The sequence below is a fragment of the Oncorhynchus tshawytscha genome, linkage group LG13 (assembly GCF_018296145.1).
Source record: "Oncorhynchus tshawytscha isolate Ot180627B linkage group LG13, Otsh_v2.0, whole genome shotgun sequence".
NCBI lineage: Eukaryota > Metazoa > Chordata > Actinopteri > Salmoniformes > Salmonidae > Oncorhynchus > Oncorhynchus tshawytscha.
Window position 1 is genome coordinate 13,525,359 of NC_056441.1, and position 68,049 is coordinate 13,593,407.

The 68,049-nt window shown below is 42.4% G+C and overlaps 1 protein-coding gene across 1 annotated transcript; it reads left to right on the forward strand.

Annotated features, from left to right (window-relative positions):
- Positions 1–26,409: 26,409 nt before the first annotated feature.
- LOC112264342 (src-like-adapter) lies at positions 26,410–41,274 on the forward strand. Its single transcript, XM_024440882.2, has 8 exons — positions 26,410–26,879; positions 31,111–31,208; positions 31,481–31,577; positions 33,655–33,741; positions 33,928–34,031; positions 37,738–37,872; positions 38,589–38,721; positions 38,884–41,274. The coding sequence occupies exons 2-8, from the start codon at positions 31,136–31,138 to the stop codon at positions 39,095–39,097; spliced, it is 843 nt and encodes a 280-aa protein (XP_024296650.1). The 5' UTR covers positions 26,410–26,879; positions 31,111–31,135; the 3' UTR covers positions 39,098–41,274.
- Positions 41,275–68,049: the final 26,775 nt, after the last annotated feature.

Genomic DNA, 68,049 nt, shown 5'->3' on the forward strand with positions numbered 1-68,049 from the left:
GCACTTGACTCCGTCCTTACCTATACACCACTGACGCTGACACTGTCATTTCTCTTTGCTTATTTGAGCTGTTTCTGCCATAATATGGAATTGGTATTTTACCAAATCGGGCTATCTTCTGTATACCACCCCTACCTTGTCACAACACTGTCTTCAGTATCCTCCTATCACAGCCATTAAACTGAAATCGCCATTGGCCTCATGATGAAATCCCTGAGTGGTTTCCTTCCTCTCCGGCAACTGAGTTAGGAAGTACGCCTGTGTCTTTGTAATGACTGGGTGTATTGATACACCATCCACCATCCCAAGAAGACTCGAGGCTGTAATCGCTGCCAAAGGTGCTTCAACAAAGTACTGAGTAAAGGGTCTGAATATGTAAATGTGATTTTTCAGTTATTTGTTTTTTTAATAAATTAGCAAAAAATTCTCAAAACAAATTTTTGTCTGTCATTATGGGGTATTGTGTGTAGATTGACAAGGGGGGAAAAAAATGTAATACATTTCAGAATAAGGCTGTAATCTAACAAAATGTGGAAAAAGTCAAGGGGGCCTGAATATTTTCCGAATGCACTGTAACCAGCAGTCTATGGTCTATCTACCGGTATACTCACCACCACTGCACTGAGGACCAATGAACTCCAACCACCTATTCCACATGATAGATTCCTTCGGCAGAGCATGCAAATCATAGTTGATCAATCCTATTGGGGTTTTCAGTCTCAAACAGCCGTGATCCTTTGAACGTTTTGAGGGCGAGAAAACAACAGAGCCCCATTCAATAAAGGGAAACAAAGTGGGCGGAGGGGCGATTTGCACATGGAGAAAGATTTGCACATGCAAAAGGGGCACGATTTGTTGACATAATTGTAATCAAAACCCAACCTCATTTACCCGTTGTGACACATTGAGGTTCTATTTACACTTTGTAGTCAATTTTGACACTAGAATAAATGTTTCGGTCTCATATGCCACATTTAGTTTTCAAAGGGATTAGTTGGTTTTTAGGGGCAGTCGCTTTTTAAAGGTGCATTATACAACATTTCCATATGCAAAGCCAGATTTTAATGTTAGCTAGCTTCTATGTTGAGGTCAGCTGTTGTCTGACTCTTACTAGCTAGCTAATGGCTGAAAAAACGGTGTAAAAACCTTCCATAACCAAATATAGCTAGCTACCTTTCTTTGCCTGTTTGTTAGCTAGCTAGCTTTCAACTGACTGGTGGTAGCTAACTACAGAGGCTAGCTGCTGGACTTTAGACAAGCAAGATAACATTAGCTAATGTTAGCTAGCTACAGTAGCTACCGAGCTAATCAAAATATCTGTTTGTGTTTATTGATTAGACTCAGCTTGAATACGATCATATAGCTAACTATCTACAGTAGCCTAGGTTTGTTCACACTTCTTATGATTGGCAGCCTGGTGCAAGCATCTGTGTTGTTGCTGAGCAACCGAGTTGCTCAACCTGGTGTTAGAACTCTGAGCTTCGGCTAACAAAGATGTTAGCATTGTCTGTAATGCTACAAAAGGTAGCCTGGGTACCAGTCTCTTTAGCTAACATTCCACTCCCTGTACTCCATGTCATGAGCCAAAGAGACTGGTCTTTCTGATATCGTATAATATATACATTCTATAATTAATGAGCTAGAGGAGAACAGTGGATTTGATAACCCTCCCAGCTATCCTCCAATCACAACGGTTATGCACTTGACTCCGTGGAACACTATAAATTTTTTCTCTCCACAGAACATGTTGGTATCCAGTTGCTATGCAACAATTTTTGGTTTGTCCTGATGAAACAGTGTGTCAAAAGTTGCTAGCTCATGTCTAAATAAAACAAAATATATACTGCAATTCCAACCACAAAATGTCTTAGCTTAGATTTTAAGCCTCAAAATACAACAACTTGCCTAGCTAACAGCTAAATGTCTGTTGTTGACTTTGTTATAAATTCAAATTCATGAAAAATATGAATGTTATTTCCAACAACCACTGAGAAACTCCGCTGTAAATCCAGCTCTATATTGAACGTTGAGATTGCCGAAAGGCCAGTCTCTTTGGGAATGACGAGGAATGGAATGTTAGCTAAAGATTCTGGTACTCAGACTAACAAAATTTAGCACATTGTTGGACAGAAATGAGCATGTGAGAGCAATAAATTATAAATGTAATCAAAACTGTTGCCCCTACAAACTTACTCAGCCCAAAATGTGGCAAGCCTAATGGTCACTTTTTGGACTCTGTAGTCTTGTACTTATCTGACGCTTAGATACTGAGCTAGGTCAGGGCAATAATTTAAAATGTTTTCCTAATGCAAAAATTTCAAAGACAGGATTATGTTATCATCCTAACCAAATTTCCACATAGACAAACCTCGTATGAAATATGTTGAATTTGAACCGTTAAAACAACGTCAGATCTTCAACATAATATCCACTATCAGGAAAAAAATACTAATAGCTGGGCAGCACTTCCTACTGAAGAATGTATCTATCTACAGCTACCCTTTGGTCTCCCATACAGGGTTTTAACCAATCCCAGCTATGGTATTTATCCCTGACTATTACCAATGTGCTATCGTGAACATTATTGTTGAGAGATCTCCACTTTTACAAACTAAATAGATTCACTGTTGCTGTCAAAGTCATTCCAAAGGGTAGGTTTATTTACAGAGCAAATTAAATGTGACTCTATCACTCATATAACATCAATGATGTCATTTTGGCCTATAGCACTGGCAAAGTCATCAATAGCTATTGTTTCAATTCAACCCAGAACAAATTTTAAAAATTGACAAGCTCTGGTTGATTTAAAATGTAATGATATTTAGTGATACTGAATTGTGTTTGGTTGTCAACACAACCAAATATCAACATTTGAAGGAGATTACAGTATCTGCTTCTTGGATAGTTCCATCTGTACCATTGACTTAGTCTGACTTTATTTCCAGTTTGTCTACAAATAAAAAGTTTACAATCTCACCCAAAAATCTAAGTTGAAGAACAGGAATAAATCATATGAAACATTTGTAATGTTCATTTAAAGTTTGATCTGATTTAGTCCTATTCTTTAACCTTGATTTTTGGTTGAGTTAGAGAATCCAACAAATAAATTATTTATTTTCTTAAAGAAAAGTGAATTAAATTAGATTAACCTATCAAAGCACTAGATACATCTCCTTTAAATGTTAATATTTGTTTGTGTTGTCAACCAAACACAATTCAAAATTACTTTTTTAATTGTTAAGGCTATTGTCGTGTCTTTACTATCTTTTAATTGAAGACTTCGTTTTTATCAAAGATTCTCTGTAATTAGTATTGTGCGATTAAACTGATTAATCTGACAATTGATAATTATAACAATTGCAATCAATATATATTTACGCTCAGTGTCGTCTTGATCGCTGTTGAAAAGCGCGCTCTCTCTCTCTCTCTCTCTCGTTCAGAGTGATATTCATTCATTTCGTAATAGAATGAACGTTTCGGCGGTTGTCGTTCTTCGCGTTCAATGATACCGAATTCCTAGCTGCAGACCAGTAATTAATATCAAAGACTTGTTCTTATTCTGTCGGTATCGATAAGAGTTTAAACAGTCCAAAATCACATTACACAATTTTACAAACAGTATCATCCTCACTCATTCATCTTATACAACAATTAGATGTAAACCTCATATCTGAGGCTAGTATATAAGCAGTGTTATGGTAATGTGGCCGCACCGTCTCCATTGAGCCTCACCAAATGTAACAAACTGACCAGTTCGTAGCTGGATTCTTCACCGATCTTTTTTACATAAATGTTGTTCGGACCTCAAGTTCGGTGAGGTGGAATAAATTCCTTTGTTCTCTATGAAACTTCACTCTGTCTCTATACTGTGTGGCCATGAGGCAGGGTCTTCCCTAGAAATTTACGTCCTCACTGACCACAGCAGCCTGGTTGTAGGAGCAGAGAGAGGGGGATGGTGCTCGCTGTACCCAAAGAGGGCAACGTCATGACACTATCTTACAAACTATTGTAACATTCAAGCTTAAAATGAGTAAATCATTCATGGCCACAATGAGGTTACTGTAACTATTCTTCTTATGTAATCATATAAAGCGTGCTTGTTCAAGATAGCATGTATAGGTCATCGCAAGTGTGTGGAGATTTTCACAATTGCTGCAATAATCTGCGCAGATCACTTGCACCATGTACTTTAATGTAATCTCAACTGCAATCCAGGTCATTTGGTTCTGCTATGAGATGAAGGACAGTGATAACACATTAGTATTGTATAAATAAACTAAATATCTGACATTGTATTCCAATTTGAACTTTGCTGTGCTTTTAAATGTTTGAATCTGGTTGTGTCTGGCTGAAATCATAGTGATAACACATTGGAAATTCAACTACATTTAGGCTGTCTTTTGAGTGGATGAATATCGGTTGTAATCTCATTGATCAACATCTCAACCAAATATTACTCAATTATCCACTTTGAAATGACGTGGTGTGTGTGTGGCCTATTGCAGCTTTGACGACTAATGACCAACAACAACCCACTGGGCACAGACATCAGTTCAACATCTAGTTTTGATTTATATTTGTTTGAGTTTTCAACTAACGTGAATTCAAAGTGAAATCCCAAAATACTTTCACCATGTCATCCGATTTAGGTATAAAGTTGGTTAAAAAAGAAAATACGAAAATGCCTGTACGTTGATCATTTTTTTACAAATCCAATCAGTTTTCCACGTTGATTCAATGTCATCACATTGATATTCTTGGTTGAAATGGCGTGGAAACAACGTTGATTCAGTTTTTGCCAAGTGGGAAGCTACACGCGCCATGCTCCACTCTCGTGAAATGCAGCAGCATAAATGATAAAATGTCTCTCTCTCTCTACTGCAGCCATCACATTCGGATCTGTACGGCCCTTCCGGACAAGTCAGTTAAAATGACACATACCGAGACCCGTAACAATCATTCAGATCCGACCCAAACCCGTGACATTATTTAGAATTCTGGATCCGGACCAACTCGGATCCCGGATCGGGTCTCGGGTATTCGGGTACACGTGGATCCGTGAAAACCTCTATCATGGACACAAACACAGTGATTTAGGATGCTGCCAGGTCTATAAAAGCAGAGCTGTCTTCCTACGGCCCAACAAAAGACCATCGCCTTTCAGGCCCTCTGTGTGTGTTGGAATCTCTGTGACGTGTATTTGTTTCAGCTTCACCAATCACCTTGGTTGTTTAATAGCCTAACGTAGTGTCAGCTCAACATAAGCCAGATAACAACCAAGGGAATACAGAGACACTAATCCTTGAACGTTGTGTAGTCTTCTTTAATATGGCCGTACAAATACTACACCCATATAATGCTTCTCAAACAGGAAGGTAAAAAAAACGGACAAATGAATCCATTTGAAAATGTTTGATCACAATCATAACACATAGCCTACTGTGCACATCAAGTCATGCCTAGCCCTCTAATGGTATGCATTCATTCACCAGGAGAGTTACCCCAGCTGACCCTCTATCCTCTATATGGACCCAGCCTAAGAACATGTGTGTATTTGTGTGTGTGTTTCAAGTTTCAAAGGTTGTCAAGTGTACAGGATACAGCAGGTGTAATAAACTGCACTGTACTCTATATTTGTGTGCACTGTAACATAAAGCTGTAATTTATATTGATATGAGGTTTTATCAACACTTAAATACTATGAAACGTTTCACTGCAGAATACTGCAGTATGGGCGGAGAAATAATTGCTGCATTTCAAATGGTACTATAATTCCACCCCACAGAATACAGTACCGTACCGTATCTTTGGAGCGCCAAAAACCTTTTGACCACTATAGTGGGTGCATGGTATTGTGATTTCTGGGTCATTAACATATTTTGAGGCGTGCCTTGTAAGAGGCTATATTTGTTGCACCCGTGAGAGAATGCTGTGGCAATTGAACTCATATGTGGTTATAGTTTCCCATCAATTTAAATGTTTTGAGGATAGATTGGAGTGGCAGCAGGTCTTGATGGTTGAGCATTTGTTCATGTTCTTTTGTTCTGTTTTGCCCTGTATTTGCTGCCGGTTTAGAAGCCTTTGTTTGAGGCCTCTAAAAGTGTAAGTGACATAAAACACAAAATATTCATTAATATGCTGTAATGCATAAACAACTTACCTAACAGCCAACATGCTTGAACCACTCCCTTGTAATTACAGTAAAATACTGTTACCCCTTTTAAAGTTACTGTCAAATTCACGGCAACGCCTCTGCTGTGTGTGTGTGTGTGTGTGTGTGTGTGTGTGTGTGTGTGTGTGTGTGTGTGTGTGTGTGTGTGTGTGTGTGTGTGTGTGTGTGTGTGTGTGTGTGTGTGTGTGTGTGTGTGTGTGTGTGTGTGTGTGTGTGTGTATAAATAAATAGTAATGGTCTATGGTAAATTGTGTGGTTAATGTTAATGATGCATCTATTAAAAACCCCTAGTCGACTCGCCTCCACAATCACCCGACCTCAACCCAATTGAGATGGTTTGGGATGAGTTGGAGGAAAAGCAGGCAACAAATGTTCAGCATATGTGGGATATTATATATTTTCATTTGTTTAACACTTTTTTGGTTACTACATAAGTCCATATGTGTTATTTCATAGTTTTGATGTCTTCACTATTGTTCTACAATGTAGAAAATAGTAAAAAAATAAAATAAAGAAAAACCCTTGAATGAGTAGGTGTGTCAACTTTTGACTGGGACTGTATATATATTTTATATGTATCTACATGGGTCCGAATATTCCAAATCAAATAGCTAAATGATCCATGGTATGACCACCTTAAAACAATTACATATGTTAGCTTAGTAGAACCCCGTTCCCCTCCCCCCAAAGGCTTAGACTTTTCGGGGTTAAGTAACAGCCACAAGTGAATGTGGTACATTTGATGCGCTGTTGTTTTGGATTTTTGTGCACACATCCATACCTTACAAATGGGATGAAGGCATTTAAGATGTCCCATCTTTTCCTGTCTCTTCCCATGCATCTTTTCCTGTCTCTTCCCATGCATCTTTTCCTGTCTCTTCCCATGCATCTTTTCCTGTCTCTTCCCATGCATCTTTTCCTGTCTCTTCCCATGCATCTTTTCCTATCTCTTCCCATGCATCTTTTCCTATCTCTTCCCATGCATCTTTTCCTATCTCTTCCCATGCATCTTTTCCTATCTCTTCCCATGCATCTTTTCCTATCTCCTGGCTCTGTTTTTAAGGAATGCCAGCGGTTGAAGTGGAGCATGGCTGACTGGGATTTTCTCAAAGTGAGCTCATGAACAGAATTTAAGAGTTGAGGTCATTCCCTCGCAGACTGTAAAATACAGGGGAGCTCAGACGAGATGAGGGAGTGGTCAAAAACTATGGCTAATGACAAGATACTTAGTCAGAGCTAGAGGAGCATCAATCTGAACTGGGGTCAGATCTATCCAGATTCCAGAAACAGAATGCATCTGGCTGCTGACAGGCTGATTTATAGCTTAGTGTGCTGAGTACAAATTGTCCTGGTCACAGCCAAATCCTCTTCGTTCCAATTCTCTGGCATTTCTTTTCCCCATACCAAGAGTGTGCGCTGGTACACTTCTCCCCAAGCGTTTAAAAACACTGGATTGGTGTAAGAAGGGGCTGGATGAAGAATAGTAAGAGGAGTTTCCAGCATATTTTCTATACCAGTCATTTCCTGTTAAATCATGAAGTGAAGGGAATAAGTGTGGACTTACTTGGGAAGAAAGAACAGAGAATTGGGACACAGGGATGTAGGCTGATAGTTCTAAAGTTGAAAGGGGGAGTGGTCAGTGAGCTTCTGACTCTGAACTCAATGGACCTAGATGACAGGGGTGAAATTTAAAGTTTAGGACATCATTCTGGAGTTTTAGGAATGTGAGAGAGACGCTCCACGTATTTAATTGAGATTGAAATCAGTGGAATAGCCGATCAAAACAAGGTTTTTTCTTGTGCTTGGAATAGAGAAAGGTGAGGATGCATATAATTTCCACACCTAAGCTGAGACTGCCAAACATTTTCCAGTATTTTCCAGTACCTTTAGCCTAATAAATATAAACATGTTCATCCATTCCCCTATGTCTCGGATGTTAAACTCTGTTTTGATATGCATGGGGCCTGCAATACAGATGGTCAAATGTCAGAAGAAGGGATAAACGCCAGAGGAGGAGGGAACCTCCACATTAATCTCCCCACAATGCCCTGCTTTCTCCTGTGTCATGACTCTCCTGTGAAGATCTGAAGGATCAGTTTATAGTGGGTCCGCTCTACAGTACACTCTCTCTCGGAGGGTGGGAGAGCGGGAAGTCGGCTGTTTTATGACAGTTGTAAATGCCAAAACACCTTTCCCCACTCTGCCAAAATGAAAGTTGAGAATCCCTTTGTTACCACAGAGAAAGACTTTGCAGTACGCTAACGTTAAAAGGTTGAATAATTGAACAGTATTTCTGTATTCCAAGCAGTTGGAGTGGTCCGTGGACACTTAAGGAACAGTCATGTCGAGTTTGTTTCATTTGGTGACCTCAGGAAGGACAGGAGACAAACATTACTGTTGCTTTGTTTGTATACACTTCTCAATTATGGGGTTTGCATCTGAATGTTGGATAAAATAAATGATTGAGTATGTGATGTTAGCCTTCTAGTCATATAAAGTTTTAACTAGTTACACCGGCGCCATGGAACGCCCCCTTTTCTACTTAAAGTATAAAACCCACTTCCGACAAAATTTACATTAGACCAAAACATGCCGGGTGATGCTGGTGTGTGAAGTGGTTCAAACTTACAACTCTACCAAAGGTCAAGACCAGAAAAAATGGAAGCTGACACTACATGTTGAAATGGTTGGCAAATCTGTCAAATGACAAGACCAGAGAATGTGGAGATCATTCCCACGTTGAAATGGCTAAGAAATCTACAAACTAAAGAACAATTATTCAGGCTGCAGCTGTTTAAGTACTTTAGTCTGGTAAACGCAACTGGTCAAATGACCGAATGACGTATTCATTATAAAAAGCTACAAGTTCGAAAGACTTTGATCTCTGGTGGACAAACCAGAGACTTTCTGTTGACAATCTATCCAGCAGATGGACAGGCGATCGCAGAGAGGGACAACAAAGGCATACACTCACAAACATGTGAGCAGTTGTGTAATGGGTGCGTGCTGGTGGCAGTGAAGTCAGGCGCAGGAGAACGAACTTGGTATAAATGGAGTTGTGTAATAAGTGCTCACAAAACTCCAAAACCCAAAATATACAAAATAATATAAGTGGGTACAAAACCCGTCGCACACCAGAACAGAACATAACATGCACATAACATACAATCAAAACAGAGGGTGAAATACAGAGGGTGAAATACACATCATGTAATTGATGAGATTGGAACCAGGTGTGAAGGAAGACCAGACAAAACCAATGGAAGAAGGAAAAATGGATCAGCGATGGCTAGAAGGTCGGTGACGTCGACCGCCGAACACCGCCCGAACAAGGAGAGGGACCGACTTCGGCGGAAGTCGTGACAGGTTGTTCATGTTCAAAGTATCATTATTTACATGAGTGTAGTATATGTATGTGTGTCCACTCTGAGTTTCCTGCTCTTGAGCTGGCCCCACCCCTTTCCTTTGTCTACCAAGTCTTCATATCAGCTTAGCCCACTAGGGACTTTTCAGTGTGTCATGTCAGTAACCAATGTATAACTATTCTGTGTGTGTTTATGTAAATCTGTGATTGATTAGTTAGTCAGTAAATAAATATTTAAGCCAATTTGTACATTGCATGATTTATGTTAGGGTTCGTGCAGATATCCAACGGTTTGCGACGTTCAGGAATGAGATTGATGAGGTAATAATACATTAATAGAAGGCTGTAATCGATAAGATATGAAAATATCTGAAGAGTTCATTCAGGATATAGAGACTATATAGACATTTTCCCGTGGTGCCCTGACTTCCCAGTTAATTAAAGTTACATGATTAGTTTAATCACGTAAGGCATAATTACACATAGAGAATTGATTTGAAAATATAAGTCTTCACATTTAATGATAGAAACGCTATGACACCTGCCTGTTGGATCCGTGACAGATTGGTCTCGCTTCTTCGACACTCTCTGACAGGAGCTTTAAATCCAGAGATATACCTCTGGTTCCCTGTCAGGTCACGCTTGCTTTAGATCCACGCAGGGTTGGAAGGTAAAGTCCTGAGAAAATGATAAATAGAGTTCACACATAAGTGAGTGTCATTCTGAGTGCCAGTCTGAGCGCCAGTCTGAGCGCCAGTCAAAATGTGCTATCATGCCAATACATGTCAAACATGATCTTTGGCTTGACAATGAGCAATGGTGTTGCCAAAAGCACAAACACATCTGGAACCAGGCTATAACTCAGTCCCTTATGCACTAGCCTCATGCAGTAGCCACTAGCCTCATGCAGTAGCCACTAGCCTCATGCAGTAGCCACTAGCCTCATGCAGTAGCCACTAGCCTCATGCAGTAGCCACTAGCCTCATGCAGTAGCCACTAGCCTCTGGAATTACAGCCGGTGATGCAACTTCTGCTTTTGGAGGTTAACCTCCACCCAAAAACCTTATTTTGTTATTTGTTTCAATTGTCTATTTTTTATAAAGTCTGAGAATATTTTGCATGTCAGCAATCAAGTTTAAGATATATAACTTTCAAAATACAGAAATACAGCCAGTATGATGCAGGTACTTATAGCGAACCAGAGTGTAGTATTTTAGCTAATAGGGCAGTTCACTTCTTGAACCTTGAGAAGTTCACATCAGTATCCATCTATTGCCAGACCTGGCAAGTACAGACGTGTTTATGGTTACCAGAATAAATGCATTGTAAATTCAAGACTGAATGGTGAAGAAATGTCATTGCTGCCATGGACCATTTCTCAGAAAAGTAATAAAGCAAAGATCTTCCTGGAATGTTTGCAGTTGAATAATTCTTGAATCTAGCCAGTGGAAACTTAGTTTGGAATGTTCCTTTCCTCTGCAGGCCTTAAGAGCTACACTGGTTATCCCAATGTACTTCTAAGAGAAGCACAAATTAGATTTTCTAAATCCCTATTTGCCCAATCTGTCAGTACATAACTAATCACATTTGTATAAAGACAATACGTGGTGTAAATTGAATGCACAATGACAACTTGAATTATTATCCATAAAAAGTGCATATATAATCTTTCAACTTGATGTAATTTACAGTTCTGTTACACATCATTTACAGTGTAAAAACAATGATTACAGGGCTGTACTGTACACCGTTACACTGAGTCTGTATCAGATACAGCTGCCAGCGGGCTGTGGGTTTTACATACACTAAACCATGGAGGCGGAGCTACTTTCACAGGGGCCCAGGAAAAACTAACAGCGTAAAAATAGAGAAACAGCCCTATAATGACCAGGTAATGTGTGTTGCCACAGTGATAAGAGATTGCATCTGTGCCGTTTAGGAGACTGGGCTGGTTCAGGCTGGCCACGCCACTTATTATGGTCTGGGGCTCGCATCGTAACCGTTCGACTACAGTACTCTCCTGGATATTAAGGCTGGCATTATCATCCACTGTGCTATTAGGAGAATGTGTGTGTGTGTGTGTGTGTGTGTGTGTGTGTGTGTGTGTGTGTGTCCATCTGCTTACACAGGTGCCTTGTTATACACTGCAATCACTGGTTCTACTCACAGACAGACAGCCATTAAGACAACTTTCACCAGCTGGACTGACTGACTGGCTGTCTGCACCTCTCAGCCTCTCAGGCTCATAGCTACTGTATCTGCAAGCTGTCAGCTTGTTTGCGAAATAGCTGTATAGAATACACGTGCGTCCTTGCCAAGTAGTTGTAACTGCATTCACAAATATAAATGAATGCGATGCAATGAATGTGAATGTCCCCTTGGATACCTCTGTTAAGCTCTGGTTTATAACAACGTCAGGCAGTGGTCATCATGTGACATAAGGGTTAGGTCTCAGAACGGGGGCTTCCTGTGGTTTAAATGTGCTAGTGTTTTAGCCACATTGCTCTGCGTCAAGAGGAAATTGAGCCAATGTGTGAATGAGTGGACCAAATGGACTGACACGATGCATATTGCACACTGACTCATTATGGTTAGTTAAAGCAGCATAGACGTCTGCCACGTGTGAGTAGCCTACCACCGTCCTGCAGCCACAGAGAGACGGCTTTCTATAATGTGTTCTGGGTTCATTGTCTCCGGGTCAATTTGAACGATGACATAATTCCCCTGAGTAAGAGTTTCCACTGGGTCCAGAGGAGGGCTGCAGGACGTGACTATTATTGAGTCAGAGCCCAGTCACGCGATTGCAGAGATCTTGTATTTCAATTAGACCTGGGTTCAAATAGCACTTTTAGGACTAATCCCATTGGTTCCAGTGTGTCAGGCAAGCTCCAACAAGCACAGATGAAGTATAACAAAGATTTAGGATACTATTTGCACCCAGGTCTAATTTGACTCAGTACCCCCTGTAGCCTCCCTTCACTCTTGAAAAGCCACAAGACGAGATGAAAACCATGGAGAATGTGTGACCTAGATTTCTCACGAAGCACAAAGACAAGGATCGTGGCCATAGATAATATACATTAGGCCCATGGTTGCATCAGTACCATAGCATCAGAACCACCCAGAATATAGACTTGAGCTAGGATCAAAGTGAAGTAGATTATATTATATTTATCATGGAGTCGATTTTGGAAAATGTAGAATTGGATAAAAACCATGCAAGATAGAAATCCTGGATCAGGACCATAGAACATACAGTATACTTCCTGGATCAGAGAGTGAAGCAGCTGTACAGACAGGTCAGGATACAGCTTGGGCCAGGTATAATATTGTCATAAAGTCTTTGATTCCCTGAACAACACCAACATCCTGCTGTACCATGGCTCTGGGGTGAAGTTTCCCCTAGGTACAGATCTAGGATCAGCTTCCCCCTCCCCTAATCCCAAACTGAACCATTAGTGGGGGGAAAAACTGACCCAAGATCAGCATCTACTTCACCCTACACTCTACCAGGCATACGAGACCAGGGACTAAAAGTCCTGTCCTGAACATCTTATTATAGTATGGAAATCCCATGATTTAGGGGTTTGCTAATACAGTGTCCCGCTACAGAAGGTAATTTCACTCAATTATATAAATGTATACAACGGGTGGGTCTAATCCTGAATGCTGATTGGTCAAAACCGCATTCCTGCCATGTCTATTCCACAAGTTACCACCGGCTAAATCTATGATGTTAATATGCCTATTTACTCTGTTCCATCTGATTACACAATCCAATGTCTCATCAGCCCAACCAGGCAACTTAGAAACTTTCTCCACTATAAAAAGCATCTAGTCATTATCTCACACTTCTTTTAGACTAACTCATTTTCAACAGCGGAGATTTGTACAAACTTTTCTGTCTGTCTCGCCAACATTTACAACATTGTTTCAATATTCAAATTCGATCTCTAGCTGTCCCATAGTAATGAATGCGTCGGGAGTCTCAGCCAGTGGAAATCATGAATCAGCTGGCATATTTTTTATGGATATATACAAAGAAATGTCAATTGATAAAAGGTCAAACGAAACAAAGTGCAGCTAGTTTGCAGTCTTTCCAGCTTCAGTTTGAAGTGATTGTGTTAGCTGTGTTGTTGACTAGCTCCTCTGAACAGCAGTGATTGTGTTAACTGTGTTGTTGACTAGCTCCTCTGAACAGCAGTGATTGTGTTAGCTGTGTTGTTGACTAGCTCCTCTGAACAACAGTGATTGTGTTAGCTGTGTTGTTGACTAGCTCCTCTGAACAACAGTGATTGTGTTAGCTGTGTTGTTGACTAGCTCCTCTGAACAACAGTGATTGTGTTAGCTGTGTTGTTGACTAGCTCCTCTGAACAACAGTGATTGTGTTAACTGTGTTGTTGACTAGCTCCTCTGAACAACAGTGATTGTGTTAGCTGTGTTGTTGACTAGCTCCTCTGAACAACAGTGATTGTGTTAGCTGTGTTGTTGACTAGCTCCTCTGAACAACAGTGATTGTGTTAGCTGTGTTGTTGACTAGCTCCTCTGAACAGCAGTGATTGTGTTAGCTGTGTTGTTGACTAGCTCCTCTGAACAGCAGTGATTGTGTTAACTGTGTTGTTGACTAGCTCCTCTGAACAGCAGTGATTGTGTTAGCTGTGTTGTTGACTAGCTCCTCTGAACAGCAGTGATTGTGTTAGCTGTGTTGTTGACTAGCTCCTCTGAACAGCAGTGTCCTGACAAGTGAGCACATTTTCTATGTCAGGCGATATCGTGCCTCATTAGCTCCTTCGTATGGATGAATCCAAATAAATGTCACTAGAAAACAGCTTAAACAAAAGAAAATGTGGCTACTTTGTTGTTATTCTGGCTGCACTGTTTGACGTGACTGTAAGTTAGCCGTAGATGCCCAGCTAACAAGCAAGAACGTTTAGAACAAACGACTGGGTCACATCCATAGATACAGAACAAAAGACTGAATGACTGGGTCGAGACTCTGGCAACCGAACCGATAGAATGAACAACCAGCCGGCTTGGGTAGCAACCCTGGATTTGTGTTGGGACTATATCTTGTGGAAAGATGAAATAGTATGAATAAATGTAATCAAAAAAACTTCAATATGAAAATATGTCAATCATTACTTTAACATGTTGGTAAGCCGTTGTATGAAAGTTATAATGCCCGAGAAGCCGGTATTTGGAGGATGTATTGGCACTAGTGTTGTTTGGCCCGAGACAAAGTCATTTCTCAGTGCTGTTTTACCTCTCTTACCAAAATGATGCTGTTGAATTCAGTCAAAATTTGGTTGAAATGTATATATTATTAAGAGTATAACAAATCACTAAGCAAATAGATTATTAGAGGGTTTATCCAGCTGACATATTTGAAAAGCTTTGAGGAATGTGAGGATGGATCAGCAAGGGGGAGAGATAATGACTTGATGACTTCTACAGATGGAGCTGCATCCCAAATGGCACCCTATTCCCTACATATTGCACTACTATCCTATAGGCCCTGATCAAAAGTAGTGGCCTAAATAGGGGATAGGGTACCATTTGGGACGTAGACGGTGAGTCTTTGGACTGCGCACTGCCAGCGGGAGCACCGACATTGTATAGGAATGTAGGCTGCGACTGCGGTAGATGAGGCATTTGATGAGATGTTTGAGGACGCCTGTTTGTAAAAGCAGACGTTATGGCATCATGGCATATAGCCTTGGTGCCTCAGAGTGACCTAAATACAAACAACCACATAGATTATAGTAACCAACCATATAGAATTGTGGTGGACTTTTTGAAGATGTTTTTGTAGAATTTGAAATGGTTCTTCTAAGCATTCCAACCGACAAGTTCCTTGTTTGTGTTTAATCCTGTGGTAGTTGTTGGTCTGAATATGAAGACGGTGGCTCTTTTATCCTCTCATATTAAATATGAATTGGTGTAGACAAAGAAAAGCTCTCCAGTAGGTGTACCAAATATTCAAGGGCCATTTTCTCAAAAGTGGGGTTACAAATTTATCAACTTTCAAAGCAGAATTACTTTGCCATTGTTCCTCAACTGCAGTGTATATGATGTACAATTTTCTAGCTCTGAAACTTTTATCCAATGTAAAAAACACAATTTAAAATGTCCCTACATAATGTAAGATTGAATTGAGGCTGTCAGTCACCTTTGAACACAACATTTTAGTGCCAGGATGGAGCTAAAGCAGCCACAGCAGCACTAACTACCGGTCTGCAAGCACATGGAACTCTGCATTGTTTTTGGGGAAAAGAAGAACAAAGCTGAGAATGTCAAACTTCAAGGACTGATCTCTTTTCTTTTTTCTTCTCTTATGAATTGAATTTATTTTTGGCAACAGACATATACAACAAAATGCACAATGTGGACCCAAAGGATATCACTTGTCAATATTCATTAAAATGCTTGTTTCCAAAGTGGTAGAGAGAACAGCTGGGAATATATATACGTGTCTTGATTAAGATTTTGAAAAGAGATGAAGTGACTATTTTAAAAAGGTTATTTTAGAAAAAGGGTGTGGGCATGTTCACACTGAGTCCAATAACATGGTAATGGGAAGCTTAGCTTCTAGCCAACACTGACCAGAAAGGCTGATGCTATCTGTATGCCTAAAAATCATCTACCTTCTTCAAAGTTCACCAGACATTTACCACGTGTCTTGTAACATCAATGAATAAATTCAAAGTATGACATCCATTTTGCAAGCCTGTCAAATGACCCATTTACAGAAAGAAATTGACTGAGAACGGGTCACATATACAATTGCTTTAACATCTGCTAGGCCTACTGCTTCATGACTGTTTGCTCTAGTCAATTAGTTTTGTGAAAGAATCTTCTTACTTTTTCTCCTGTTGTACGATATGTTCTTTAATAGACTTAATTTATTAACCCAAATGTATCAATACTACTGCACTGTGTACTCTTCTAGACCTTGGCCACACAGACACCACTGAGATGCAAGAATGTGTTACGCATCAGTCTTCCTGCCAGAGAAACGGATCCAGAAAGCAAACATTCTGTTTACCAAGATCTATGTATACAACATCGATAAAGTTTCAATATGTTGACAATTGAGTAGGGGTGTAACAAATGATATATGTGTATTCACTAGATGACTGACAGGGGGCGCTGTTCGGAAGTCACCGTCCGCCATTTTGATACTCCTCCATAGGAAAAGCTTCCATAGGAATTTCATTGTCATGTTTCAAGAACAAAAATGCATGCATTTAAGTATTTCTTTATTGTAGCGGGGACCGCAACAAAATGTCCTAAATGTTTTTACATTTTCAATTTTCACTGATAAATGATTGGTTTCTGTTAAGTTCATACAATACTAAACTCAGCAAAAAAATAAACTTCCTTTCATTGTCAACTGCGTATATTTTCAGCAAACTTAACATGTGTAAATATTTGTTTGAATAACAAGATTCAACAACTGAGACATAAACTGAAGTTCCACAGACATGTGACTAACAGAAATGGAATAATGTGTCCCTGAACAAAGTGGGGGTCAAAATCAAAAGTAACAGTCAGTATCTGGTGTGGCCACCAGCTGCATTAAGTACTGCAGTGCATCTCCTCCTCATGGACTGCACCAGCAGATTTGCCAGTTCTTGCTGTGAGATGTTACCTCACTCTTCCACCAAGGCACCTGCAAGTTCCCAAACATTTCTCAGATCCAACAGGTCCCAGATGTGCTCAATGGGATTGCGATCCGGGCTCTTCGCTGCCCATGGCAGAACACTGACATCCCTGTCTTGCAGGAAATCACGCACAGAACAAGCAGTATGGCTGGTGGCATTGTCATGCTGGAGGGTCATGTCAGGATGAGCCTGCAGGAAGGGTACCACATGAGGGAGGAGGATGTCTTCCTACAAGCCCTCAGTCCAGCCTCTCTTAGCCTATTGCGGACAGTCTGAGCACTGATGGAGGGATTGTGCGTTCCTGGTGTAACTCAGGCAGTTGTTGCCATCCTGTACCTGTCCCCCAGTTGTGATGTTCGGATGTACCGATCCTGTGCATGTGTTGTTAAACTTAGTCTGCCACTGCGAGGACGATCAGCTGTCCGTCCTGTCTCCCTGTAGCGCTGTCTTCGACGTCTCAGTACGGACATTGCAATTTATTGCCCTGGCCACATATGCAGTCCTCATGCCTCCTTGCAGCATGCCTAAGGCACGTTCACGCAGATGAGCAGGGACCCTGGGCATCTTTCTTTTGGTGTTTTTCAGAGTCAGTAGAAAGGCCTCTTTAGTGTACCAAGTTTTCATAACTGTGACCTTAATTGCCTACCGTCTGTAAGCTGTTAGTGTCTTAACGACCGTTCTGCAGATGCATGTTCATTAATTGTTTATGGTTCATTGGATAAGCAGGGAAACTGTGTTTAAACCCTTTACAATGAAGATCTGTGAAGTTATTTGGATTTTTATGAATTATCTTTGAAAGACAGGGTCCTGAAAAGAAGACGTTTCTTTTTTTGCTGAGTTTATGTATTGTTTTTTAAAAGTATGTATTACTCTGTATGCAATGAAAAAATATAAATGTATCTTCCAAAACCTGTAGCTGTTTAAATGAAAACATGTAGCTGTAATGTTCTTTGTCTGGCGAAAGAGAGGAGGACCAAAATGCAGCGTGATGATTATCCATTTTAATAGAATACTTGAACAACGAACAAAAACAATAAACCAACAAAAGGAACGAAGACGAAACAGTCCCGTAACGTGAACACATACACAGGAACACTGGAAACAGGAACAATCCCCCACATTCCACAATACAAAACAGGCTACCTAAATATGGTTCCCAATCAGAGACAACGACTAACACCTGCCTCTGATTGAGAAACATATCAGGCCAAACACATCAAAACAGACAAACTAGACATACAACATAGAATGCCCACTCATATCACACCCTGACCAACCAAAACATAGAAACAAACAACGCAAACTATGGTCAGAGTGTGACAGTAGCACACTTCTCTACTACGCACTCCTATCATCCATTACACACTCCTATCCTCCATTACGCACACCTGCCTTCCCTCGTCACGCGCATCGACGTTATTGGACTCACCTGGACTCACTCATCACCTGTTATTACCTCCCCTATATTTGTCAGTTCCCAGCTCTGTTCCCAGTTCTGCATGGATTGCCTTTCCTTTCTGTGACCTGTTTCCTGTAGCTGTTCCTGTCTCGTTCCTTGTCCGTTCTTTATTAAATGTTTTACTCCCCGTACCTGCTTCGTCTCTCCAGCGGCATCCCATGTGACACACTCAGACTATAAAAAACACTGTGTTCACTGGTGTATAGCTCATGTACTAGGCTGGCTGCTACCACGGCATTCATTGTCAATGCACAATATTTGTTCAACAGTTGTGAAAGAATTATTCGGAAATCCATGAGAACATCAGTTTAATTGTACAGCTGTTATTAAGCATGGATAAAGTGGTGATACATCAATAAATGGGTTATAGTTTTTTAAGCTAGCTAGCATACACATACATTTGCATACATGCGTTGCTATGGTTACAGCCTGCACCCCAAAAACATTTTCTACACTAATAATTTAGATACTTGCATATGAAATGTCTTCCCACATCCCTTGAATTGGTGCTGGCTGCATCCATATGCCGCACATCCTGGTATTATTGACAAGTTGGCTATTTTAATGTGGGACATGGTTTTTCCCTGATCCACTTCCATTACTCAAAGCCACGAAGTAGTATGATAATGGTGGTCTGGTTGCTTCAACGGTTCTTATTGGCCAAGACATAGCGTCAGCTATCCAGGGTTTATATATGTCATTGAGTGTAACGATACACGTATTCGTATTGCACCGTCCGGAACAATTTATACATCAAACTATATATATAGTGCCTTCAGAAAGTATTCATACCACTTGACTTATTCCACGTTTTGTTGTTTTACAGCCTGAATTAAAAATAGATTCAATTATGTTATTTTAGCACATTTATTGAAAATGAAATACAGAAATATCACATTTACATAAGTATTCACACCCCTGAGTCAATAATCTGAGTCTTTATGGGTAAGTCTCTAACAGCTATCCATACCTGGATTGTGCAACATTTGCCCAATATTCTTTTCAAAATTGTTCAAGCTCTGTTAAATTTGTTGTTAGTCATTGCTAGACAATGATTTTCAGGTCTTGCCATAGATTTTAAAGCTGATTTAAGTCAAAATTGTAACTCAGTCACTCAGGAACATTCACTGTCTTATTAGCAAGCAACTCCAGTGTCTCATGGAAAGCAGGTTTTCCTCCAGGATTTTGCCTGTGCTTAGCTCCATTCCGTTTCTTTTTTATCCTGAAAAACTCCCCACTACTTAATGATTACAAGTATACCCATAACATGATGCAGTCACCATGATGTTTGAAAATATTGGAAGTGGTACTCATTAATGTGTTTTATTGGATTGGCCCCAAACATAACACTTTGTATTCAAGACCAAATGTTTATTGCTTTGCCACATTTTTTCCAGTATTACTTAAGTGCCTTGTTGCAAACAGGATGCAAGTTTTGAAATATTTTCATTCTGTACAGGCTTCCTTCTTTTCACTTTATCAAATAGTTTAGTATTTTGGAGTTTCTACAATGTTGTTGATCCATCCTCAGTTTTCTCCTTTCACAGCCATTAAACTAAAGTCACCATTGGCCTCATGGTGAAATCACTGAGCGGATTCCTTTTATGTGTGGGGTACCGAGATGAGGTAGTCATTCAAAAGTCATGTTAAACACTATTATTACACATGCAACATATTATGTGGATTGTTAAGCAATTTCTACTCCTGAACTGATTTAGACTTGCCATAACAAAGGGTTGAACACTTATTGACTCAAGACAGTTCCTATGAACATTTTTTTATACATTTTTCGATAAAATATAATCCAACTTTGATGTTATTGTGTGTAGGCCAGTGACAAAAAAAATCTAAATTCAATAAAACATTTATTCAGATTGTAAAACAACAAAATGCGGAAAAAGTCAAGGGGTGCGAATATACAGTGCATTCGTAAAGTATTCAGACCCATTGACTTTTTCCACAGTTTGCTATATTACAGCCTTATTCTAAAATTGAATTAATTGTTTTTTCCCCTCATCAGTCTACAAACAATACTCCATAATGAACAAGCAAAAACAGGATTTTAGAAACTTTTGAAAATGTATATATATATATATATATATATATATATATATAAACTGAAATATCACATTTACATAAGTATTCAGACCCTTTACTCAGTACTTTGCTGAAGCACCTTCAGCAGCGATTACAGCCAAGAGTCTTCTTGGGTATGATGCTACAAGCTTGGCACAGCTGTATTTGGGGAGATTCTCCCATTCTTCTTTGCAGATCCTCTCAAGCTCTGCCAGGTTGGATGGGGAGTGTCGCTGCACAGCTACTTTCCGATCTCTCCAGAGATGTTCAATTGGCTCTGGCTGTGCCACTCAAGGACATTCAGAGACTTGTCCCAAAGCCACTCCTGTGTTGTGTTGGCTGTGTGCTTAGGGTCGTTGTCCTGTTGGAAGGTGAACCTTCACCCCAGTCTAAGGTCCTGAGCACTCTGGAGCAGGTTTTCATCAAGGATCTCTATGTACTTAGCTCTGTTCATCTTTCCCTCGATCCTGACTAGTCTCCCAGTCCCTGCCGCTGAAAAACACAGCATGATGCTGCCACCACCATGCTTCACTGTAGGGATGGTGCCAGGTTTCGTCCAGATGTGACACTTGGCATTCAGGCGAAAGAGTTCAATCTTGGTTTCATCAGACCAGAGAATCTTGCTTCTCATGGTCTGAGAGTCTTTAGGTGCCTTTTGGCAAACTTCAACTGTCAATTCTATCAACTTGTAGAAACATCTCAAGGATGATCCATGGAAACAGGATGCACCTGAGCTCAATTTCGAGTCTCATAGCAAAGGGTTTGAATACTTACATTAATAAGGTATTTCTGTTTTAAATTTTGTATAAATGTGCAAAAATGTCTAAATAACGGTTTTCACTTTCTCATTATGGGGTATTGTGTGTAGATTGATGAGGGATATAAAAATATATATATATTAGAATAAGGCTGTAATATAATTAAATGTGAAAAAATGATCCCGTGGGTTAAGAAGCCGGATGTTGAGGTCCTGGGCTGGCGTGGTTACACGTGGCCTGCGGTTGTGAGGCTGGTTGGATGTACTGCCAAATTCTCTAAAACAACGTAGGAGGCAGTTTATAGTAGAGAAATTAACATGTAATTATCTGGCAACAGCTCTGTTGGACATTCCTGCAATCAGCATGCCAATACCATGCTCCCTCAAAACTTGAAACATCTGTGGCATTGTGTTGTATGACTAAACTGCACATTTTGAAGTGGCCTTTTATTGTCCGCACCACCAGGTGCACATGTGTAAAAGATTATGCTGTTTAATCAGTTTCCATAAACCACACCTGTCAGGTGGATGGATTATCTTGGCAAAGAAGAAATGCTCACTAACAGGGATGTAAACAGATTTGTGCTCAAAATTTGAGAGATAAAAGCTTTTTGTGTGTCTGGAACATTTCTGGGATCTGTTATTCCAGCCCATGAAACATGGGACCAACACTTCACATGTTGAGTTTATATTGTTGTTCAGGGTAGTTGTGCCACCGAAGCAGCACGTCCTGCCTACTTTGATCTCTACATGACTGCGAGCTGTGTGTTCCAATTGTCATGATGTTGTACGTTTATGTTCAGTGTTTTTTCGTTGGTTCGTCAGTCTGTTGTATGGCCCTGGTATGGACACCTATGTGTGATCTGAACTGGAGCTAAGCAGTAACTATAGTGTTATCACTTGTCTACAGTAAACATCCCGAAGAGAAAAGATTGCTGTGGACCTTCTTCCCATGTCATCCACATATTAGAAGGTCATCTGAAGGTTGAAGAGGCTAATGTTTACACTGCGAGGACAAGAAATCCATCTAACCGTAAACATGACAATACAAAAGACAGTTGTGAAGAGGGCACGACAAAACATATTTCCCCTCAGGAGACTGAAAAGATTTGGCATGGGTCCTCAGATCCTCAAAAGGTTCTACAGCTGTACCATCGAGAGCATGGTTGCATCACTGCCTGGTATGGCAACTGCTCGGTCTCCGACCGCAAGGCACTACAGAGCGTAGTTTGAATGGCTTAGTACATCACTGGGGCCAAGCTTCCCGCCATCCAGGACCTCTATACCAGGCGGTGTCAGAGGAAGGCCCTAAAAATTGTCAAAAACTCCAGCCACCCTAGTAACAGACTGTTCTCTCTGCTACCGCATGGCAAGTGGTCCCGGAGCGCCATGTCAAGGTCCAAGAGGCTTCTACAACTTCTACCCCCAAGCCATATGACTCCTGAACATCTAATCAAATGGTTACCCAGACTATTTGCATTGACCCCCCTCCCTCTTTTACGCCGCTGCTACTCTCAGTTGTTATCATCTATGCAGAGTCACTTTAATAACTCTACCTACATGTACATATTACCTCAACTAACCGTTGCCCCCGCACATTGACTCTGTACCGGTACCCCCCTGTATATAGTCTCGCTGTTGTTATTTTACTGCTGCTCTTTAATTACTTGTTACTTTTATTTCGTATTCTTATCTGTAAGTTTTTTTTTTTTTTAACTGCATTGTTGGTTATGGGCTCGTAAGTAAGCATTTCACTGTAAGGTTGTATTCAGCGCATGTGACTAATACAATTGGATTTGATTTGACAAAATAAAAACACTAGACCTATAGGCTATGCCTACACTGCGTTGTATGCCTCTTGAGAAAATCTGAGCTGAAAAATACATTGTAGGCTATTCAGTTAAAAAACTAGAGCCTAAGGGCATGTTCTAATCAAAATTCAAATCTTAATTGGCCCATTTCAAACTATCCTTTTGTGAGGCGCATCCGGGAAGTAGTTCTCTCTGTATGATGGCGAGTGGTGGGGCGGATAAACCAGATCCTCCATCATCATTTAAATCTTCAGTGTGGGAACATTTTGGCTTCCCAGAAGAAGCAAAATTGTACTTATTGAACATAGTATGAAATCAACTAAATGTATAGAACATAGTAGGAAATCAACTAAATGTATTGAATTTAGTAGACCATTCATTAATTTGCCAAAGATGGTAAGACATGAACAAAATGCATAATCGATTTGTATTTTCCTTCAACTTCCTGAATGGTTTTCGCTATACCAAAACTGAACTGTGACGCCTAAACAACAATACGTCCCAAACCGTGGGTTTGGTGAACCGTTACCCTCCTACTATTGAATATATCCAAACCAATTAAACAAGATCAGAATCTCTCAGATAAGGAGCATACAAACAAAGCACAATTTTTACATCCTGACAAAAATGTTAGGTTATTGCCCAGTTTATTTTAGTTCCAGACCACAATGAACATTTCCTTCCTACCTCAACAGTTACACCCGGCACCTGCCCCCACCTCTTGCACTACTTGGATATGAGCCTGTGTCATTGTGTGTGTTTTTTTTTTAATTATCCAAAGGAGAAATTAAATATGTTAAAAATATGAATTTACAATCGGCCCAGCGTCGTCCAGTTTTGGCCGGGGTAGGCCGTCATTGTAAGTAATAATTTGTTCTTAACTGACTTGCCTAGTTTAAAAAAAGGTTAAACTTTTTTTTTTTAAACGTTCAATTTTTTTATATTGATAACTTATTTTCCATGGTAGACCATGGAAAATCACATGGAGGTGTCACGACTTCCGCCGAAGTCGGTTCCTCTCCTTGTTAGGGCGGCGCTCAGCGCTCGGCGTCACCGGTCTTCTAGCCATCATCGATCCCCTTTTCATTTTCCATTTGTTTTGTCTTGTCTTCTCATACACCTGGTCTCAATTTCCCTCATTACATGTTGTGTATTTAACCCTCTTTACCCCCCATGTCTTTGTGCGGAATTGTTTATTGTAAGTGCATGTTTTCTCTGGTGCGCGACGGGTTTTGTACACATTTGTTTATTGTTCTGGTTTCCGGGGGTTTTATGAATAAAACTGCTCCGTTGATTACCCAGTTTTGCTCTCCTGCGCCAGACTTCCTTGCTGCCAGTGACACACTCCCTTACAGGAGGGTTTTACATTGTCAATAACATGGTGAATATTCTTTCTATAAGCGCTCTGGGTTTTGAAGCAATTGTTGAAAAGGAACCAAAATACCTACTGAAGGTGAAGAGATGAGCTGTGTTTTAAGACCTTAAAGTCTGTGGTCTGTTCATTTATCACTTAGTGTCTCTAACCTCAGTCCTCACACATGCCGGGGAAACCAGATAGAGAGTGCTGCAGTCCCACACTCGACCAGCATCAAACCAATACCTTCCAACTTCTGCTCTATGCAATAGTGAGTCTCTCCTCTCCCTCGAGGCAATACAAGTATATCAAGTTCCAAAATAACTTCCAAAACTTCCTGAAATCCACGATCTTAGATAGTGACGAGTTATAAAGTCAAATGAAGCTCAGTGTACTTTCAGAGACTATGCGCCATCTTTGACATAACTATAGACAAAAGGCTCAATAGAAATGTACTGACCATCTGTCCTCCAATAAAAAGTCAGGAAGGTGTCAACAGAGCAAGACCTGATGTTTCAAATAGACAGATCCAAGTGTTGTGTGTGTGAACTATAGATACGTATTATTTAGGCCTACTTCATGTAGATAGCATCTATATACGTCTGGTAAAAGCTAAAACTTCACATGAGTTTCACATTGACACTATTTTTGGCAAAAACAAGGCACCATATTTAATCAGAAGCGGTTACTGGGGTAAAAAAATAAAATAAAATAAACTTTCTCCAGAGCAGTGAGAATATCCACTCATTGATCATTTTCAAACTGTTTTGATCTACACAGAGAAATGTGCACGTGACTACTTCACACACAAACACATGTTACGTGTTACACATCCAAAGAGCAGACCTCTTATTTGTGGGTACCATTAATCTGTGACACACTGTCTAATAAACTCTCTCCATCCTACAGTTTAATCTACAACAGGCCTGTTGGACTGGTAAGAAGACAGTCTAGGAGGGAAGGGCAGATCCACAGACTGTTATTTAAACCATCAGAGGTAGAAAGAGGTAGAAAACTCTTTATTGTGGACTGGAGAACTATAGTGCTATTTTGAAAAATAGCTTGCAGCAGCTAGCCATTTAACCACAGTGCTATTTGGAAAAATAGCTTGTAGCAGCTAGCCATTTAACCACAGTGCTATTTGGAAAAATAGCTTGTAGCAGCTAGCCATTTAACCACATTGCTATTTTGAAAAAAGCTTGGTGCAGCTAACCATTAACCACAGTGCTATTGAGAAAAATAACTTGGCTCAATAGATTCTTATATGAGTCTGCAGCTCGACCACACGTAGAAGGTGGTGACTGGTTGCTTCCGTGGGGCACACTAGCCAGCACAGAAGCCTTATGTAGAATATGAGAGCGAGAGAGTGATAATACTGATTACAAAGGATGACAGGGTTCAACACAACATGTACTGAAAAAATATTTAAATGCAACATGTAAAACCAGCATCTACTTTTAGTTAGTACGTTCTCTTAGTTCTTGTCTGTGAACTCAAACATTCTCATAAGTCTTTTGCTCTGTTTCACAATTTACCCACAATGCATCACATGTTTTATGCTTAGGAACACGGTCAATGTGTGTGAGCCCAACCAGTGACTTGTGTCCCTGTGTGTGTGTGTGTGTGTGTGTGTGTGTGTGTGTGTGTGTGTGTGTGTGTGTGTGTGTGTGTGTGTGTGTGTGTGTGTGTGTGTGTGTGTGTGTGTGTGTGTGTGGCCAGAGGAAGTGCTCTTGCCTCACTGTGACAGTGCATCAGCTGAGGGTGTGAACTGTGAAACTCTGTCCATGAATAGTAACAGTATATCAGTGTAGCTGACATGCTCCCTCTGGCTTATCTCCAACACACAGAGCCAAAGACCATGTTCAACAAGGAACCCCTGCTACTGGTCCTCCAAGCCTGACGACTCCACAGGACTCAGGAGCCCCCTGCTACTGGTCCTCCAAGCCTGACGACTCCACAGGACTCAGGAGCCCCCTGCTACTGGTCCTCCAAGCCTGACGACTCCACAGGACTCAGGATCCCCCTGCTACTGGTCCTCCAAGCCTGACGACTCCACAGGACTCAGGATCCCCCTGCTACTGGTCCTCCAAGCCTGACGACTCCACAGGACTCAGGAGCCCCCTGCTACTGGTCCTCCAAGCCTGACGACTCCACAAGACTCAGGAGCCCCCTGCTACTGGCCCTCCAAGCCTGACGACTCCACAGGACTCAGAAGAAGCTAGGTGAGTTATTCAGGCTATGTCACGCATTTATTGCAGTATATGTATGGTAAAAGTGTACTAAGCCTACATATCTGTGCTTAAAATATATGCTGTAGTAGTAACAACACACATTTTAAAAGATAATTTACAGTCATGTAAAGTACATAAGTAAAAATACCTGAAAGTGCTACTTAAGTAGTCTTTTGGGGTATCTGTACTTTACTTGAGTATTTATATTTTTGACTACTTTTACTCCACTACATTGCGGAAGACAATTGTACATACAGTGGGGCAAGAAAGTATTTAGTCAGCCACCAATTGTGCAAGTTCTCCCACTTAAAAAGATGAGAGAGGCCTGTAATTTTCATCATAGGTATACTTCAACTATGACAGACAAAATTAGAAAAAAAATCCAGAAAATCACATTGTAGGATTTTTTATGAATTTATTTGCAAATTATGGTGGAAAATAAGTATTTGGTCACCTACAAACAAGCAAGATTTCTGGCTCACACAGACCTGTAACTTCTTCTTTAAGAGGCTCCTCTGTCCTCCACTCGTTACCTGTATTAATGGCATATGTTTGAACTTGTTATCAATATAAATCTTCTTAAGTGGGAGAACTTGCACAATTGGTGGCTGACTAAATACTTTTTTGCCCCACTGTACATACATTTTCCCTGATACCCAAAAGTACTCATTACATTTTGAATGCTTAGCAGGACAGGAAACATTCAAATTAACACACATATCAAGAGAACATCCCTGGTCATCCCTACTGCCTCTGATCTGGCGGACTCACTTAACAAATGCTTAGTTTGTAAATTATGTCTGAGTGATGGAGCTTGCCTTTGGCTATCCGTACATTAAAAAAAACAAGAAAATGGTCCCATCTGGTTTGCTTAATAAGGAATATATTTTTGTAAGGAAAATAATATATATATATAATATATTGTAATATAAGGAATTACTTTTGATTCTTACACTACCATTCACAAGTTTGGGGTCACTTAGACATGTCCTTGTTTTTGAAAGAAAGCCTGACGACTTGTCCATTAAAATAACATCAAATTGATCAGAAATACAGTGTAGACATTGTTAATGTTGTAAACAAATTCTTATTTTCAATGACGGCCTAGGAACAGTGGGTTAACTGCCTGTTCAGGGGCAGAACGACAGATTTGTACATTGTCAGCTCGGAGATATGAACTTGCAACTATTGTACCTAGAAATGGCAGATTTTTTATGGAATATCTACATAGGTGTACAGAGGCCCATTATCAGCAACCATCACTCGTGTGTTCCAATGGCATGTCATGTTAGATAATCCGAGTTTAGCATTTTAAAAGGCTATTTGATCATTAGAAAACCCTTTTGCAATTATGTTAGCACAGCTGAAAACTGTTGTCCTGATTAAAGAAGCAATAAAACTGTCCTTCTTAACACAGAACCCAAACCGGCTGTGTGTGTGCACCATCGTGCATACATTCATTTTGTCCCCCCACACCAAACACGATCACGACACGCAGGTTAAAATATCAAAACAAACTCTGAACCAATTACATTAATTTGGGGATAGGTCGAAAAGCATTAAACATTTATGGCAATTTAGCTAGCTTGCACTTGCTAGCTAATTTGTCCTATTTAGTTAGCTTGCTGTTGCTAGCTAATTTGTCCTGGGATATAGACATTGAGTTGTTATTTTACCTGAAGTGCACAAGGTCCTCTACTCCGACAATTAATCCACACATAAAACGGTCTACCAAATCGTTTCTAGTCATCTCTCCTCCTTCCAGGCTTTTTCTTCTCTGGACTTTATATTGCGATTGGCAACTTTCATAAATTAGGTGCATTACCGCCACCGACCTCGTTCGTCGTTCAGTCACCCACGTGGGTATAACCAATGAGGAGATGGCACATGGGTACCTGCTTCTATAAACCAATGAGGATATGTGAGAGGCAGGACTGCGATCTGCGTCACAAATAGAACTGACTTCTATTTTAGCCCTTGGCAACGCAGATGCTCATTGGCGCACGCGAGCATTGTGGGTGCAATAATTGAATCATATAGATTTCTAAATTTATTTTGCAATGCTCGCGCAGGCTCAAAATGGCCAGAAACAAAGAACTTTCTTCTGAAACTCTTCTTAACAACATCTACACTGTATTTCTGATCAATTTGATGTTATTTTAATGGACAAAAAAATGTGCTTTTCTTTCAAAAACAAGGACATTTCTAAGTGGCCCCAAACTTTTGAACGGTAGTGTATTTTTAAAACCAAATACTTTTAGACTTTTGCTCAAGTAGTAGTCATTTTCTATTACTCAAGTATGACAATTGGGTGGTAATTTAGACAGAAATTATTTCTGACAATAACTGCTGGACACATATGGCCAAATATACTTTTTAACTCTGAATATAAATAGCATTGATGCACAGCATGAGAATAACTTGCTATCATATCATCCAAGTTAACCAAGATACATTATATATACAAAAGTATGTGGACACCCCTTCGGCTTTTTCAGCCACACCTGTTGCTGACAGGTGTATAAAATTGAGCACAGCCATTCAATCTCCAAACACTACTAAAGAGCTCAGTGACTTTCATTGTGGCACTGTCATAGAATGCCACCTTTCGGGGCAGACGAATGCGTAGCGTGTAAAATAGTCTTTCCTCGGTTGCAACACTCACCACAAGTTCCAAACTGCCTCTGGAAGCAACGTCAGCACAATAAATGCAGTTCGGGAGCTTCCTGAAATGGGTTTCCAAAACTGAGCGGCCGCACACAAGCCCAAGATCACCATGCACAATGCCAAAGGTCGGCTGGAGTAGTGTAAAGCTCGCCACCATTGGACTCTGGAGCAGTGGAAACACGTTCTCTGGAGTGATGAATCTCATTTCACAATCTGGCATTCTGACGGACAAATCTGGGTTTGGCAGATACCAGGAGAACGCTACCTGCCCAAATCCATAGTGACAACTGTACATTTGGTGGAGGAGGAATAATGGTCTGGGGCTGTTTTTCAGGGTTCGGGCTAGGCCCCTTAATTCCAGTGAAGGGAAATCTTAACGCTACACCATACAATGACATTCTAGACAATTCTGTGCTTCCAACTTTGTGGAAACAGTTTCAGCATTCCTGTTTCAGCATGACAATGCCCCCATGCCCAAAGCGAGGTCCACACAGAAATGGTTTGTCGAGATCGGTGTGGAAGAACTTGACTAGCTTGCACAAAGCCCTGACCTCAACCCCATCGAACACCTTTAGGACGAATTGGAACGCAGACTGCGAGCCAGGCCTAATCGCCCAACATCAGTACCCAACCTCAGTAATGCTCTTGTGGCTGAATGGAAGCAAGTCCCCGCAGCAATGTTCCAACATCTTGTGAAAAGCCTTCCCAGAAGAGTGGAGGCTGTTATAGTATCTTAATGCCCGTGATTTTCGAATTACATGTTCAACTAGCAGGTGTACACATACTTTTGGTAATGTAGTATATTATCTTCCGATTGTTTCCACTGTGTCTCTGTTTCCTATGTTCTCTTCTCAACACAGGGGCTATTAGTTGCTATAGTTTTACTAATAGGGCCTATTATTTAATAGAGTGTATATTTATTTTGGGGTGTTCAGAAGGGGGGGGGGGAACCCGACTACTAGAATTCTTAGCATTTTGGATGTTATCAGTAAAAAGAAAAACCTTCCCAATGGGGCAACCTCAGAGCAGGCTCAACTTGTGTGACTGCTCAAGCAATAGGGTAGCCCTTACTGTCCATCCCTGCTACTCCGGTTTACTACGGAAGCCACTCCATAACGTGAAGCTAAGTATTTCATCAGATTTCACCAACACATTGGGTTATGGGGGAAGTTAAAAACATGTTAGCTACACAGTATAGCCACTCAGGTGGACCTTCAAATTAGTCAAATCATTTTGTGACATAAGTTAGAAAGAGGAAAGAAAGGGTAGGGTGGAAAGTTGTGCTTGATAGAGAGCCTGTCTTCAACTTCTCCATTTACTGTGTGTGTCCTGGTCGAGATAGCACTGTGGCCGTTAGTAGGAAGTTACAAAACGTACACACACACACACACACACACACACACACACACACACACACACACACACACACACACACACACACACACACACACACACACAGGCAAAATCGCTTCGCTGGCCAGCAATAGTAGGAAGTATGCGAGTCGATATGACTTGCTGAATAGCTACTGTATGCCATCTGTCTGTGTGTCCTCAGAGCTTGACCCCATTGGAGTGCCACAATGGGGAATGTGATGAGGGGTGGGGAAAATAGCAACGAAACAAATACAAACTGCCATGACAGCGCACTAAAGGGTAAGATTTAAAGTCATTATTTGCTATATCATACTGTAGTTTGTAAATGTAATGTGATGAGGCTTCAACAGATATGATGATTACACTACAGTACTTGGATTTCAGTCGACATACCTTTACCAAAGTGTATAAATGTTTGATATCGTTCACTTGGAAGTCAATTAGAAGTAAAAGACAACTATTTCCCTCATGTCAGGAAATGCATCACTAAATGTCACCTGTGCTAATGTTGATGTCTATCTAACTGTGTAACATTGGTGGTTGCTGAGCAGGAGAAGACGACACACTTGTCGTTCTCCATGACTATCCTTTTCCAGACATCAGTGAGCCGATCTTCAGGATGGGAGAGAAGCTGAGGGTCTTGTCTCAGTAAGTACAGTCAATGCTTTGTCTGTCTGTGAGAGCAATTACTGTATAAAGTTCTCATTTACAACTGCGACCTGGCCAAGATAAAGCAAAGCAATGCAGCAAAAACAACAACACAAAGTTACACATGGGATAAACAAACGTACAGTCAATAACACAATAGAAAAATCTGTATACAGTGTGTGCAAATGAAGTAAGGAGGTAAGGCAATAAATAGGCCAATAGTGACGAAGTAATCACAATTTAGCCATTTACACTGGAGTGATATATGTGCAGATGAGGATGTGTAAGTAGAAGTACCGGTGTGCAAAACAGCAGAAAAACAAAAACAAATATGGGGATGAGGTAGGTAGTTGGTTGGACGGGCTATTTACAGATGGGCTGTGTATAGCTGCAGCGATCGGTAAACTGCTCTGACAGCTGACGCTTTAAGTTAGTGAGGGAGATGTAAGTCTCCAACTTCAGGGATTTTTGCAATTCGTTCCAGTCATTGGCAGCAGAGAACTGGAAGGAAAGGCAGCCAAAGGGGGTGTTGGCTTTGGTGATGACCAGTGAAATATACCTGCTGGAGCGCTTGCTATGGGTGGGTGTTGCTACGGTGACCAGTGAGCTGAGATAAGGCGGAGCTATACCTAGCAAAGACTTATAGATGACCTGGAGCCAATGGGTTTGGCGACGAATATGTAGAGAGGACCAGCCAACGAGAGCATACAGGTCGCAGTGGTGGGTCGTATATGGGGCTTTGGTGACAAAATGGATGGCACTGTGATAGACTGCATCCAATTTGCTGAGTAAAGTGTTGGGGGCTATTTTGTAAATGACATCGCCGAAGTCAAGGATCGGTAGGATAGTCAGTTTTACAAGGGTATGTTTGGCAGCATGAGTGAAGGAGGCTTTGTTGCGAAATAAGCCGATTCTATTTTAAACTTTGGATTGGAGATGCTTAATGTGAGTCTGGAAGGAGAGTTTACAGTCTAGCCAGACAACTAGGTATTTATAGTTGTCCACATATTCAGAACCGTCCAGAATAGTGATGCTAGTCGGGCGGGCGGGTGTGGGCAGCGATCAGTTGAAGAGCATGCACTTTGTTTTACTAGCATTTAAGAGCAGTTGCTGCAGGGGGTAGAGAGCTGTTGGCCAGGGTTGGGTTAGCCAGGTGGAAAGCATGGCCAGCCGTAGAGAAATGCTTATTGAAATTCTTGATTATCGTGGATTTATCAGTGGTGACAGTGTTTCCTAGCCTCAGTACAGTGGGCAGCTGGGAGGAGGTGCTCTTACTCTCCATGGACTTTACAGTGTACCAAAAACTTTTGGAATTAGTGTTGTAGGATGCAAATTTCTGTTTGAAAAAGCTAGCCTTTGCTTTCCTAACTGACTGTGTGTATTGGTTCCTGACTTCCATGAAAAGTTGCATATCGCGGGGACTATTTGATGCTAGTGCAGTACGCCACAGGATGTTTTTGTGCTGGTCAAGGGCAGTCAAGTCTGGAGTGGATCAAGGTCTATATCTGTTCTTAGTTCTACATTTTTTGAAATGGGCATGCTTATTTAAGATGGGGAGGAAAGCACTTTTAAAGATGTACTGTATGTACTAACCACTTCCTAGAGCAGAAATGGATAGATGCACAGTTACAGACCACGGGAGCTTGGTGGCACCTTAATTGGGTAGAACAGTCATAGTGGTAGTGGTAATAACCGGAGTAGAATAGGTGGACTGGTATCACATACATGGTGTCCAGGTGTTTGATGCCATTCTATTTGCTCCGTTCCAGACATTATTATGAGCCATTCTCCCCTTAGCAGCCTCCTGTGTTATAGACATACTGTAGATATCGAGATGACACAGGACGACACACAAAAACTCCCGCAAGCCACAGTGCAAACCAAAATACAATACAAAGCTATGCAACATTACAATACAAAACTGTGCAAGCAATAACATGCACAATAGAGAATGAACACATTGGGGGAAATTAGATGCATAGCATTATTGTCTTGCAGCTTTAATACAATATGGGGAACTACAATTTCAGATTTCTTTCAGTCACAGTTCCCCTTTTAATTTGTGTGCGTTCTTTAGGGAAGGTAACTGGTGGAGAGTCCGGTCTGGCCAATCAGGAAGGGAGAACTACATCCCTAATAACTATGTTGCCAAAGTCTACCATGGGTAAGCATGGGTGTCTCCCACTGCTTAACATTCAGTCTACAAATATTCATATAGAGACTAAAATGTTTCGTAAGTGTCAATAGAATTAAAGAATAAATTAGGTCTAACCAGAAAGACTATCACATAATATAATATAATATAATATGCCTACTGTATATCATATAGTATATAAATGTATGTTCTAAGATGGTTGTTTGAGGGAGTGGCGAGGCAGAAGGCGGAGGAACTACTTCGCCTCCCTGTAAACAGAGTGGGATCCTTCATGATCAGAGAGAGCACACAGCAGAGAGGTGAGTCCGTGACTTTTTAAAGCCCTACCAAGTTAGGAGGTCAGTAGGATGATAGTAGATGCCTTCGCGTTCCTAGGAAACTATGCAGTTTTTTGTTTTTTTACGTGTTATTTCTTACACTAGTACCCCAGGTCATCTTAGGTTTCATTACATACAGCCGAGAAGAACTACTGAATATAAGATCATCGTCAACTCACCATCAGTACGACCAAGAATATGTTTTTCGCGATGCGGATCCTGTGTTCTGCCTTACAACCAGTGTAACCGAGTGGATCACATGCAGCGACCAAAAAAAAAAAACGACTCAGAAAAAGAGGGAAACGAAGCGGTCTTCTGGTCAGACTCCGGAGACGGGCACATCGTGCACCACTCCCTAGCATTCTTCTTGCCAATGTCCAGTCTCTTGACAACAAGGTTGATGAAATCCGAGCAAGGGTAGCATTCCAGAGGGACATCAGAGACTGTAACGTTCTCTGCTTCACGGAAACATGGCTAACTGGAGAGACACAATCCGAAGCGGTGCAGCCAGCGGGTTTCTCCACGCATCGCGCCGACAGAAACAAACATCTTTCTGGTAAGAAGACGGGCGGGGGCGTATGCCTTATGGCCAACGTGACATGGTGTGATGAAAGAAACATACAGGAACTCAAATCCTTCTGTTCACCTGATTTAGAATTCCTCACAATCAAATGTAGACCGCATTATCTACCAAGAGAATTCTCTTCGATTATAATCACAGCCGTATATATCCCCCCAAGCAGACACATCGATGGCTCTGAACGAACTTTATTTAACTCTCTGCAAACTGGAAACGATTTATCCGGAGGCTGCATTCATTGTAGCTGGGGATTTTAACAAGGCTAATCTGAAAACAAGACTCCCTAAATTTTATCAGCATATCGATTGCGCAACCAGGGGTGGAAAGACCCTGGATCATTGTTACTCTAACTTCCGCGACGCATATAAGGCCCTGCCCCCCCCCCTTTCGGAAAAGCTGACCACGACTCCATTTTGTTGATCCCTGCCTACAGACAGAAACTAAAACAAGAAGCTCCCACGCTGAGGTCTGTCCAACGCTGGTCCGACCAAGCTGACTCCACACTCCAAGACTGCTTCCATCACGTGGACTGGGAGATGTTTCGTATTGCGTCAGACAACAACATTGACAAATACGCTGATACGGTGTGCGAGTTCATTAGAACGTGCGTTGAAGATGTCGTTCCCATAGCAACGATTAAAACATTCCCTAACCAGAAACCGTGGATTGATGGCAGCATTCGTGTGAAACTGAAGGCACGAACCACTGCTTTTAATCAGGGCAAGGTGTCTGGTAACATGACTGAATACAAACAGTGCAGCTATTCCCTCCGCAAGGCTATCAAACAAGCTAAGCGCCAGTACAGAGACAAAGTAGAATCTCAATTCAACGGCTCAGACACAAGAGGCATGTGGCAGGGTCTACAGTCAATCACGGACTACAGGAAGAAACCCAGCCCAGTCACGGACCAGGATGTCTTGCTCCCAGGCAGACTAAATAACTTTTTGCCCGCTTTGAGGACAATACAGTGCCACTGACACGGCCTGCAACAGAAACATGCGGTCTCTCCTTCACTGCAGCCGAAGTGAGTAAGACATTTAAACGTGTTAACCCTCACAAGGCTGCAGGCCCAGACGGCATCCCCAGCCGCGCCCTCAGAGCATGCGCAGACCAGCTGGCCGGTGTGTTTACGGACATATTCAATCAATCCCTATACCAGTCTGCTGTTCCCACATGCTTCAAGAGGGCCACCATTGTTCCTGTTCCCAAGAAAGCTAAGGTAACTGAGCTAAACGACTACCGCCCCGTAGCACTCACATCCGTCATCATGAAGTGCTTTGAGAGACTAGTCAAGGACCATATCACCTCCACCCTACCTGACAACCTTGACCCACTCCAATTTGCTTACCGCCCAAATAGGTCCACAGACGATGCAATCTCAACCACACTGCACACTGCCCTAACCCATCTGGACAAGAGGAATACCTATGTGAGAACGCTGTTCATCGACTACAGCTCGGCATTCAACACCATAGTACCCTCCAAGCACGTCATCAAGCTCGAGACCCTGGGTCTCGACCCCGCCCTGTGCAAAAGGGTACTGGACTTCCTGACGGGCCGCCCCCAGGTGGTGAGGGTAGGCAACAACATCTCCTCCCCGCTGATCCTCAACACTGGGGCCCCACAAGGGTGCGTTCTGAGCCCTCTCCTGTACTCCCTGTTCACCCACGACTGCGTGGCCATGCACGCCTCCAACTCAATCATCAAGTTTGCGGACGACACAACAGTGGTAGGCTTGATTACCAACAACGACGAGACGGCCTACAGGGAGGAGGTGAGGGCCCTCGGAGTGTGGTGTCAGGAAAATAACCTCACACTCAACGTCAACAAAACTAAGGAGATGATTGTGGACTTCAGGAAACAGCAGAGGGAACACCCCCCATCCACATCGATGGAACAGTAGTGGAGAGGGTAGCAAGTTTTAAGTTCCTTGGCATACACATCACAGACAAACTGAATTGGTCCACTCACACAGACAGCATCGTGAGGAAGGCACAGCAGCGCCTCCTCAACCTCAGGAGGCTGAAGAAATTCGGCTTGTCACCAAAAGCACTCACAAACTTCTACAGATGCACAATCGAGAGCATCCTGGCGGGCTGTATCACCGCCTGGTATGGCAACTGCACCGCCCTCAACCGTAAGGCTCTCCAGAGGGTAGTGAGGTCTGCACAACGCATCACCGGGGCAAACTACCTGCCCTCCAGGACACCTACACCACCCGATGCTACAGGAAGGCCATAAAGATCATCAAGGACATCAACCACCCGAGCCACTGCCTGTTCACCCCGCTGTCATCCAGAAGGCGAGGTCAGTACAGGTGCATCAAAGCTGGGACCGAGAGACTGAAAAACAGCTTCTATCTCAAGGCCATCAGACTGTTAAACAGCCACCACTAACATTGAGTGGCTACTGCCAACACACTGTCAATGACACTGACTCTACTCCAGCCACTTTAATCATGGGAATTGATGGGAAATGATGTAAATATATCACTAGCCACTTTAAACAATGCTACCTTATATAATGTTACTTACCCTACATTATTCATCTCATATGCATACGTTGATACTGTACTCTATATCATCGACTGCATCCTTATGTAATACATGTATCACTAGCCACTTTAATTAACTATGCCACTTGGTTTACATACTTATCTCATATGTATATACTGTACTCGATATCATCTACTGTATCTTGCCTATGCTGCTCTGTACCATCACTCATTCATATATCCTTATGTACATACTCTTTATCCCCTTACACTGTGTATAAGACAGTAGTTTTTTTGGAATTGTTAGTTAGATTACTTGTTCGTTATTACTGCATGGTCGGAACTAGAAGCACAAGCATTTCGCTACACTCGCATTAACATCTGCTAACCATGTGTATGTGACAAATAAAATTTGATTTGATTTGATTTGATGGGTATCTATGAGGATCTATTTAGGCCTAAATCTTCATTTGATCACCCTGTTGCAGGAGAATGTTCAAACATTGTAGTATGTTTGGGATTTAAAAAGACTTCTGAAGTTTGTCATTTCCACTTTGACATTTTAGACTTGATTTTCCCTTATAAGATATTACATCTGTATATTGTACGTGCAGGTGTCTACTCCATGTCTGTAAAGCACAGATCCATCAAGCACTATAAAATCTATCGCTTGGAGAACAACGGCTGGTACTATATCTCTCCTCGCCTGACCTTCCAGTGCCTGGAAGAGATGGTCAACCACTACTGTGGTGAGTCTAAAACAGAGACAGACACACTGAAAATAACCTCAAGCATTTTAAAATATATTTCTTCTTATCAGATGCTTGCTACGTTCCGTTGTGCTTTGGCCAAGAGTACACATTAAGAACAAGAAAGGAAGGGATGGTTTTGTTTCTGATGACCATGTGGACATATTTTTACTGAGGCTAGGTCTTTCATATTGACTGCAACATGAATGTTTTCGAAGGCAGATGTTTGGGATTGTGTGCGTGTGTGTGCGTTCGCGTGTGGTTATGTTCATCGCACAAGCGTTTGTGAGCACATATGCTTATTTTTCAGTACATAGCGTATGGAAATGTGTATCTGTCTGTGTCTAACACAGGGGATGTCTATATGTCTGTGTCTAACACAGGGGATGTCTATATGTCTGTGTCTAACACGGGGGATGTCTATATGTCTAACATGGGAGACAGTCTATATGTCTGTGTCTAACATGGGGGATGTCTATCTGTCTGTGGCTAACACAGAGGACTGTCTATATGTCTAACATGGGGGACTGTCTATATGTCTGTGTCTAACACGGGGGATGTCTATGTCTGTGTCTAACATGAGGGGTGTCTATATGTCCGTGTCTAACACAGAGGACTGTCTATATGTCTAACACGGGGGAGGTCTATATGTCTGTGTCTAACACGGGGGATGTCTATATGTCTGTGTCTAACACAGTCCATCTCTGATCTCCTAGACTCTGCAGATGGGCTGTGCTGTGTTCTCACTGGCCCGTGTCTGTGTGGGACCGCCAGCCTCCTCGACACCACCACTCAGCCACCCCCTGTAGTGATGCGCCGCAATAACTTTGACTGGAAGAAAGTAGACAGGTACAGACTCATAGTTTTGACTTGGCCAATGGAAAACTTGGCTTGCGGGAACACTTGACAGATGTGACTCTGCATCCTGATGATGATTGGCTCAAACACGTTTTAATCACCTCTCACTCTCTCTCTCTCTCTCTTTCGCTCTCTCTCTCTCTCAATCAAAAGGAAAGATCTGATCAGTGCAGGGGCTCCCCAGGGGCAGCAGAACAGGGACACCATGGTGAGCTATGGAGTCAGGAACAGCATCGCCTCTTACCTCTCTCTTGCCGGGGCTCAGGGCCCTAGACAGCAGCAGAAGAACCACAAGAAGAATAAATCTGTCTACGTCACCTCCCACAGTCTCAGCCATATGGACCTGGAGGAGGACTATGATACGTAGTGGCCTGCATAGGCCAGTGGTTCTCAAACCTCTCTTTGGGGACCCCCAGACGTCCATGTATTTGATCTATTTCAGAGCTAGCACATTTGATTCAACTTGTCAACTAATCAACATGTACTTGACTAGGTGAATCACGTCAGCTAGTAAGGGCTATAACAAAATTGTGAAACGTCTAGGGGTCCCCGAGGAGAGGTTTGAGAAGAACTGGCCTAGGCTACCAGATTCGGCATGGGTTCGAATCCAACCCACTGCCTTTCTGACTTGCTATCTTTGTTGTCGCATCTTCACTGTCCTATCTCAATAACAGAAATGAAGCCCACAGAAAATACGTTTTAAAAAAGACTATGAGACTAAGAGGAGCAACGGCTCAAGGATCCAGACTTTGACACAGAAATTAGCACTTTGAACCATGGAACTAGATAAACTAACATTTTTTCTTCTGATCTCGACACCCAGAACCAAATCTTGCGCGGTGGCCAGAGTCCCTATTTAAATGTTAACCTCTATTACGAGATACTATATTTTCCTCCAATACACACACTGCTCCTTATCTGAGCCTTTGGGATTGAACTGATAAGGAATTGGAAGCTCAGTGGGATAAATCAACATTGAAGTTGAAGTCCGTCCAGAGTCCAGAGCACTGACCGAGTGTCCTGCAAAAATACAACACGTTAGCATCATGACAGTCGATAAAATAGTTGAATGCTGTGTTGTGGGTGTTTGTGTGAATGTGTAATATTCTGGGGAAAGAAACATGGAAAGAAAGGGGAATACCTAGACAGTTGCACAACTGAATGCATTCAACTGAAAATGTGTCTTCCACATTTAACCCAACCCCTCTGAATCAGAAAGGTGCGGGGGGCTGACTTAATCGACGCCCGGGGAGCAATTGTTGTTATTGTGGATGTGTGTAAATGTCAATGGTTACCAGCTTCAGAAGCTTTAGCCTGACCCCTTGCAAAGTGATTTCTGTTGAGTACATGTTCATATAAATAAAAGTAAGGTATTGTATAATCTCGGCAAACCAGAACCAAATATTGTGTGTGATCTGGCCAGCTCTTCTGTCACGACTCACGAGAGACTAGTGAGTACATACTGTTTCAAATAGTTCCTGGAAGGGCTATGGAGAGTTACGTCCAAAGAGCTAGAACTGCATGCAGATGATAAAACATCACAAAGATGACTGCCCAGAACAAGTTGTCCTCTTGAAAGTAACCCAGGGCTTCAAGCCTGCACCAAATTGAATAGGAATCAACATAGCATTCCCGAATCCAAGCAAACATCCAGGAAAACAGCACAGTGAAAAGGTTCTGATTTACCTCAGTTTGAGTCTCAGTGTATTGTCTAAGTGTGTTGTTGTTGCGGCTGATTGTCTCGCCAAGGCCTCATGGTGGCCATATGTGACGCTGATTAGTTCATTAGTTCATTATTTGGGGCGGCAGTGTAGCCTAGTGGTTAGAGCATTGGCCTAGTAACCGAAAGGTTGCAAGTTAAAATCCCAGAGCTGACAAGGTACAAAATCTGTCGTTCTGCCCTTGAACAGGCAGTTAACCCACTGTTCCTAGGCTGTCATTGAAAATAAGAATTGGTTCTTAACTGACTTGCCTAGTAAAATAAAGGTTAAAAAAAAAAAAAAAAAATTTTTTTTTTTTAAATTGTTACTGTGAAAGCTGGTGTCTTATCTTTGCAGGGAACCATGTACAGTAGTCGTGTAGTATTCTAAGGAGAAACCTTATCCATGCTGATAAGATTTCTAGAAGTGACTCTAAAGTTTATACAGTGAACTTTGCCACCATAACACCACATAGGACATTTTATACGTTATGAGGTAGTTAGGAGGAACCTTATGACTGTCCATTCTTCCACTTTCCTCAAGACAATCACCAGTGAAAGCCAGAAAAGACCAAAGACGCAAGAGCAGTATTACTTATGAACTTGGCAGGCTGCAAATGTTGTATCTGGAACCCATTGAAGCTACAAAGTCAGCAACATGGCCATGTAATGAATGAGATTTTGTGAGATTTCTCAGTCACCTGTAGGAACCCCTCACAGTGAGAGCTGACTCCTTGATACAAACGCAGCACTTTCTCATTATTGAATTCACGACGGGATCAAGTATTTGTTTTGTCTGCTTTTAATGCCCCCATTAAATATCTGCAAGGCCAACTAAAACAGCTGATTGTGTGTGTGTGTGAATATGTGTGAGAGAGAGAGAGTCCGTGTCTGTGTGTATAGCGTCTTGCGAAAGTATTCACCTCCATTTTGTTGCCTTACAACCTGGAATTAAATGTGTTTTTTTGGGGGGGGGAGTTTGTATCATTTGATTTACACAACAACATGAGGCTAATACAAAGTGTCTTAATGAAATGCATCTGGGTTCCCTCAACCATCACCACATTGAAGATGCAAAATATTTTGTATTGTGAGACAAACAAGAAATAATGCAAAAAAACGGAAAACTTGAGCGTGCATAACTATTCACTATTCATAACTATTCTACAAAGTCAATACTTTGTAGAGCCACCTTTCGCAGCAATTACAGCTGCATGTCTCTTGGGATAGGTCTCTATATGCTTGGCATATGGTGTCTATATATCTAGACAGTGTCTATAGATCTAGTCTATATATCTAGACACTGGGATTTTTGCCCATTCTTCAAGGCAAAACTGCTCCAGCTGACCTATTTGGAGAGCTCCTTAGTCTTCATGGTGCCGCTTTCTTGGTGGTGGCCCTTGCTTGGTGGTGGCCCTTGCTTGGTGGTGGCCCTTGCTTAGTGGTGTTGCAGACTCTGGAGCCTTTCAGAACAGGTGAATATATACTGAGATCATGTGACACTTGACAGCAAATGACAGCATCATGCTCTCTGGAGGCTCGACGTCTGACACTCAACGTTTTGCACTACTGCCATATGGACCCTGGAATAGTGTGCCGTTTGCGTTGCAGTCCTAAATCTGAACTTTTCCTTTTCAAATTAGCAGTGACAATTTTAGCATGTACATTTTGGTGGGGCAAAAACCATTTTAAAAATTGGGGAATGCATTCCAGCAAAGCTATTACACAACACAACGCTAAACAATACATTACTTGCACTATAATAGTGACAAATAGTGCCCAAAAACTGTTAGGGCCTACATAAAGCTGTCCCAACAGCAGTCCCAACACCTTAACACTACTACACCTGGCTATCATCGGAGCTTTGGATATCAGAAGATCCTTGTCTGGCAGTGAAAACGTTCATTCAGCCTCATTTACTGCCTTAAAAAAAACATTGCTGATATGGCTGACTTTCTTAAACAAATGTGGTTTCTTTTGACAATTGAGTAGAAACAAACTATGACATAAGGGGACAACAAGCGGATAAAAGGCAATCCGTCATTTTGATTAAGACATTAATGAGCAAGCTAGGACGGACGTAGTCGCTGTACATGGGCCATTCTTGCAGTGTTATCCCTGTACACCAAGTCAGAACCATAGGATAAATAAAAGGGGTATATAAATGGACAATAAAAGATCTTACAATATTCAATAATTATGTTGTGGAAATTCTTACACAGGACACTCATCAAAGTCAATATTAAATTATTCACTCTTTATTGTCAGCGAGAGGTCACAGTCAACATTTTTTTTTTACCCCGGTTTCTCCCCAATTTCACATGATCCAATTGGCAGTTACAGTCTTGTCTCATCGCTGCAACTCCTGTACGGACTCGGGAGAGGTGAAGGTCAAGAGCTGTGCGTTCTCCGAAACACATCCCAACCAAGCCGCACTGCTTCTTGACACAATGCCCACTTAACCCGGAAGCCAGCCGCGCCAATGTGTCAGAGGAAACACCGTACACCTGGCGACCATGTCAGCATGCACTGCACCCAGCCAGCCACAGGAGTTGCTGGTGTGCGATGGGACAAGGACATCCCTGCCGGCCAAACCCTCCCCTAACCCAGACGATGCTGAGCCAACTGTGCGCCGCTCCATGGGTCTCCCGGTCACGGCCGGCTGCGACAGAGCCTGGACACGAACCCAGAATCTCTCGTGGCACAGCTAGCGATGCAGTGCCTTAGAACACTGCGCCACTCACTGTCAAACTGAGATGCATAAGTACCAGTCTGAAGTGAGCTACAAAAGGGCATAGGGCTTTATATACTGCTATCTAAACCTACATAAACATGATTCATTGGATCGGTTCCTACATGTGACTAGATCTGTATCCCAACTTAACTTAAAGAACATATTCTGGGCATTCTGCCAGATGTTCCTCCCCCCATCTCTTCACCAGTCACAAGCAGGTACCAAGGATTGTTTATGACACCAAAGATAAGATGCACAAAGAGAACTTGTGTGATAATAATAATTACATTTGACATTTTAAAGCATTAGATTTGAGCTTCTATCAAAAGGAGGTTCTATCAAATTACATCATTATAATAAATGATAATAAAAGGTTATACTTATATTAACTACATCAATATAGAAAATGATAATAAAGCTCAAATCTACAATCAAAAGGTTATAACCAATGGGAGGGAGTATAAAAATCCACACACATACACAAGGGATCTGTAGATTTCAGATGTGAATAAATCTCTCAATGTTTTCCATTTTTTTCCATATCTCTCACCACAATTGGGTTGGATTGACCTATGTTTTTCTAACTGTCCCTGGGACATCAAGTCAAAATATAAAGCCCTGTTGTTTAACAATTATGCTAAACTGGCTCATCAGCTCAGTGTTCCACATGATGGAAAACAGATTAAGGGTTTAGATGACCTTACCCTCAGCTTGTTAAAAGAAAACAACCTTCAATCATTACTCATCGTCCATATCTACAAGGGGAAGGGGGAGCTCATCCAGAGTTGGCAGCTCATTAGTTTCACCATCCTCTGGAGGAGCAGAAAACATGATAGCTGCTGAAATCTTACCAGCCAGAGAGGCACAGATTGCTTAATTGTGTTATTAACATGCTGAAAGGCAATCTAAACAAAAAAAATCCAACCAAGTTGCAAGCATCCAATCGGGTTATGGAGAAGAGCACAATGAGACAATGACATCCCTGCCGGCCAAACCCTCCCCTAACCCAGACGACGCTGGGCCCCATGTATGACCGCTGGAATGCGCTTTTAACCAATCAGCACTCAGGATTAGACCCATTGTATTGTACCCATTGTATAAATCTTGACATTGAGATGAATAATACTGTAAAACAAGCACTACTGGACAGAATCAACTCTCAGTGTGCAAGGCTATTGACTGTTGGCTGACCTAAGATATACTGTACATAGCAACTTTAAAATAATCTACAACATCCATCAACAGTATGTTTTTGGAACTTGCAGCTGCTAGTGAGTTCAAAGAGTATAATGTTCAATAATTGTCCAATATATTGGATTTCAAACATTCTACTCGAAGTATTTAGCAATCTAGCCTTTCAGAGCTGTGTGGTCCAACTGTGCTAATGACCTGCCCTGTTATGACTGTGAATAGAGAACAGAATATTACAATTTACTCAACATTTCTTTTCTCAGTATTTGGTCATTTAGCAACATAGGGTCTGGGGAGTTAGAAATTAAACCTCTGGGTGTCTCTCATCATTCCATTAAACATGTAAGGAGGAAATTATATCTTTAAATTAAAGTACCGTAGTTTAAAAAACGGTAGTGGTATAGGAAACAAACTATTTTAAAAGCATTGGTTATTACCTCTCTAGGACCACTGACATGTTATTCTCTGTTCTCACTGACAATCTAGCTGAACATTCTTCAGATCACTCTGTAGCGTAGGCTACCCTATGTAAAAGGTCAGTTTCTATTTATGTAGAGAGAAAGTCAACAACATTTCCGGTAAACGGCTGAGTTCACACTTTCCCATGCAAAGAGAAAATAACACACACCATAATAAAACAGTACATCATACAACACATTATTAAACCCCTACTCTACCATAACATATCTACAATACAACACATTATTAAACCCCTACTCTACCATAACATATCTACAATACAACACATTATTAAACCCCTACTCTACCATAACATATCTACAATACAACACATTATTAAACCCCTACTCTACCATAACATATCTACAATAAAACACATTATTAAACCCCTACTCTACCCTAACATATCTACAATACAACACATTATTAAACCCCTACTCTACCATAACATATCTACAATACAACACATTATTAAACCCCTACTCTACCATAACATATCTACAATACAACACATTATTAAACCCCTACTCTACCATAACATATCTACAATACAACACATTATTAAACCCCCTCTACCATAACATATCTACAATACAAACATTATTAAATACTCTCTAACATATCTACAATACAACACATTATTAAACCCCTACTCTACCATAACATATCTACAATACAACACATTATTAAACCCCTACTCTACCCTAACATATCTACAATACAACACATTATTAAACCCCTACTCTACCATAACATATCTACAATAAAACACATTATTAAACCCCTACTCTACCCTAACATATCTACAATACAACACATTATTAAACCCCTACTCTACCATAACATATCTACAATAAAACACATTATTAAACCCCTACTCTACCATAACATATCTACAATACAACACATTATTAAACCCCTACTCTACCATAACATATCTACAATAAAACACATTATTACACCACTACTCTACCCTAACATCTACATATACTTTGTGCATGACACAAGGAATTTTTCCAACAAATGTTTACAGACAGATTATTTCACGTATAATTCACTGTATCACAATTCCAGTGGGTCAGAAGTTTACATACACTAAGTTGACTGTGCCTTTAAAACTTCTTTGTGATACGGGGCAGTATTTTCACGTCCGGATGAAAAGCGTGTCCAAAGTAAGCTAAGATATGCATATTAGTAGTAGATTTGGATAGAAAACACTCTGAAGTTTCTAAAACTGTTTGAATGATGTCTGAGTATAACAGAACTTATTTGGCAGGCTAAACCCCGAGGACAAACCATTCAGAATATATTTTTGAGGTCACTCTCTTTTCAATGGTTTTCATTGGGAATCCAGATTTCTAAGGGACTTGCTTGCAGTTCCTATAACTTCCACTGGATGTCCACAGTCTTTAGAAATTGGTTGAGGTTTGTCCTTAAGAGAAATTAAGAAGTAGCACTGTTCAGAATGAGGGTAGAGAGAAGTGTACTCTTTGTTAGAGGCGCATGACCTGAAAGCTCGCTACACTTTGTTTTCCTCCGGTATTGAACGCAGTTTATCCCGTCTTAAATTTTAGCGATTATTTATGTTTAAAAATACCTAGAGTTGTATTAGGAAAGTTGTTTGAAATGTTTGGACAAAGATTACAAGTAACTTAAGAGATATTTTGTAGTCATGTTGCGCGAGTTGTAACCAGTGTTTTTCTGGATCAAACGCGCCAAATAAATTGACATTTTGTATCTATATCGACGGAATTAAACGAACAAAAGGACAATTTGTGATGTTTATTGAACATTTTGGAGTGGGGGGGGTTGCTGTCCTCAGATAATAGCATAGTAATAGCATAGTTTGCTTTCGCCGTAGTTTGCTTTCGCCGTAAAGCCTTTTTTGAAATCTGACACGTTGGCTGGATTAACAACATGTGTAGCTTTAATTTGGTGTATTGCATGTGTGATTTCATCAAAGTTGAATTTTTATAGTAATTTTTTATAGTAATTTACTTGAATTTGGCACTCTGCATTTTCACTGGATGTTGGCCAGGTGGGACGCTACCATGATGTCATGGCTTTAGAAGCTTCTGATAGGCTAATTGACATAATTTGAGTCAATTGGAGGTGTACCTGTGGATGTATTTCAAGGACTACCTTCAAACTCAGTGCCTCTATGCTTGACATCATGGGAAAATCAAAAGAAATCAGCCAAGACCTCAGAGAACAAATTATAGACCTCCACAAGTCTGGTTCAACCTTGAGAGCAATTTCCAAATGCCTGAAGGTTCCACATTCATCTGTACAAACAATAGTATGCAAGTATAAATCCCATGGGACCACGCAGCCATCATACCACTCAGGAAGGAGACCCGTTCTGTTTCCTAGAGATGAACGTACTTAGGTGCGAAAAGTGCAAATCAATCCCAGAACAACAGCAAAGGATCTTGTGAAGATGCTTGAGGAAACAGGTACAAAAGTATCTATATCCACAGTAAACGAGTCCTATACCGACCTAACCTGAAAGGTCTCTCAGCAAGGAAGAAGCCACTGCTCCAACACTGCCATAAAAAAGCTGGCTAAACAGTTTGGAACTGCACATGGGGAGAAAGATCGTACTTTTTGGAGAAATGTCCTCTGTCTGATGAAACAAAAATAGAATTGTTTGGCCATAATGACCATCGTTATGTTTGGAGGAAAAAGGGAGATGCTGGCAAGCCTAAGCACACCATCCCAACCGTGAAGTACGAGGGTGGCAGCATGTTGTGGGGGTGCTTTGCTGCAGGAGGGACTGGTGCACTTCACAAAATAGATGGCATCATGAGGTAGGAAATTATGTAGGTATATTGAAGCGACATCTCAAGACATCAATCAGGAAGTTAAAGCTTGGCCGCAAATGGGTCTTCCAATTGGACAATGACCCCAAGCATACTTCCAAAGTTGTGGCAAAATGGCTTAAGGACAACAAAGTCAAGGTATTGGAGTGGCCATCACAAAGCCCTGACCTCAATCCTATAGAAAATGTGTGGGCAGAACTGAAAAAGCATGTGCGAGCAAGGAGGCCTACAAACCTGACTCAGTTACACCAGCTCTGTCAGGAGGAATGGGCCAAAATTCACCCAACTTATTGTGGTAAGCTTGTGGAAGGCTACCCGAAACCTTAGACCCAAGTTAAACAATGTAAAGGCAATGCTACCAAATACTAATTGAGTGCATGTAAACTTCTGACCCACTGGGAATGTGATGAAAGAAATAATAGCTGAAATAAATCACCCTCTCAACTAATATTCTGACATTTCACATTCTTAAAATAAAGTGGTGATCCTAACTGACCTAAGACAGGGAATTTTTACTAGGATTAAATGTCAGGAATTGTGAAAAACTGAGTTCAAATGTATTTGGCTAAGGTATATGTAAACTTCTGACTTCAACTGTATCTACAATACAAAATGTATAATACCACAATACAACAATATTACAATATTACAATTGTGTGGAGTGCGTGTGTTAGCGTGTGTGCGTGTGTTAGCGTGTGTGCGTGTGTTAGCGTGTGTGCGTGTGTTAGCGTGTGTGTGCGTGTGTTAGCGTGTGTGCGTGTGTTAGCGTGTGTGTGCGTGTGTTCGTGTGTGTGCGTGTGTTAGCGTGTGTGCGTGTGTGCGTGTGTTGTGTGTGTGCGTGTGTTAGCGTGTGTGCGTGTGTTAGCGTGTGTGTGCGTGTGTTCGTGTGTGTGCGTGTGTTAGCGTGTGTTAGCGTGTGTGTGCGTGTGTTCGTGTGTGTGCGTGTGTTCGTGTGTGTGCGTGTGTTAGCGTGTATGCGTGTGTTAGCGTGTGTGCGTGTGTTAGCATGTGTGTGCGTGTGTTCGTGTGTGTGCGTGTGTTGCGTGTGTGCGTGTGTGCGTGTGTTAGCGTGTATGCGTGTGTTAGCGTGTGTGCGTGTGTTAGCGTGTGTGCGTGTGTTAGCGTGTGTGTGCGTGTGTTAGTGTGTGTGCGTGTGTTAGCGTGTGTGCGTGTGTTAGCGTGTGTGTGCGTGTGTTAGTGTGTGTGCGTGTGTTATGCGTGTGTTAGCGTGTGTGCGTGTGTTAGTGTGTGTGCGTGTGTTAGCGTGTATGCGTGTGTTAGCGTGTGTGCGTGTGTTAGCGTGTATGCGTGTGTTCGTGTGTGTGTGCGTGTGTTAGCGTGTATGCGTGTGTTCGTGTGTGTGCGTGTGTTGCGTGTGTTAGCGTGTGTGTGCGTGTGCGTGTGTTAGTGTGTGTGTGCGTGTGTTAGCGTGTATGCGTGTGTTCGTGTGTGTGCGTGTGTTAGCGTGTGTTAGCGTGTGTGTGCGTGTGTTCGTGTGTGTGCGTGTGTTAGCGTGTGTGTGCGTGTGTTAGCGTGTATGCGTGTGTTCGTGTGTGTGCGTGTGTTAGCGTGTGTTAGCGTGTGTGTGCGTGTGTTCGTGTGTGTGCGTGTGTGCGTGTGTTAGCGTGTATGCGTGTAAAATGATACTATCTACGTGTGTGTCTGTGTGGTCTAAATGTTGCAGCATTCTCTGGGGACTGAAATTGCAGGTTCTCCTTTAAGCGTTCCGTGTGTTTTTATGTGTTAAACAATAAGCATGATAACTACCAAGAACAAAACGTGTGTGTGCGTGTCAAAGGGCGTGTATGCGTTCGTGTGTGTGCGTGTGTTAAGCGTGTGTGTGCTATGAGTCATTATTTTATTTGTTTGAGTTGTTCCTTACTAAAATAATTAATTTCCTTTATATTATATCCTTTATGTTTAGTCACAGCATTTCAAAATATGGTAGGCCTTTTCAGTGTGTTTGTGTCTAACTAAGTGCATTGCGTGTGTTAGCGTGTGTGCTAGCGTGTGTGTGCGTGTGTTAGCGTGTATGCGTGTGTTAGCGTGTGTGCGTGTGTTAGCGTGTGTGCGGTGTGAAGCGACAATACGTGTAAACTTCAAGCGTGTGTGTATGCGTGTGTTAGCGTGTGTGCGTGTGACAGCGTGTATGCGTGTGTTAGCGTGTGTGCGTGTGTTAGCCAAAAGACCCAATACTAATGCGTGGGATACCTTTGTGCGTGTGTGTATGGGAAGTGTGCGTCTGTTGCCGTGTTTGCGTGTCTTCACAGGCTGCGTTGTCATCGGTACAATGATACTATCTACACTGTGTGGTCTAAATGTTGCAGCATTCTCTGGGGACTGAAATTGCAGGTTCTCCTTTAACGTTCCATTTTATGTGAAACAATAAACCATGATAACTACCAAGAACAAAACACCACTTAAAAATGAAGTCAAAGGGGACAAACTATGAGTCATTATTTTATTTGTTTGAGTTGTTCCTTAATAAAATAATTAATTTCCTTTATATTATATCCTTTATGTTTAGTCACAGCATTTCAAAATATGGTAGGCCTTTTCAAACTTTTGTATCTAACTAAGTGCATTCGTATGGAAGACAATACTTAAACTTCAAGACAAAATAGAGACAATATCCAAAAGACCCAATACTAATATGGGATACCTTTCCACGGGGGAAGATACAGCCGTCTATGCCGTTTTCTAAGAATACCTGAGAGGGCTGGGTGAGGGAGGACGTTTTGGATTCAAACCAACCAGAATGACCTGGCTGAGTCAGAGAGTACGTGGTACCATCATTCAAAAGCCACTAAAGTTATGACCTGTAACATCCCAGACAGCAAGAAGAATACAAGCTATTAACTTCCCAGACAGCAAGCAGACTACAAGCTATTAACATCCCAGACAGCAAGCAGACTACAAGCTATTAACATCCCAGACAGCAAGCAGACTACAAGCTATTAACATCCCAGACAGCAAGCAGACTACAAGCTCTTAACATCCCAGACAGCAAGAAGACTACAAGCTATTAACATCCCAGACAGCAAGCAGACTACAAGCTATTAACATCCCAGACAGCAAGCAGACTACAAGCTATTAACATCCCAGACAGCAAGCAGACTACAAGCTATTAACATCCCAGACAGCAAGCAGACTACAAGCTATTAACATCCCAGACAGCAAGCAGACTACAAGCTATTAACATCCCAGACAGCAAGCAGACTACAAGCTATTAACATCCCAGACAGCAAGCAGACTACAAGCTCTTAACATCCCAGACAGCAAGCAGACTACAAGCTATTAACATCCCAGACAGCAAAGCAGACTACAAGCTATTAACATCCCAGACAGCAAGCAGACTACAAGCTATTAACATCCCAGACAGCAAGCAGACTACAAGCTATTAACATCCCAGACAGCAAGCAGACTACAAGCTATTAACATCCCAGACAGCAAGCAGACTACAAGCTATTAACATCCCAGACAGCAAGCAGACTACAAGCTATTAAAATCCCAGACAGCAAGCAGACTACAAGCTATTAACATCCCAGACAGCAAGCAGACTACAAGCTATTAAGATAGTCTTGTTTAGACACTCTCTCATTCCATAAAGAGCCTGTAAACAGCTGTGCTCTAGATGGGTTGCAAATAAAGAAAGAGTTAAATGAACAGGAGCAGAACGTGTGGACATCTAATTAGTTGTACCTATATGAATGCACAAATACATGAATGCACACCATATCTAAGCCACTGGATGTAAAGGATACGCAAGGCTCAGACATGAAGATTTAGCATTTTGACATTCACTCTCTGGTGAAGTATCCAAGGAAATGTCAAGGTTCTAAAAAGATAAATGTTGGTCCTAGCAGGTAGTTTGTGCCTCAAGTCCTTATGGTACCTGGTACAAACTGTTATTTTTCATAGCCCACCGCCCATTTGTCTTTACACAATATGTTAGAAAGTCATGGGCATCAGGAATGAGATTAAACCTTCCAGGTAAGGCAAAGAAAGGACAGAGGTCAGGTCAAATCAGAGTGAACAAAACAATTTGGACAAGTATGGATCACACTGTCACGCCCAGGTCTTAGTATTTAGTGTTTTCTTTATTATTTTGGTCAGGCCAGGGTGTGACATGGGGTTATTATGTGGTGTGTTTTGTCTTGGGGTTTTAGTAGGTTTTGGGATTGTGGCTTAGTAGGGTTGTCTAGAAAAGTCTATGGTTGCCTGAAGTGGTTCTCAATCAGAGGCAGGTGATTATCGTTGTCTCTGATTGGGAACCATATTTAGGCAGCCATATTCTTTGAGTGTTTCATGGGTGATTGTTCCTGTCTCTGTGTTTGTTTGCACCAGATAGGCTGTATAGGTTTTCACGTTTGTTGTTTTTGTGTTGTTCGTTTTTTCGTCGTCATTAAACATGTATCAAAAATACCACGCTGCATTTTGGTCCGACTCTCCTTCGACGGAAGAAAACCGTAACACGCACCACAGATCTAGTCCTGCTTACAGATCTACTATCTTAATGTGACCAGTTTCTGACAGCAGAAAAATAATCATGCAGCAACAGGAAATGTGAATTATATTGTGAATTATAATTAATGTACATTTTTTGTAGGGGTTGATACATTTTTCAATAGGGCAAATAAAACCTGACATTTTTCAGTGGAAATGACATTAGAAGCCTTTTTAAACATCTAGTAAACTACAAGTTTGCATTTCCTTCTGCTCAAGAACATTCTCTACAACAGCAGTGATTAAATTAAGATAACAGATTTGCACCAGCAAGGCTACCTCAGGCCAGGCTGTCTGAAAATCACTGAAGCCATTATCAAAACCAAGAGTTCATGCGTCAACATCACATCACAGTCCCCCTCACTCCTCTAATCTCCTCAAACCCTGACCTAGAAAGCTCATGCACTGGGTTTAGTGCCCGGTGTCTGTGTGAGCCGCCAGGGACACATAAATATGTTGACTGATATCTTCCTCCTTGATGAAAACCAGGCGGGAGGATGGAAGAAGCTGAGTAGAGAAATGTTTGTCCTCCTTTAATCATGTGGTGGTTTGGCCCGTGCCCTGCTCTGACAATCAGGAGTACTTCCTCTGTCTCCAACCTGCAGACAGGAAGTCTTCCAACAGTAAGTTGAGTCTGTTTTGACACAATGGGCACCATCATCAGTATGTAGGTAATCTCATCACCCAGAACCAAATCTAACAAAAGCTCATTCCAACCAATGTCTTGTTGCTGTTGCTGTTGTGCTCTTTTTGGGAGATGTCATCACCTTTTGTTGAGCACCACATACCATTAAAACCTTTAAGTAGAATCAGCACATCTATACAAATCAGCTAACGTTAAAGCTCTCCTGAGAGGCTAGTATGGAGGACGATGGAGGGGGATTACAGGCCAGGACAGAGGAGGATAGAGGGGGATACAGGCCAGGACAGAGGAGGATAGAGGGTATACAGGCCAGGACAGAGGAAGAAAGAGGGGATACAGGCCAGGATAGAGGATAGAGGGGGATACAGGCCAGGACAGAGGAGGATAGAGGGATACAGGCCAGGACAGAGGAGGAAAGAGGGGGATACAGGCCAGGACAGAGGAGGATAGAGGGGATACAGGCCAGGACAGAGGAGGATAGAGGGGATACAGGCCAGGCCAGAGGAGGATAGAGTGGATACAGGCCAGGACAGAGGAGGATAGAGGGGATACAGGCCAGGACAGAGGAGGATAGAGGGGATACAGGCCAGGACAGAGGAGGATAGAGGGGATACAGCGCAGGAGTCGACACATTTTTTTCTTGAACTATCAGACTACAGGCCCCATTCTATGAAAACTGGTTACCAGGTTTCCAAGACAAGTAGGACAGAGCCTGTAGGTTCTAGAAACAGAAGTAAAATTAATAGAGCTTTTATAGCATCACATACAGCAGCACTAAGACAAAGTTAGGCCTTTTCAGTCACAACAGATGTGTGATTATCTGCTGTAAGGTCATCAGACATGTGTGAGCTGCTGTCTCATGCTGCTGTCTGATTGGTGAACTAGTGTCTCAGTCATGTTCAGAAACAATGGACACAATCACTTTCTACAGCGGAACTTGTTTTTGCGTCAGAACAAGAGCAAAGTGTGTCCTGTTTGGTCAATAGCGATTTCCTCCTGTGATGTCATCAGAGAGAGAAATGCGTGAGCTGGTCTGTTTGGAGTGTGATCAGCAGAAAGATTAAAACCATAATGTCTCCATAACGTTACCTCATGTTCAGAGTGGGCACTGAGCCAGTACAACACTGACGTCCACCCATCTCTATAACCACCAACCATCACTCTAATCAATCATAGCCCACATGAAAAAATACTACAGTTCACTATAGAATACTACATTATCCCTCATCATGTGTAGTACTTACTATATAATGTTTTAGTATACTAGAATACTATAGTAAATTCTACAGTATATACCGCAAAAAAGCACTGTAGTAAATACTACAGTAATGTCTGCAAAAACTCTAAGATACGCAACAACTCTACAATTTTTAAACTATATTAATTACCACAGCATTTAAATTTGCATATACCCTGCCAACGCCCCTCCCCCATTTCACAATTTGTGCCACCTGTAAGTTAGAAAACTACATGCCGAGTAGAGACCATATTTTGTGTTCACTACAGGTTATAGAAAAGAGCTGATGCTCTGAATTATCTGTTCAGAACTCAGTCGTAACTACCTACAGGTTATTGAAAATGAGCTCTTTTAGGAGAAGGCCTACACTTCTATGACAAAGACAAAGACAATAAAAACAAAAACACTACAGGAAATACTACATTACAATACAGTCATCAAAAACACTACAGGAAATACTACATTACAATACAGTCATCAAAAACACTACAGGAAATACTACATTACAATACAGTCATCAAAAACACTACAGGAAATACTACATTACAATACAGTCATCAAAAACACTACAGGAAATACTACATTACAATACAGTCATCAAAAACACTACAGGAAATATTACATTTCAATACAGTCATCAAAAACACTACAGGAAATACTACATTACAATACAGTCATCAAAAACACTACAGGAAATACTACATTACAATACAGTCAGCAAAAACACTACAAGAAATACTACATTACAATACAGTCATCAAAAACACTACAGGAAATACTACATTACAATACAGTCATCAAAAACACTACAGGAAATACTACATTACAATACAGTCATCAAAAACACTACAGGAAATACTACATTACAATACAGTCATCAAAAACACTACAGGAAATACTACATTACAATACAGTCATCAAAAACACTACAGGAAATACTACATTACAATACAGTCATCAAAAACACTACAGGAAATACTACATTACAATACACAGTCATCAAAAACACTACAGGAAATCAAAAACACTACAGGAAATACTACATTTCAATACAGTCAGCAAAAACACTACAGGAAATACTACATTTCAATACAGTCAGCAAAAACACTACAGGAAATACTACATTACAATACAGTCAGCAAAAACACTACAGGAAATACTACAGTATAGTGCAGTCAACAAATACACTACAGGAAATACTACATTACAATACAGTCATCAAAAACACTACAGGAAATACTACATTTCAATACAGTCAGCAAAAACACTACAGGAAATACTACATTTCAATACAGTCAGCAAAAACACTACAGGAAATACTACATTTCAATACAGTCAGCAAAAAACACTACAGGAAATACTACATTACAATACAGTCATCAAAAACACTACAGGAAATACTACATTTCAATACAGTCAGCAAAAACACTACAGGAAATACTACATTTCAATACAGTCAGCAAAAACACTACAGGAAATACTACATTACAATACAGTCAGCAAAAACACTACAGGAAATACTACAGTATAGTGCAGTCAACAAATACACTACAGTAAAGTACAGTCCACAAAAACTCTACAGTAAAGTACAGTCCACAAAAACTCTACAGGAAATACTACAGTATAGTACAGTCCACAAAAACACTACAGTAAAGTACAGTCCACAAAAACACTACAGTAAATATTACAGTATAGTACAGTCCACAAAAACACTACAGTAAAGTACAGTCCACAAAAACACTACAGGAAATACTACAGTATAGTACAGTCCACAAAAACACTACAGTAAAGTACAGTCCACAAAAACACTACAGGAAATACTACAGTATAGTACAGTCCACAAAAACACTACAGTAAAGTACAGTCCACAAAAACACTACAGGAAATACTACAGTATAGTACAGTCCACAAAAACACTACAGGAAATACTACAGTATAGTACAGTCCACAAAAACACTACAGGAAATACTACAGTATAGTACAGTCCACAAAAACACTACAGTAAAGTTCAGTCCACAAAAACACTACAGGAAATACTACAGTATAGTACAGTCCACAAAAACACTACAGGAAATACTACAGTATAGTACAGTCCACAAAAACACTACAGTAAATACTACAGTAAAGTACAGACCACAAAAACAACAGAAAAAACTACAGTAAAGAAAGTAAAGAAACTAATATTCAAGTGAATAAAGTGGATCTTAACGTTTAATACTGAAGCTCCCGAGTGGCACAGCGGTCTAAGGTACTGCATCTCAGTCCTAGAGTTGTCACTAAAGAATGGGGAAATGGTCACATCAGTGCCTGATGACCGGGCGACAGGTCTTCCATGCTCGTAGATAACTCCTCTGAGGCTTGTGGTCTAAACCATATTTCAGATGATTCTTGTCTGTAAGATCAGGAAAGGCTCATTTTCCAGTGTGCAGCTTTATTGAATGAAGCAGACCCGGAAAAGACTGCATCCAGCTGTTAAAAACCAGACAACCACAGGAACAATGTAAAAAAGACCCCATACCAATAAGGAATACTTTTCCACATGGAAAGATACAAAATATACCTGGAATGGCTGAGTGAGGCAGGACATTTTGGATTCCAATGAACCAGAATAACCTGACTGAGTCAGAGAGTACATGGTACCATCATTCAAAAGCCATTAAAGTTATGACCTGTAACATTACAGACAGCAAGCAGACTACAAGCTATCAGGAAGAAATAAGAACGTGATAAATGAACATGAGCAGAATGTGTGGGCAGCTAATTACTTGTATTTACAGTAGCAGTCAAAAGTTTTACAACACCTACTCATTCAAGGGTTGTTCTTTATTTTTACTATTTTCTTCATTGTAGAATAATATTGAAGACATCATAACTATGTAATAACACATATGGAATCATGTAGTAACTAAAAAAAAGTGTTAAACAAATCAAAATATATTTTAGATTTGAGATTCTTCAAAGTAGCGATCATAATCTGACACTTACAGCCAGAAAGCTGTCTAAGAGCAGGTTTTACCTCTCTACTGTTAGAAAGCCGGATCAGCTAAGAAAACCTAAGAGTGAATTAAACTATTTTGAAAATGCAATTAAGGGAATTAACGGGAATGATCTCTTGTCCTATACAGACGTGGAAGCTGATAGTCAGGTTTTTCTATCCACAATCCAGACTACAATAAATGGTTTCCTAAAGAAAATCAAATCCAAACCTGGCCAAAAGAGGACTCTTCCTTGGCTAAATGGAGAAATCTGGATACTGATGAAAGAACGAGATTATGCTCTAAAAATAGCCCTAAAATCCAAATTAGAGCATGACAGACGTAGGTTTACCATGTTGAGAAATAAGGTGATGAAAGAAATCAGACAGGCCAAGGCAAACTTTTTATTAACATAATTGGTGAAGCAAAGGGAAATTCTAAATTGATCTGGAAGAATCTAAAAAAGTTAACAGGGAAAGACCATAGTAATACTGCAAAAAGACTAGAAATCATGGTGAATAACAATCTAACAGGATGCAGTCGAAATAGCAATAGCCTTCAATTCCTACTTTATTGACTCTGTCAGGGTACTGACACAGAACCCCTCCACTGGTTTCTTGGGCTCAGTGCTAGTAAATGATGCTCAACCTGTCTTCATCATAAGGGAGGTTTCTGAGTCAAAGGTGAACAAGGTGATTAGCTCACTAAAGTACTCTAAAGCCAAAGATCTGTTTGGGCTGGACTCTACCTTTCATAAAACTACAAAGAGTCACTCATTGGCCCCATTACTAAAGGTCACCAACACATCTATTGGTCTCGGGGTGTTTCCAAGGGTATGGAAGTCGGCCATAATAACGGCCATCTTTAAATCGGGCGACCCTGCTGACGTGAGTAACTACAGGCCCATTATTATACTACCTGTGGTGTCAAAGGTTGTTGAAAAGTGTGTAGCAGAACAACTGATTGCCCACCTCAACAACAGCCCCTTCACATTACACTCCATGCAGTTTGGCTTCAGAGCGAAACACTCCACAGAAACGGCCAACTGCTTTCTTCTGGAAAATGTGAAGTCCAAGATGGACAAAGGGGGCGTTGTTGGGGCTGTGTTTCTGGACCTAAGAAAGGCTTTTGATACCATTAACCATGAGATTCTCATCACAAAATTGTCCAAGTTCAACTTTTCCCCCGATGCCTTGAGATGAAATCATACCTTGAAGGCAGAACTCAGTGTGTCAGAGTGAGCAATGAGCTGTCGCCCACTCTTAGCTATGATGTGGGCGTGCCCCAAGGTCAATACGGGGGCCCCTCCTGTTCAGACTGTACATTAATGATCTGCCTTCTGTCTGTACTGGGTCTGAAGTTGAAATGTATGCAGATGATACAGTGATATATGTGCAAAGAGCAAACAACAAGCTGCACAAGAACTCACTACTGTAATGGTCCAGGTTACAAAGTGACTCAGTGACTCGTGTTTGCATCTCAATGTGAAAAAAACTGTTTGCATGTTCTTCACAAAGAGGGTAACAGATGCTACTGAGCCAGATGTCTATGTGTCAGGGGAGAAGCTCCAGGTGGTATCTGATTTTAAGTACCTTGGCATCATACTTGATTCCAACCTTTCTTTTAAAAAGCATGTGAAAAAGGTAATTCAAATAACCAAATTCAACCTAGCTAATTTCTGATTTATACGAGATTGTTTGACTACAGAGGTAGCAAAACTGTACTTCAAATCTATGACACTCCCCCACTTAACATACTCACTCCCCCACTTAACATACTGCTTGACTAGTTGGGCCCAAGCTTGCTGTACAACATTAAAACCTATTATGTCTGTCTAGAAACAGGCTCTCAAAGTGCTTGATAGGAAGCCCAATAGCCATCATCACTGTTACAGCCTGAGCTCCCGAGTTGGGAAAATCTTGTGCAATACACCGACGCATGTCTTGTATTCAAGATCCTAAAATGCCTGGCTCCCCCTCCATACAGTACTTTTGTTAAACAGAAAACCCAAACATATGGCAGCAGATCCACAAGGTCTGCAATGAGAGGTGACTGTATAGTTCCCTTAAGGAAAAGCACCTTTAGTAAATCCGCTTTCTCTGTGAGAGCTTCCCATGTCTGGAGTACACTGCCATCAGACACACATAACTGCACCACATATCACACTTTCACAAAATGCATGAAGACATGGCTAAAGGTCAATCAGATTTGTGAACATGGTCCCTAGCTGTGTGTTGCCGCTTTCCATGTTGTCTGTTGTCTGTAGCTTGTGAGGTGTGGAAACACTTTGTTGCTTTTATGAATTTTGTCTTGCTGCTTTTTGTTCTATGTTGCTCTGTCTGTATGCTATGTCTTGCTTGTCCTATGTTGCTCTGCGTGTGCTCACTGCTCAATGTCTGTGTATATTGTAATTGTTTTTTCAACCGCAGCCCAGGGACTGCGGTTGAAAATTAGCCGGCTGGCTAAAACCGGCAGTTTTACTGAAACGTTGATTAATGTGCACTGTTCCTGTAAACATAAAATAAACTCAACAACTCAACAGCCACCCTTTGCCTTGATGACAGCTTTGCACACTTTTGGCATTCTCTCAACCAGCTTCATGAGGCAGTCACCTGGAGTGCATTTAAATTAAAAGTTAATTAGTGGAATTTCTTTCCTTCTTAATGTGTTTGTGTTGTGACAAGGCAAGGGTGGTATACAGAAAATAGCCCTATTTGTTAAAAGAGCAAGTCCATAATTATGGCAAGAACAGCTCATATAAGCAAAGAGAAACGACAGTCCATCATTACTTTAAGACATGAAGGTAATTTAATGTGGAAAATTTCAAGAAAATTGAAAGTTTCTTCAAGTTGCAAAAACCATAAAGTTGCTACGATGAAACGGGTTCTCATGAGGACCGTCACAGGAAAGGAAGAACCAGAGTTACCTCTGCTGCAGAGGATACGTTCATTCCAGTCTGTGATTTATTTAGAATTCAAAGTACACTAAACCAGCATGGCTACCACAGCATTCTGCAGTGATACAACATCCCATCTGGTTTGTGCTTCATGGGATTATCATTTGTTTTTCAACAGGACAATGACCCAACACACTTCCAGGCTGTGTAAGGGCTATTTGACCAAGAAGGAGAGTGATGGAGTGCTGCATCAGATGACCTGGCCTCCACAATCACCCAAATTCAACCGTATTTTACATTTTTTAAATTTAACTAGGCAAAGTCAGTTAAGAACAAATTCTTATTGACAATGATGGCCTAGGAACAGTGGGTTAACTAACTTGTTCAGGGGCAGAACAACAGATTTTTACCATGTCAGCTTGAGGATTCAATCTATTAACCTTTCGGTTACTGGCCAAACGCTCTAACCACTAGGCTACCTGCCACCCTTATTGAGATGGTTTGGGATGAGTTGGACCTCAGAGTGAAGGAACAGCAGCCAACAAGTGCTCAGCATATGTGGGAACTCCTTAAAGATTGTTGGAAAAGCATATCTCATGAAGCTGGTGTAGAGAATGCCAATAGTGTGCAAATCTGTTATCATGGCAAAGGGTTTTACTTTGAAGAATCTCAAAGAATCTCAAGATTTGTTTTGAGTTTTTTTGGTTACTACATGATTCCATATGTGTTATTTCATAGTTGTGATGTCTTCACTAGTATTCTATAACGTAGAACATAGTAACAATAAAGAAAAATCCTTGAATGAGTAGGTGTGTCAAAACTTTTGACTGCTACTGTATATGAATGCATACATACTGAACACATTCTTTACAAAATATGTTAGAAAGTCATGGGCATCAGGAATGAGATTACACCTTCCAGGTAAGGCAAGGAAAGGACAGAGGTCAGGTCAAATCAGAGTGAACAAAACAATGTGGACAAGGATGGATCACACCACAGATCTAGTCCTGCTTACAGATCTACTATCTTAATGTGACCAGTTTCTGACAGCAGGAAAATAATCATGCAGCAACAGGAAATGTGAATTATATTGTGAATTATAATTAATGTAAATTTTTTGTAGGGGTTGATACATTTTTCAATAGGGCAAATAAAACCTGACATTTTTCAGTGGAAATGACATTAGAAGCCTTTTTAAACATCTAGTAAACTACAAGTTTGCATTTCCTTCTGCTCAAGAACATTCTCTACAACAGCAGTGATTAAATTAAGATAACAGATTTGCACCAGCAAGGCTACCTCAGGCCAGGCTGTCTGAAAATCACTGAAGCCATTATCAAAACCAAGAGTTCATGCGTCAACATCACATCACAGTCCCCCTCACTCCACTAATCTCCTCAAACCCTGACCTAGAAAGCTCATGCACTGGGTTTAGTGCCCGGTGTCTGTGTGAGCCGCCAGGGACACATAAATATGTTGACTGATATCTTCCTCCTTGATGAAAACCAGGCGGGAGGATGGAAGAAGCTGAGTAGAGAAATGTTTGTCCTCCTTTAATCATGTGGTGGTTTGGCCCGTGCCCTGCTCTGACAATCAGGAGTACTTCCTCTGTCTCCAACCTGCAGACAGGAAGTCTTCCAACAGTAAGTTGAGTCTGTTTTGACACAATGGGCACCATCATCAGTATGTAGGTAATCTCATCACCCAGAACCAAATCTAACAAAAGCTCATTCCAACCAATGTCTTGTTGCTGTTGTTGTTGTGCTCTTTTTGGGAGATGTCATCACCTTTTGTTGAGCACCACATACCATTAAAACCTTTAAGTAGAATCAGCACATCTAAACTCTACAAATCAGCTAACGTTAAAGCTCTCCTGAGAGGCTAGTATGGAGGACGATGGAGGGGGATTACAGGCCAGGACAGAGGAGGATAGAGGGGGATACAGGCCAGGACAGAGGAGGATAGAGGGGATACAGGCCAGGACAGAGGAGGAAAGAGGGGGATACAGGCCAGGACAGAGGAGGAAAGAGGGGGATACAGGCCAGGACAGAAGAGGATAGAGGGGATACAGGAGAGGACAGAGGAGGAAATAGGGGGATACAGGCCAGGATAGAGGAGGATAGAGGGGGATACAGGCCAGGACAGAGGAGGATAGAGGGGGATACAGGCCAGGATAGAGGACGATGGAGGGGGATTACAGGCCAGGACAGAGGAGGATAGAGGGGGATACAGGCCAGGACAGAGGAGGATAGAGGGATACAGGCCAGGACAGAGGAGGAAAGAGGGGGATACAGGCCAGGACAGAGGAGGATAGAGGGGATACAGGAGAGGACAGAGGAGGAAAGAGGGGGATACAGGCCAGGATAGAGGAGGATAGAGGGGATACAGGCCAGGACAGAGGAGGATAGAGAGGGATACAGGCCAGGATAGAGGACGATGGAGGGGGATTACAGGCCAGGACAGAGGAGGATAGAGGGGATACAGGCCAGGATAGAGGAGGATAGAGGGGGATACAGGCCAGGACAGAGGAGGATAGAGGGGGATACAGGCCAGGATAGAGGACGATGGAGGGGGATTACAGGCCAGGACAGAGAGGGGGATAGAGGGGGATACAGGCCAGGACAGAGGAGGATAGAGGGGATACAGGCCAGGACAGAGGAGGAAATAGGGGATACAGGCCAGGATAGAGGAGGATAGAGGGGGATACAGGCCAGGACAGAGGAGGATAGAGGGGGATACAGGCCAGGATAGAGGACGATGGAGGGATTACAGGCCAGGACAGAGGAGGATAGAGGGGGATACAGGCCAGGACAGAGGAGGATAGAGGGGATACAGGCCAGGACAGAGGAGGAAAGAGGGGGATACAGGCCAGGACAGAGGAGGATAGAGGGGATACAGGAGAGGACAGAGGAGGAAAGAGGGGGATACAGGCCAGGACAGAGGAGGATAGAGGGGGATACAGGCCAGGATAGAGGACGATGGAGTGGGATTACAGGCCAGGACATAGGAGGATAGAGGGGATACAGGCCAGGACAGAGGAGGATAGAGGGATACAGGCCAGGACAGAGGAGGATGGAGGGATACAGGCCAGGACAGAGGGGGATAGAGGGGGATACAGGCCAGGATAGAGGACGATGGAGTGGGATTACAGGCCAGGACATAGGAGGATAGAGGGGATACAGGCCAGGACAGAGGAGGATAGAGGGGATACAGGCCAGGACAGAGGAGGATAGAGGGGATACAGGCCGGGACAGAGGAGGATAGAGGGGATACAGGCCGGGACAGAGGAGGATAGAGGGGAAACAGGCCAGGACAGAGGAGGATAGAGGGGATACAGGCCGGGACAGAGGGGGATACAGGCCAGGACAGAGAAGGATAGAGGGGATACAGGCCAGGACAGAGGAGGATAGAGGGATACAGGCCAGGACAGAGGGGGATACAGGTCAGGACAGAGGAGGATAGAGGGGATACAGGCCAGGACAGAGGAGTATAGAGGGGATACAGGCCAGGACAGAGGAGGAAAGAGGGGGATACAGCTCAGGACAGAGGAGGATAGAGGGGATACAGGCCGGGACAGAGGAGAATAGAGGGGATACAGGCCGGGACAGAGGAGGATAGAGGGGATACAGGCCGGGACAGAGGACTATAGAGGGGATACAGGCCGGGACAGAGGACTATAGAGGGGATACAGGCCAGGACAGAGGAGTATAGAGGGGATACAGGCCAGGACAGAGGAGGATAGAGGGGTTACAGGCCAGGACAGAGGAGGATAGAGGGGATACAGGCCAGGACAGAGGAGGATAGAGGGGATACAGGCCAGGACAGAGGAGGAAATAGGGGATACAGGCCAGGATAGAGGAGGATAGAGGGGATACAGGCCAGGACAGAGGAGGATAGAGGGGGATACAGGCCAGGATAGAGGACGATGGAGGGATTACAGGCCAGGACAGAGGAGGATAGAGGGGGATACAGGCCAGGACAGAGGAGGATAGAGGGGATACAGGCCAGGACAGAGGAGGAAAGAGGGGGATACAGGCCAGGACAGAGGAGGATAGAGGGGATACAGGAGAGGACAGAGGAGGAAAGAGGGGGATACAGGCCAGGACAGAGGAGGATAGAGGGGATACAGGCCAGGATAGAGGACGATGGAGTGGGATTACAGGCCAGGACATAGGAGGATAGAGGGGATACAGGCCAGGACAGAGGAGGATAGAGGGGATACAGGCCAGGACAGAGGAGGATGGAGGGATACAGGCCAGGACAGAGGGGGATAGAGGGGGATACAGGCCAGGATAGAGGACGATGGAGTGGGTTTACAGGCCAGGACATAGGAGGATAGAGGGGATACAGGCCAGGACAGAGGAGGATAGAGGGGATACAGGCCAGGACAGAGGAGGATAGAGGGGATACAGGCCGGGACAGAGGAGGATAGAGGGATACAGGCCGGGACAGAGGAGGATAGAGGGAAACAGGCCAGGACAGAGGAGGATAGAGGGGATACAGGCCGGGACAGAGGGGGATACAGGCCAGGACAGAGAAGGATAGAGGGGATACAGGCCAGGACAGAGGAGGATAGAGGGATACAGGCCAGGACAGAGGGGGATACAGGTCAGGACAGAGGAGGATAGAGGGGATACAGGCCAGGACAGAGGAGTATAGAGGGGATACAGGCCAGGACAGAGGAGGAAAGAGGGGGATACAGCTCAGGACAGAGGAGGATAGAGGGATACAGGCCGGGACAGAGGACTATAGAGGGGATACAGGCCAGGACAGAGGAGTATAGAGGGGATACAGGCCAGGACAGAGGAGGATAGAGGGGTTACAGGCCAGGACAGAGGAGGATAGAGGGATACAGGCCAGGACAGAGGAGGATAGAGGGGATACAGGCCAGGACAGAGGAGGAAATAGGGGGATACAGGCCAGGATAGAGGAGGATAGAGGGGGATACAGGCCAGGACAGAGGAGGATAGAGGGGGATACAGGCCAGGATAGAGGACGATGGGGGGATTACAGGCCAGGACAGAGGAGGATAGAGGGGGATACAGGCCAGGACAGAGGAGGATAGAGGGGATACAGGCCAGGACAGAGGAGGAAGAGGGGGATACAGGCCAGGACAGAGGAGGATAGAGGGGATACAGGAGAGGACAGAGGAGGAAAGAGGGGGATACAGGCCAGGACAGAGGAGGATAGAGGGGGATACAGGCCAGGATAGAGGACGATGGAGTGGGATTACAGGCCAGGACATAGGAGGATAGAGGGGATACAGGCCAGGACAGAGGAGGATAGAGGGGATACAGGCCAGGACAGAGGAGGATGGAGGGGATACAGGCCAGGACAGAGGGGGATAGAGGGGGATACAGGCCAGGATAGAGGACGATGGAGTGGGATTACAGGCCAGGACATAGAGGATAGAGGGATACAGGCCAGGACAGAGGAGGATAGAGGGGATACAGGCCAGGACAGAGGAGGATAGAGGGGATACAGGCCGGGACAGAGGAGGATAGAGGGGATACAGGCCGGGACAGAGGAGGATAGAGGGGAAACAGGCCAGGACAGAGGAGGATAGAGGGATTAGGCCAGGACAGAGGAGGATAGAGGGGATACAGGCCAGGACAGAGGGGGATACAGGTCAGGACAGAGGAGGATAGAGGGGATACAGGCCAGGACAGAGGAGTATAGAGGGGATACAGGCCAGGACAGAGGAGGAAAGAGGGGGATACAGCTCAGGACAGAGGAGGATAGAGGGGATACAGGCCGGGACAGAGGAGAATAGAGGGGATACAGGCCGGGACAGAGGAGGATAGAGGGGATACAGGCCGGGACAGAGGACTATAGAGGGATACAGGCCGGGACAGAGGACTATAGAGGGGATACAGGCCAGGACAGAGGAGTATAGAGGGATACAGGCCAGGACAGAGGAGGATAGAGGGGTTACAGGCCAGGACAGAGGAGGATAGAGGGGATACAGGCCAGGACAGAGGAGGATAGAGGGGATACAGGCCAGGACAGAGGAGGATAGAGGGGATACAGGCCAGGACAGAGGTTGATAGAGGGGATACAGGCCAGGACAGAGGAGTATAGAGGGGATACAGGCCAGGACAGAGGAGGATAGAGGGGATACAGGCCAGGACAGAGGAGGAAAGAGGGGTACAGGCCAGGACAGAGGAGGATAGAGAGGATACAGGCCAGGACAGAGGTGGATAGAGCGGATACAGGCCAGGACAGAGGAGGATAGAGGGGATACAGACCAGGACAGAGGAGGATAGAGGGGGATACAGGCCAGGACAGAGGAGGATAGAGGGGGATACAGACCAGGACAGAGGAGGATAGAAGTGATACATGCCAGGACAGAGGAGGATAGAGGGGATACAGGCCAGGACAGAGGAGGATAGAGCGGATACAGGCCAGGACAGAGGAGGATAGAGGTGATACAGGCCAGGACAGAGGAGGATAGAGGGGGATACAGGCCAGGACAGAGGAGGATAGGGTTGATACAGACCAGGGCAGAGGATGATAGAAGTGATACAGGCCAGGACAGAGGAGGATAGAGGGGATACAGACCAGGACAGAGGAGGATAGAGGGATACAGACCAGGACAGAGGAGGATAGAGGGGGATACAGGCCAGGACAGAGGAGGATAGAGGGGATACAGGCCAGGACAGAGGAGGATAGAGGGGGATACAGACCAGGGCAGAGGAGGATAGAGGGGGATACAGGCCAGGACAGAGGAGGATAGGGTTGATACAGACCAGGGCAGAGGATGATAGAAGTGATACAGGCCAGGACAGAGGAGGATAGAGGGGATACAGACCAGGACAGAGGAGGATAGAGGGGATACAGACCAGGACAGAGGAGGATAGAGGGGGATACAGGCCAGGACAGAGGAGGATAGAGGGGATACAGGCCAGGACAGAGGAGGATAGAGGGGGATACAGACCAGGGCAGAGGAGGATAGAAGTGATACAGGCCAGGACAGAGGAGGATAGAGGGGGATACAGGCCAGGACAGAGGAGGATAGGGTTGATACAGACCAGGGCAGAGGATGATAGAAGTGATACAGGCCAGGACAGAGGAGGATAGAGGGGATACAGACCAGGACAGAGGAGGATAGAGGGGATACAGACCAGGACAGAGGAGGATAGAGGGGGATACAGGCCAGGACAGAGGAGGATAGAGGGGATACAGGCCAGGACAGAGGAGGATAGAGGGGGATACAGACCAGGGCAGAGGAGGATAGAAGTGATACAGGCCAGGACAGAGAAGGATAGAGGGGGATACAGACCAGGGCAGAGGAGGATAGAAGTGATACAGGCCAGGACAAAGGAAAAGACCACCATTTATGGTTTGTCTTGAACTATCAGACTACAGGCCCCATTCTATGAAAACTGGTTACCAGGTTTCCAAGACAAGTAGGACAGAGCCTGTAGGTTCTAGAAACAGAACTAAAATGAATATAGCTTTTATAGCATCACATACAGCAGCACTAAGACAAAGTTAGGCCTTTTCAGTCACAACAGATGTGTGATTATCTGCTGTAAGGTCATCAGACATGTGTGAGCTGCTGTCTCATGCTGCTGTCTGATTGGTGAACTAGTGTCTCAGTCATGTTCAGAAACAATGGACACAATCACTTTCTACAGCGGAACTTGTTTTTGCGTCAGAACAAGAGCAAAGTGTGTCCTGTTTGGTCAATAGCGATTTCCTCCTGTGATGTCATCAGAGAGAGAAATGCGTGAGCTGGTCTGTTTGGAGTGTGATCAGCAGAAAGATTAAAACCATAATGTCTCCATAACGTTACCTCATGTTCAGAGTGGGCACTGAGCCAGTACAACACTGACGTCCACCCATCTCTATAACCACCAACCATCACTCTAATCAATCATAGCCCACATGAAAAAAATACTACAGTTCACTATAGAATACTATAGTACCTACTATAGAATTCTATAGTAAACTGTAGAATACTATACTACACACTGTAGTATCCCTCGATCATATGTAGTACTTACTATAGAATGTTTTAACATACTAGAATACTATAGTAAATACTACAGTAATGTCTGCAAAAACACTACACTTTTTTAACTATAGTAAATACTACAGTATTCAATTAGCCCATTCCCCTATTTCACATATTGTGCTACCCATAAGTGAAAA

Excerpts from the sequence above, each read along its gene's own strand:
- LOC112264342 (XM_024440882.2), top strand. The coding sequence starts at position 31,136 with ATGGGGAATGTGATGAGGGGTGGGGAAAATAGCAACGAAACAAATACA. Across the intron at positions 31,209-31,480 it reads CCATGACAGCGCACTAAAGG|GAGAAGACGACACACTTGTC; the intron begins GTAAGATTTAAA and ends GTTGCTGAGCAG. Across the intron at positions 33,742-33,927 it reads GTTGCCAAAGTCTACCATGG|ATGGTTGTTTGAGGGAGTGG; the intron begins GTAAGCATGGGT and ends GTATGTTCTAAG.